This window comes from Ovis canadensis, chromosome 2 (assembly GCF_042477335.2).
Source record: "Ovis canadensis isolate MfBH-ARS-UI-01 breed Bighorn chromosome 2, ARS-UI_OviCan_v2, whole genome shotgun sequence".
Lineage (NCBI taxonomy): Eukaryota > Metazoa > Chordata > Mammalia > Artiodactyla > Bovidae > Ovis > Ovis canadensis.
Genome location: NC_091246.1, coordinates 101567146 through 101639234, shown reverse-complemented (window position 1 = coordinate 101639234; position 72089 = coordinate 101567146). Strand labels below are relative to the sequence as shown.

At 38.6% G+C, this 72089-nt stretch overlaps 1 long non-coding RNA gene across 1 annotated transcript; it reads left to right on the top strand.

Moving 5' to 3' along the window:
• Positions 1 to 34502: 34502 nt before the first annotated feature.
• On the top strand, positions 34503 to 64170 carry LOC138432700 (uncharacterized). Its single transcript, XR_011253950.1, has 5 exons — positions 34503 to 34542; positions 46812 to 46921; positions 51120 to 51215; positions 52430 to 52507; positions 62291 to 64170. It is a non-coding gene; the product is annotated as an uncharacterized lncRNA (long non-coding RNA).
• The last annotated feature ends 7919 nt before the right edge of the window (positions 64171 to 72089 follow it).

The following is a 72089-nucleotide window of genomic DNA, read 5'->3' as shown; positions in this document are numbered from 1 at the left end:
CAGTCGTTCAGTTGTGTCCGACTCTGCGATCATGTGAATTGCAGCACACCAGGCCTCCCTATCCATCACCAACTCCCGGGGTTCACCCAAACCCATGTCCATCGAGTCAGTGATGACATCCAGCCATCTCATCCTCTGTCATCCCCTTCTCCTCCTGCCCCCAATCCCTCCCAGCATCAGAGTCTTTTTCAATGAGTCAGCTCTTGGCATGAGGTGGCCACAGTATTGGAGTTTCAGCTTTAGCATCATTCCTTCCAAAGAACACCCAGGACTGATCTCCTTTAGAATGGACTGGTTGGATCTCCTTGCAGTCCAAGGAACTCTCAAGAGTCTTCTCCAACACCACAGTTCAAAAGCATCAGTTCTTCGGCGCTCAGCTTTCTTCACAGTCCAACTCTCACATCCATACATGACCGCTGGAAAAACCATAGTCTTGACTAGACAGACCTTTGTTGGCAAAATAATGTCTCTGCTTTTCAATATGCTATCTAGGTTGGTCATAAGTTTCCTTCCAAGGAGTAAGCGTCCTTTAATTTCATGGCTGCAATCACCATCTGCAGTGATTTTGGAGCCCCAAAAATAAAGTCTGACACTGTTTCCACTGGTTCCCCAACTATTTCCAATGAAGTGATGGGACCAGATGCCATGATCTTCGTTTTCTGAATGTTGAACTTTAAGCCAACTTTTTCACTCTCCTCTTTCACTTTCATCAAGAGGCTTTTTAGTTCCTCTTCACTTTCTGCTGTAAAGGTGGTGTCATCTGCGTATCTGAGGTTATTGATATTTCTCCCGGTAATCTTGATTCCAGCTTGTGCTTCTTCCAGTCCAGCATTTCTCATGATGTACTCTGCATATAAGTTAAATAAGCAGGGTGACAATATAGGGCCTGGACGTACTCCTTTTCCTATTTGGAACCAGTCTGTTGTTCCATGTCCAGTTCTAACTGTTGCTTCCTGACCTGCATACAGATTTCTCAAGAGGCAGGTCAGGTGGTCTGGTATTCCCATCTCTTTCAGAATTTTCCACAGTTTACTGTGATTCACACAGTCAAAGGATTTGACATAGTCAATAAAGCAGAAGTAGATGTTTTTCTGGAACTCTCTTGCTTTTTCCATGATCCACCGGATGTTGGCAATTTGATCCTTGGTTCCTCTCCTTTTTCTAAAGCCAGCTTGAACATCTGGAAGTTCACAGTTTACATACTGCTGAAGCCTGGCTTGGAGAATTTTGAGCATTACTTTACTAGCATGTGAGATGAGTGCAATTGTGCAGTAGTTTGAGCATTCTTTTGTATTGCCTTTCTTTAGGGTTAGAATGAAAACTGACCTTTTCCAGTCCAGTGGCCACTGCTGAGTTTTTTCCAAATTTGCTGGCATATTGAGTGCAGCACTTTCACAGCATCATCTTTCAGGATTTGGAATAGCTCAACTGGAATTCTATCACCTCCACTAGCTTTGTTCATAGCGATGCTTTCTAAGGGCCCCTTGACTTCACATTCCAGAATGTCTGGCTCTAGGTGGGTGATCACACCATCGTGATTATCTGGGTCATGAAGATCTTTTTTGTACAGTTCTTCTGTGTATTCTTGCCACCTCTTCTTAATATCTTCTGCTTCTGTTAGGTCCATACCATTTCTGTCCTTTATTGAGTCCATCTTTGCATTCCCTTGGTATCTCTAATTTTCTTGAAGAGATCTCTAGTCTTTCCCATTCTGTTGTTTTGCTCTGTTTCTTTGCACTGATCTCTGAGTAAGGTTTTCTTATCTCTCCTTGCTATTCTTTGGAACTCTGCATTCAGATGCTTATATCTTTCCTTTTCTCCTTTGCTTTTTGCCTCTCTTCTTTTCACAGCTATTTGTAAGGCCTCTCCAGACAGCCATTTTGCTTTTTTGCGTTTCTTTTCCATGGGGATGGCCTTGATCCCTGTCTCCTGTACAAAGTCACGAACCTCATTTCATAGTTCATCACGCACTCTATCTATCAGATCTAGTCCCTTAAATCTATTTCTCACTTCCACTGTATAATCATAAGGGATTTGCTTTAGGTCATTCCTGAATGGTCTAGCTGTTTCCCCTACTTTCTTCAACTTAAGTCTGAATTTGGTAATAAGGAGTTCATAATCTGAGCCACAGTCAGCTCCCGGTCTTGTTTTTGCTGAGTGTATCGAGCTTCTCCATCTTTCGCTGCATAGAATGTAATCAATCTGATTTCGGTGTTAACCATCTGGTGATGTCCATGTGTAGAGTCTTCTCTTGTGTTGTTGGAAAAGGGTGTTTGCTATGACCAGTGCATTTTCTTGGCAATATGCTATTAGCCTTTGCCCTGCTTCATTCCTCATTCGAAGGCCAAATTTGCCTGTTACTCCAGGTGTTTCTTGACTTCCTACTTTTGCATTCCAATCACCTATAATGAAAAGGACATCTTTTCTTGGTGTTAGTTCTAAAAGATTTTGTAGGTCTTCATAGAACTGTTCAGCTTCTTCAGCATTACTGGTTGGGACATAGACTTGGATTACTGTGATATTGAATGGTTTGCCTTGGAAATGAAGAGGTCATTCTGTCGTTTTTGAGATTGCATCCAAGTACTGCATTTCGGATGCTTTGGGTGACCATGATGGCTACTCCATTTCTTCTAAGGATTCCTGCCCACAGTAGTAGATATAATGGTCATCTGAGTTAAATTCACCCATTCCAGTCCATTTTAGTTCACTGATTCCTAGAATGTTGACGTTCACTCTTGCCATCTCCTGTTTGATCACTTCCAATTTGCCTTGATTTATGGACCTGACATTCCAGGTTCCTATGCAATATTGCTCTTTATAGCATCAGATCTTGCTTCTATCACCAGTCACATCCACAACTGGGTATTGTTTTTGTTTTGACTCCATCCCTTCATTCTTTCTGGAGTTATTTCTCCACTCTTCTCCAGTAGCATATTGGGCACTTAATGACCTGGGGAGTTCCTCTTTTGGTATCCTATCATTTTGTCTTTTCATACTGTTCATGGGGTTCTCAAGGCAAGAATACTGAAGTGGCTTGCCATTCCCTTCTCCAGTGGACCACATTCTGTCAGACCTCTCCATCTTGACCCGACGTCCAAGGAGGGGTGGATGTACCCGGACAGGAGGGCTGAGAGGAGCTGCTCCATGTTCAAGGTCAGGAGGGGAAGCTGTGAAGAAGTACCCCTCATCCATGGTAAGGGGCAGCGGCTGCACTTTGCTGGAGCAGCCATGAAGACGTACCCCACATCCAAGGTAGTACAGTTTAATCACTTATTACTGGAAATTTTGGTGAAGTGGCAAAGCAGCTGAGCCCTAAATGTATATTTATAATGCTCCAAAATGATAAATTATTCTAGGTCTTGAGCAAACACAAATTGGAGATTGTCTGACATCTGAAAAAAAACTGACTTGGGGGGATTGTTTCCCTCGTTTTCATGTTTGATGTAGTTTAAAGCAGAATGCTGGTAGAATTGGTGCTGTTTGTCTTGTTAGAGGAGAAAATGGTGGACTCTTTGAGTGTGTTCATTTATCACACCAAATGGGTATTGATACAGCAAGACAGCCTCCATTCCCCATTTTCTATGGGAACCTTCTTCTCCAGGAAATTCCTAGGTTGTGTGCATGTGGTAGGTGGTGATGGAGTTAATCAGTCACATGCTAGGCAGGGAATACAGGTTCTAAAGGACTTCATACCTCCTGGGTCCTCCAAATAAACTCTGTCTTTAGATGTCCCTGGCTTTCATACAATAAATTCTGTCCCTTCTGGGTCAAAGAAGACAGATATAAATGTCTTCCATGATCATTCACTCTGCTTGCTAATTTTAGATTTTACCTGGCAAAAGGCCCATGGCCCTTGTGTTTTCTAGAGTTCTAAGCTTTAACTCAGAATTGGAAATGACTGAACTATGTACTGTTTGGGGAATTTTCTTCAAAGAAGAATGCATTTGGTTCTTTACAAGGATTATGGCTCTAACATACTTCTGATATTCAGGACCCAAGGAGAATTCCTTTCAATCCAATCCCAAGACTTGAATTTTTCAGACTGAGACTGTCTGGTAGAGCACTGTTTATCCCTCAAAGTTCCAAAAGGTTATCTCTATGAACTGTAAGGAAGAAATACCCACTCAGTGGTTCAGCAGTCTTTTCATTTTAATCCTTGCTTTGAAAGTCAGTCACTACAAATGGAATATAAACGGATCAATCAATGAGTAGATAACACTTCCTTTTGTGTTGACTCAGATATGCACCAAGCCTTTATTGGCACTTGCTATAATCACAGCAGTATCCCCTGTATTCTCTGAAAGCAGGTTGCTAATGCTGCTGCTGCTGCTGCGAAGTCACTTCAGTCGTCTCCTCTCTGTGCGATTCCATAGATGGCAGCCCACCAGGCTCCACCAACCCTGGGATTCTCCAGGCAAGAACACTGGAGTGGGTTGCCATTTCCTTCTCCAATGCATGAAAGTGAAAAGTGAAAGTGAAGTTGCTCAGTCGTGTCTGACTTTTCACGACCCCATGGACTGCAGCCTACCAGGCTCCTCTGTCCATGGGATTTTCCAGGCAAGAGTACTGGAGTGGAGTGCCATTGCCTTCTCCACAGGTTGCTAATACTTGTTATCAAACATCAAGGAACTACAGTCTTATGGAGACACAGAGAGAGAGGCAGACAAGTCAATACATAAGACAGAGTGATAGGTTTTATAAATGAGAAAGAAGAAATGGAAAATGTATGGAGAATGAAGTTCAGCTTGGGAAATGAGGGAAAATATCTGAAAGAGGTAATTGTAAAGTATGCCTCGAGGAGTAATTGGTGGAGAAGAGGTGTGGAGATGTGTAAAGCTGAAAGGAAAAGCTTATGAGCCAAAGCGTGGAGGTGTATAAGTCCTACAGAATGGTTAGGATCCAGAAAATGTTCTGCTAACCTGGGAAGAGAAGAAAGTGGAGCAGACACTGATGTTGGAGATGGAACATGTGTGGTGATTTCCACGTGTGGTCACAAGGATTGGGGACTAGTTCCTAGGCCATAAAAAGCTATTGAGATGTTTTAAAGGAAGGAGTGGCTTGTTCTGATTTGCCCAATCAGGAAGATTCTCTTAAATATTAATATATCAAAGGCTGAAAGATTAGCTGTGAGGCTATCACATAGTGTAAACAATAGGAGCTGGGATTCAAAGGCAGCATAAATAAGTCAGCCTCTTTCCCTGAGATGTAAAGAGTTGAGGAGAAGATCTGTCTAGATAGGGAAATATGGGGAGAGTGCATTAGGTGCCCTCAGCATTTTTAATGAAGCAGCCAACAAGCAAATTGGTTAAGACATAGTTCGGTTCAGTTCAGTCGATCAGTCGTGTCCGACTCTTTCTGATCCCATGAATTGCAGCACGCCAGGCCTCCCTGTCTATCACCAACTCCCGGAGTTCACTCAGACTCATGTCCATTGAGTCCGTGATGCCATCCAGCCATCTCATCCTGGGTCATCCCCTTCTCCTCCTGCCCCCAATCCCTCCCAGCATCAGAGTTTTTCCAGTGAGTAAACTCTTCGCATCAGGTGGCCAAAGTACTGTAGTTTCAGCTTTAGCATCATTCCTTCCAAAGAAATCCCAGGGCTGATCTCCTTCAGAATGGACTGGTTGGATCTCCTTGCAGTCCAAGGGACTCTCAAGAGTCTTCTCCAACACCACAATTCAAAATAATCAATTATTCAGTGCTCAGCCTTCTTCACAGTCCAACTCTCACATCCATACATGACTACTGGAAAAACCATAGCCTTGACTAGACGGACCTTAGTCACCAAAGTAATGTCTCTGCTTTTGAATATTCTATCTAGGTTGATCATAACTTTCCTTCCAAGGAGTAAGCGTCTTTTGTTTTCATGGCTGCAGTCACCATCTGGAGTGATTTTGGAGCCCCCCAAAATAAAGTCTGACACTGTTTCCACTGTTTCCCCATCTATTTCCCATGAAGTGATGGGACCAGGTGCCATGATCTTCATTTTCGGAATGGTGAGCTTTAATCCAAATTTTTCACTCTCCTCTTTCAGTTTCATCAAGAGGCTTTAGTTCCTCTTCACTTTCTGCCATAAGGGTGGTGTCATCTGCATATCTGAGGTTATTGATATTCCTCCCGGCAATCTTGATTCCAGCTTGTGTTTCTTCCAGTCCAGCGTTTCTCATAATGTATTCTGCATATAAGTTAAATAAGCAGGGTGACAATATACAGCCTTGACGCACTCCATTTCCTGTTTGGAACAGTCTGTTGTTCCATGTCCAGTTCTAACTGTTGCTTCCTGATCTGCATACAGATTTCTCAAGAGGCAGATCAGGTGGTCTGGTATTCCCATCTCTCAGAATTTTCAACAGTTTATTGTGATCCACACAGTCAAAGGCTTTGGCATAGTCAATAAAGCAGAAATAGATGTTTTTCTGGAACTCTCTTGCATTTTCCATGATCCAGCGGATCCAGAATGACCTCTGTTCGTTTCCAAAGCAAACTATTCAATATCACGGTAATCCAGTCTATGTCCCATCCAGTGACGCTGAAGAAGCTGAATTTGAATGGTTTCATGAAGACCTACAAGACCTTTTAGAACTAACACCCCAAAACGATGTCCTTTTCATTATAGGGGCCTGGAATGCAAAAGTAGGAAGTCAAGAAACACTTGGAGTAACAGGCAAATCTGGCCTTGGAATGTGGCATGAAGCAGGACAGAGACTAATAGAGTTTTGCCAAGAAAATGTGCTGGTCATAGCAAACACCCTCTTCCAACAACACAAGAGAAGACTCTACACATGGACATCACCAGATGGTCAACAGCAAAATCAGATTGAATATATTCTTTGCAGCCAAAGATGGAGAAGCCTCATACAGTCAACAAAAACAAGACCAGGAGCTGACTGTGGCTCAGATCATGAACTCCTTATTGCCAAATTCAGATTTAAATTGAAGAAAGTAGGGAAAACCGCTAGACCACTCAGGAATGACCTAAAGCAAATCTCTTATGATTATACAGTGGAAGTGAGAAATAGATTTAAGGGACTAGATCTGATAGATAGAGTGCCTGATGAACTATGGAATGACGTTCGTAACATTGTACAGGAGACAGGGATCAAGACCATCCCCATGGAAAAGAAATGCAAAAAAGCAAAATGGCTGTCTGGGGAGACCTTACAAATAGCTGTGAAACGAAGAGAAGTGAAAAGCAAAGGAGAAAAGGAAAGATATAAGCATCTGAATGTAGAGTTCCAAAAAATAGGAAGAAGAGATAAGAAAGCCTTCTTCAGCGATCAATGCAAAGAAAAAGAGGAAAACAACAGAATGGGAAAGACTAGAGATCTCTTCAAGAAAAGTATGAAAGGGGAAATCAACAATAACACAATAATAGTGGGAGACTTTAATACCCCACTCACACCTATGGACAGATCAACTAAACAGAAAATTAACAAAGAAACGCAAACTTTAAATGATACATTAGATCAGTTAGACCTAATTGATATCTATAGGACATTTCACCCCAAAACAACGAATTTCACCTTTTTTTCAAGTGCTCATGGAACCTTCTCCAGGATAGATCACATCCTGGGCCATAAATCTAAACTTGATAAATTCAAGAAAATCGAAATCATTCCAAGCATCTTTTCTGACCATAATGCATTAAGATTAGATCTCAATTACAGGAGAAAAACTATTAAAAATTCCAACATATGGAGGTTGAACAACACACTTCTGAATAACCAACAAATCACAGAAGAAATCAAAAAAGAAATCAAAATATGCATAGAAACTAATGAAAATGAAAACACAACAACCCAAAACCTGTGGGACACTATAAAAGCAGTGCTAAGAGGAAAGTTCATAGCAATACAGGCATACCTCAAGAAACAAGAAAAAAGTCAAATAAATAACCTAACTCTACAACTAAAGCAACTAGAAAAGGAAGAGTTGGAGAACCCCAGAGTTAGTAGAAGGAAAGAAATCTTAAAAATTAGGGCAGAAATAAATGCAAAAGAAACAAAAGAGACCATAGCAAAAATCAACAAAGCCAAAAGCTGGTTCTTTGAAAGGATAAATAAAATTGACAAACCATTAGCCAGACTCATCAAGAAGCAAAGAGAGAAAAATCAAATCAATAAAATTAGAAATGAAAATGGAGAGATCACAACAGACAACACAGAAATACAAAGGATCATAAGAGACTACTATCAGCAGTTGTATGCCAATAAAATGGACAACGTGGAAGAAATGGACAAATTCTTAGAAAAGTACAATTTTCCAAAACTGAACCAGGAAGAAATAGAAAATCTTAACAGACCCATCACAAGCACGGAAATTGATACTGTAATCAGAAATCTTCCAGCAAACAAAAGCCCAGGTCCAGATGGCTTCACAGCTGAATTCTACCAAAAATTTCGAGAAGAGCTAACACCTATCCTCCTCAAACTCTTCCAGAAAATTGCAGAGGAAGGTAAACTTCCAAACTCATTCTATGAGGCCACCATCACCCTAATACCAAAACCTGACAAAGATGTCACAAAAAAGGAAAACTACAGGCCAATATCTCTGATGAACATAGATGCAAAAATCCTCAACAAAATTCTAGCAATCAGAATCCAACAACACATTAAAAAGATCATACACCATGACCAAGTGGGCTTTATCCCAGGGATGCAAGGATTCTTCAATATCCGCAAATCAATCAATGTAATTCACCACATTAACAAATTGAAAAATAAAAACCATATGATTATCTCAATAGGTGCAGAGAAGGCCTTTGACAAAATTCAACATCCATTTATGATAAAAACTCTCCAGAAAGCAGGAATAGAAGGAACATACCTCAACATAATAAAAGCTATCTATGACAAACCCACAGCAAACATTATCCTCAATGGTGAAAAATTGAAAGCATTTCCCCTAAAGTCAGGAACAAGACAAGGGTGTCCACTTTCACCGCTACTATTCAACATAGTTCTGGAAGTTTTGGCCACAGCAATCAGAGCAGAAAAAGAAATAAAAGGAATCCAAATTGGAAAAGAAGAAGTAAAACTCTCACTGTTTGCAGATGACATGATCCTCTACATGGAAAACCCTAAAGACTCCACCAGAAAATTACTAGAGCTAATCAATGAATATAGTAAAGTTGCAGGATATAAAATCAACACACAGAAATCCCTTGCATTCCTATACACGAATAATGAGAAAGTAGAAAAAGAAATTAAGGAAACAATTCCATTCACCATTGCAACGAAAAGAATAAAATACTTAGAAATATATCTACCTAAAGAAACTAAAGACCTGTATATAGAAAACTATAAAACACTGATGAAAGAAATCAAAGAGGACACTAACAGATGGAGAAATATACCATGTTCATGGATTGGAAGAATCAATATAGTGAAAATGAGTATACTACCCAAAGCAATTTACAAATTCAATGCAATCCCTATCAAGCTACCAGCCACATTTTTCACAGAACTAGAACAAATAATTTCAAGATTTGTATGGAAATACAAAAAACCTCGAATAGCCAAAGCAATCTTGAGAAAGAAGAATGGAACTGGAGGAATCAACTTGCCTGACTTCAGGCTCTACTACAAAGCCACAATCATCAAGACAGTATGGTACTGGCACAAAGACAGACATATAGATCAATGGAACAAAATAGAAAGCCCAGAGATAAATCCACACACATATGGACACCTTATCTTTGACAAAGGAGGCAAGAATATACAATGGAGTAAAGACAATCTCTTTAACAAGTGGTGCTGGGAAAACTGGTCAACCACTTGTAAAAGAATGAAACTAGATCACTTTCTAACACCGCACACAAAAATAAACTCAAAATGGATTAAAGATCTAAATGTAAGACCAGAAACTATAAAACTCCTAGAGGAGAACATAGGCAAAACACTCTCAGACATAAATCACAGCAGGATCCTCTATGATCCACCTCCCAGAATACTGGAAATAAAAGCAAAAATAAACAAATGGGATCTAATTAAAATTAAAAGCTTCTGCACAACAAAGGAAACTATAAGCAAGGTGAAAAGACAGCCTTCTGAATGGGAGAAAATAATAGCAAGTGAAGCAACTGACAAACAACTAATCTCAAAAATATACAAGCAACTTATGCAGCTCAATTCCAGAAAAATAAACGACCCAATCAAAAAATGGGCCAAAGAACTAAATAGACATTTCTCCAAAGAAGACATACAGATGGCTAACAAACACATGAAAAGATGCTCAACATCACTCATTATTAGAGAAATGCAAATCAAAACCACAATGAGGTACCACTTCACACCAGTCAGAATGGTTGCGATCCAAAAATCTGCAAGCAATAAATGCTGGAGAGGGTGTGGAGAAAAGGGAACCCTCCTACACTGTTGGTGGGAATGCAAACTAGTACAGCCACTATGGAGAACAGTGTGGAGATTCCTTAAAAAATTGCAAATAGAACTACCTTATGACCCAGCAATCCCACTGCTGGGCATACACACCGAGGAAACCAGAATTGAAAGAGGCACATGTACCCCAATGTTCATTGCAGCACTGTTTATAATAGCCAAGACATGGAAACAACCTAGATGTCCATCAGCAGATGAATGGATAAGAAAGCTGTGGTACATATACACAATGGAGTATTACTCAGCCGTTAAAAAGAATTCATTTGAATCAGTTCTGATGAGATGGATGAAACTGGAGCCGATTATACAGAGTGAAGTAAGCCAGAAAGAAAAACACCAATACAGTATACTGACACATATATATGGAATTTAGGAAGATGGCAATGACGACCCTGTATGCAAGACAGGGAAAGAGACACAGATGTGTATAACGGACTTTTGGACTCAGAGGGAGAGGGAGAGGGTGGGATGATTTGGGAGAATGACATTCTAACATGTATACTATCATGTGAATTGAATCACCAGTCTATGTCTGACGCAGGATGCAGCATGCTTGGGGCTGGTGCATGGGGATGACCCAGAAAGCTGTTATGGGGAGGGAGGTGGGAGGGGGGTTCATGTTTGGGAATGCATGTAAGAATTAAAGATTTTAAAATTTAAAAAATAAAAAACTAAAATTAAAAAAAAAAAAAAAGAAAATTAGAGATACCAAGGGAACATTTCATGCAAAGATGGGCTCGATAAAGGACAGAAATGGTATGGACCTAACAGAAGCAGAAGATATTAAGAAGAGGTGGCAAGAATACACAGAAGAACTGTACAAAAAAGATCTTCACGACCCGGAGAATCACGATGGTGTGATCACTCATCTAGAGCCAGACATCCTGGAATGTGAAGTCAAGTGGGCCTTAGAAAGCGTCACTATGAACAAAGCTAGCAGAGGTGATGGAATTCCAGTTGAGCTACTCCAAATCCTGAAAGATGATGCTTTTAAAGTGCTGCACTCAATATGCCAGCAAATTTGGAAAACTCAGCAGTGACCACAGGACTGGAAAAGGTCAGTTTTCATTCCAATTCCAAAGAAAAGCAATGCCAAAAATGCTCAATGGTTAAGACATAAGTTTAAAGGTTTTTAGGAATGGTTTTGGGGAAAACAGCTGTAATGGTTAATCAAAATTTGCTTTGGAGTGTGCTAAAATACACTGCTATTTCAATGTGATGTAGAAACACATCAAACAATCTTTTGAAATTCAGAATTGTGAGGGGTGGATGGGAAGAACCAAGGGAACCCTGTGGGTGTACTATGAGGAAAGGACCTGTAGGAAACATATAGCATAGTTCTACATTTCATGAATAAATAATTCTAAGTAATTAATTATTTTGGGCTGTGCTTCGTCTTTGTTGCTGCTTGCAGGCTTTCTATACTTGCGGCGAGTGGGGTGTTGCTTTCTCTAGTACAAGTTGCTTTCTCTAGTGCAACTCTCTCGTTGTGATGTTCAGGATTTTCATTGCAGTGGTTTCTTTTGGTGTGGAGCACAGGCTCTAGAGCAGGCAGGCTTCAGCAGTTGCAGCACGCAGGCGCAGGAGTTATGGCCCAGGGACCCTCGAGGGCTCGGGCTTCAGCAGTTGTGGCACACAGGCTTAACTGCTCCTTGGCATGTCATATCTTCCCACACCAGGGACTGAACCCATGTCCCCTGCATTGTCAGGTGGATTCTTATCCACTGGACCACCAGGGAAGTCCCTGGAAGAAAGTTTTTGAAGAAGAAACTCCCTTTGCCCTGGAGAGGTACAGCAGCATTCACTCACTGGTGGGATAGCATCAGGAAGACTTCTGTTGAGAAGCAACTTGATATTGCTGACCCTTCATCCCTCTCTGTGCTCTTTCCTTCTAGTTCTCCCCCCTGTCATCCTGAGCTGCCTGGGTCCGTGTATTCTGTCCCTTAATTGTTATTTTCAATCGAGAGGTAGACAATATGTAGATAAAAGGAATGACCCACTGCTGATAGAAGACACTCGTGTTCATATTCATGTTAAGGTCTTAGGATGAGGGGATGAAAACAGACTTTGAGGAGGGGTACAGTCAGAGAGAAGATGCTGCCATAGGATGGTATGTCTGTTCCTGGTCAAATGAGAGGGGATTGACATGCAAAATGGACCTGCTGTGACCAGTCATTGTGTCCATCTGTCATGCCTTTTAATTCTCAAAACATTTCACATAGCAGGTATAATATTCCCCTTTTACAAACTATGTAGTTAGAAACTAGACATGTCAAAATGCTTGCCCAAGCTGATTTAGCTGGATAGCAGCAATAGTGAGTATTTTTCAAAGCCCCTTTGTTTCAAAAGACCACGTTCTTTCTTCTAGAATACACTGACATTCATGTGAAATGTGAGTGTATTTTTAAAAATCTACTATTCAAGCTGATCCTAACATTTGGAGCAACTGTTAGTTAAAATGATATATTTATATGCTCTGATATACTCCATTAATTTTTAGGGGCTATTAGTGTAAAACTTTTTAAATGTTTCCAAGAAGATATAAAATGATGATTATTGTTACTACCAAGCATCGTGCATTGAGAGTTCACTGAAATTTTATCATAGCTCTGTTAACCCTGTCTTCCCTTGTTCTTGTTGTTCAGTCATTAAGTAGTGTCTGAGACTTTGTGACCCCATGGACTGTAGCACGCCAGGCTCCTCTGTCCTCCACTATCTCCTGGCGTTTGCTCAGATTCAGGTCCGTAGAATCAGTGATACTACCTAATCATCTCATTCTCTGCTGCCCCCTTCTCCTTGTGCCTTCATCTTTCCCAGCATCAGAATCTTTTCCAATGAGTCAGCTCTTTGCATCAGGTGGCCAGAGTATTGGAGCTTCAGCTTCAGCATCAGTCCTTCTAATGAATATTCAGGATTAATTTCCTATAGGATTGACTGGTTTGATCCCCTTGCAGTCCAAGGGACTCTCAAGAGTCTTCTCCAACACCATAATTCAAAAGTGTCAATTCTTCAGTGCTCATCCTTCTTTATAGTCTAACTTTCACATCTGTACATGACCACTGAAAAAACTAGCTTTGACTATATAGACCTTTGTTGGAAAAGTGATGTTTCTGCTTTTTAATACATTGTCTAGGTTTGTGATAGCTTTCCTTCCAAGGACCAAACATTTTTTATTTTCATGGCCACAGTTGCTGTTTGCAGTGATTTTGGAGCCCAAGAAAATAAAATCTGTCACTCTTTCCACTTTTCCCCCTTCTCTTCACTCTCTTCTTCCACCCTCATGAAGAGACTCTTTAATTCCTCTTCACTTTCTGCCATTAGCGTGGTATCATGTGCATATCTGAGGATGCTGATATTTCTTCCAGCCATCTTGACTCCAGCTTGTGCTTCATCCAGCCCAGCATTTCACATGATGCATAGGTTAAAGAGGCAGGGTGACAATATACAGCCTTGTATAGTTCTTACCCAACTTTGAACCAGTCCATTGTTCCATGTCTGGTTCTGTTTATTCTTGACCTTCATACAGGTTTCTCAAGAGACAGGTAAGGTGGTCTGATATTCCTATCTCTTTAAGAATTTTTCAGTTTGCTGTGATCCACATAGTCAAAGGCTTTAGCATAGTCAATGAAGCAGAAGTAGATGTTTTTCTGGAATTCCCTTGCTTTCTCTATGATCCAGTGAATGCTGGCAATTTGATCTCTGGTTCCTCTGCCTTTTCTAAATCCAGCTTGAACATCTGGAAGTTCTCAGTTCATGTACTGCTGAAGTATAGCTTGAAGGATTTTGAGGCTCACCTTGCTTAGCATGTGAAATGAATGCAATTGTACAGTAATTTGAACATTCTCTGGCACTGCCCTTCTTTGGAATTAGAATAAAAACTGATCTTTTCCAGTCCTGTGGCCACTGCTGAGGTTTCCAAATTTGGTGGCATATTGAGTGCAGCACTTTAACAGCATCATATTTTAGGATTTGAAATTCCTTAGCCTGAATCCTATCATCTCCACTAGCTTTGTTCGTAGTAATACTTTCCAAGGCCCACTTGACTTCCAGGATATCTGGCTCTAGGTGAGTGACAACACCATCATGGTTATTCAAGTCATTAAGACCTTTTTGGTACAGTTCTTCTGTGTATTCTTGCCACCTCTTCTTAATCTCTTCTGTTTCTGTAGGTCCTTGCTGTGTCTTCCCTAAAGAGAAAAAAAATCCAGTAAAATCATGCTTACATTTACCCAGAAGTTGCTTTGGACTACAGTAAATCAAGTGTGATTTAGAAAATAATCCAGTTCACTTGCTGGCTGCACAGTGTAAGTGCGTTGATATTCTCTCCACCCAAAGAGCTATAGCAAAACTTCAACTTCCCATACAAATTTATTTGTAGCCTCTGCTACAGAAGGCAATGGCCCCCACTCCAGTACTCTTGCCTGGAAAATCCCATGGATGGTGGAGCCTGGAAGGCTGCAGTCCACGGACTTGCTGAGGGTCGGACACAACTGAGCGACTTCACTTTCAATTTTCACTTTCATGCATTGGAGAAGGAAATGGCAACCCACTCCAGTGTTCTTGCCTGGAGAATCCCAGGGACAGGGGAGCCTGGTGGGCTGCCATCTCTGGAGTCGCACAGAGTTGGATACGACTGAAGAGACTTAGCAGCAGCAGCTACAGTATATCATCCTCATTTATTTTCAATAAAATATGTGCAGACAACAATAATTTTTAAATTTAATCATGATGCCACAGTGCCTTTTCCATATGAGATCCTGGGTCATTTGGTGTATATTAACTGATTAGCTGTCAGAAGCTTGGTCTAGTCACCCCTCCAAATACTGTCCTTATGCTTTACTATTTTCATGGCAAGAAAGTCATGCTTCCTAGCAGAAAGCACCAAGCTGTCTGGAAATGCTACAGAGTTTCCACATGAAAGAGAAAACTACATCATTTGTTAACGGTACTGTGTACCCTTGGCTATCTTGATATTCTAAGAAACAAGATGTGCCTCAAGCAAGGAGGCTGGATTCACAGAGGGGCAACACCTATCAAGCTTGACGAGTCTGAAAGAGTGTTTTATGATATTTTGTGGTTAACCTTCTGCTCTTTAGCCTTCTGATAGATGAAGCTGCCTTATGACTGGCTCAGGAATGCTGCTGAGACTGTGTGCATGAAATCACTCAACTCATGTCTCTCAGTTCTGATTTCAAATGATTCATACTCTGGTTTCTAGTTTCTTCTAGAACAGCCTACTTTTTAGCCAAGACAGATGGCATCAGAACCTTTAATCCTTGGTTTTCGTGTGATTCACAGTATCTTCCAGGTTTATAGTTCATTGGTCATTTAGTCATCTCCTTTTAGGGTCAGTGAATGGAGGTAGGCACTGCGCAGACAGAAATAAACAAAACAATGTAACTATAGCCTTGTAAGACCTATGCCAGATTTCTAAACTCCAAAGTTATAAGACAACAATTTTGGATTGTTGGCTTACAGTGACAATGTGCTGCAGTAGCAATGGAAAAAAAAATGCACCATCCTTTTCCTTGCCTTTCTGAATATTTCAGTGCATTCAGCATTAAGCCAATCAGTCAGCTTTGCTGGAAATCATCACTTTTAACCAGTCTTGTCTTAAATTTGATTTGGACATGTGGCAGTTTAATTACCCTCTTAAATACGTGAATCATGTCATTGTCCTTTCTACCAAGATCTGAAGAAAGAGCCATCCAGCAATATTAATTACGTGAGAGGATGGCGTATTTTTTCATATTTGAATTATGTCTTATTTATTGGGTTATCTTGCTTGTATGTATGGTTATTAAGTATGAGAATGCATTGCTTAGTGTGAGTTATGCTAACAAAAGTATAATGCTGGATGCTTCATATTTTATTGAATAACATTTATTGTAAGTTAAAGAAAAATATTAATTTAAATATGGATTGTAACATGAAAAATCTGAGGCATTTCTATTTGTAGAACTACACTATGTCAGTGTTCGTGGTAGACAAAAATAATGTCGGCAGCAACCAAGGGTGATGATTTTTCTGACTGACTTTGAGATAAAAGAAAATATAAAGTGTATTAAGAATATCTATATCAGAATCCATTTGTTTCCCATTTCAATTGAACTTTAGTAGGCTTAATATTGGATGACAATCATTAAAGCATTTAATCTAAGGTTATTTATTTATCCATTTATTATGAATCTTTATCTTGTTCTTAATGCTGAGAACTAAGTTAATCTGTTAGTGTTCTTTTTAAAAGTATTTGATAAATTATGGAAGTGTTGAGGCTCAATAGTTGAAGACAGGAATTACTAGAGAAGATTAAGTAATCTAATAACATATCTAATATAAAAAATATAATTTTTCTAAGTTTTTAATGTATAATAATTACAAATAATTATTATGCATGTGTTCTAAGTCACTTTAGTCACATCCAACTCTGTGTAACCCTATGGGCTGTAGCCAATCAGGCTTCTCTGTCCATGGGATTCTCCAGGCAAGAATACTGGAGTGGGTTGCCATTTCCTCCTTCTTAACCTAGGGATGGAGCCAGTGTCTCTTATGTCTCCTGCATTGGCAGGCAGATGGGTTCTTTACGACTAGCACCACCTGGGAAGCTCCAAATAATTGTTATGCAATTTAGTAATATTGGTGTCATCAATAGGCTCATAAATGCTTTTTAAGACAAGAAGATAATTGTAATCCTCCTTATATGATGATTCATAGTCTCATGAATGATTTCATTTACATGGAGAATTAAAATAGAAAAATTTGTATATAGGATACATCATCTAAGATGCATTAATTCAAAATATCTATTACTATGCAACCATATTCATTTATCTTTGTTATTATTCCTTGTTATAAAGCTTTTCAAGATCTTAAAGTTCTACAAAACTAATACTAAATTCTTAAAATTCTAAGTATAAAACTTAAAATTCTAAAAATAATTAAATAAAATAATCAGTCCTTTATAGTGAAATGCATTGTTTAGGACACTACATGTGAATAGTTTTCCCAAACTCAGTGAAAGGAAGTCTGAAAAACAAACTTTGCTGAAGGCAACCTTATTTTGATTAGTAAGAACTCTGGTAATCATATATAATGATTGTAATGATGATAACAAATATATAAAGCCAGAAATTCAAGAGATGAAACCCCAAAGGGGAAAAATTACAAAAAGAAAAACATATAAAACATTTGCCTTCCTCAACTTTGTTTTTTGGAAAAAAGTGAAAAAGACTTTCCTGATTCTTTAAAATTTTTTTCTTAATTTATTTTTTAAAACTTAATGTTTATTTTATATTGGACTATAGTTGATTAGCCAAGTTGTATCTATTTTAGGTGTACAGCTAAATGATTCAGTTATGCATATACATATATCTCTTGATTCTTTATAATCTCAAGGCAGTTGTCATATGAGTGGGAACAAAACTCTTACAATTATCTTAGCCCAAAGAAAACCTGAAGAAGGAAGTTTGAAAATGTTTAAATTCAGATTTCACTGGTAGTGCTTTGAAGACATCTGATAAAAACAGATGTATACATCACCTGGAGGAAAGCTTTAAATTTAGGCAGCAAAGAATTCCACAAAATTTTCCAGAAGGAAATGAACTTACAATCAGAATCTTAAAATATATGAGAAAGTAAGTCATCATGAATGAGAGTCATTGGAAACAACAAATACCTGATTTATCCACGGAGACTGGTGGTACTAAGTATCACGTATAGGATTTTAAATTAGTATATTTGGTGTATTTAAAGAAAAAAAAATGGAACCAAGAATATATGTAAGAAAAAGAGACCATTCAAAAGTAACCAAGAATATTTTAGTGAACACAACCAATCTTTTAGAAAAAAAAAAATTTGGATTTAGAAACTCAGAGCAGGTGCTAAGCATCAGAGTAGACACAATGAAAGAGGGAATTAGTGAACTACAATTTAAGTCTGAAGAAACATACTCAGATTGTAGCACAAAGGACTATAAGGGAACATCATTATTAAGTATTAAACAGTCAAGACTTTTCTCAGATGCTGAAAATAGTCAAGGGTACCCAGTAATGCCACTTTTCTTCATTTACCTGGATATCCTAACCAGGGTTACGTGGTCAAAGAAAGAAATAAAAAATGAATGGATGAATAAATACTTAGATTGAAAGACTGGAGAGAAGAATTAAAGTCACTCTTGTGTATGTAGACAATTCAAAATATCATAAGCATTATTTGAATTAATAAGGGACTTTGACAAAATTAGAGATATAAACTAAGTGTAAAATAATTGTATTTCCACATACCAGCAATAAAGGAAGTATCTTAAAAATACGAAATTACCCATAGGATAAATAACATGTAAATCTAATAATATAAATATTTAAAAAAATGAGAAAAAGAGAGCCAATCCAATAGAAAAGTCTGAAAACATCAAGTTTGAGTGAGAATATGAAACTTTTTAGAAAACAAAAGAGTTTGACACTATCTATATTGAGAAGCAGAGACATTACTTTGCCAATAAAGGTCCATTTAGTCAAGGCTATGGTTTTTCCAGTGGTCATGCATGGATGTGAGAGTTGGGCTGTGAAAAAAGCTGAACACCGAAGAATTGATGCTTTTGAACTCGGGTGTTAAAGAAGACTCTTGAGAGTCGCTTGGACTGCAAGGAGATCCAACCAGTCTATTCTAAAGGAGATCAGCCCTGAATGTTCTTTGGAAGGAATGATGCTAAAGCTGAAACTCCAGTACTTTGGCCACCTCATGCGAAGAGTTGATTCATTGGAAAAGACTCTGATGCTGGGAGGGATTGGGGGCAGGAGGAGAAGGGGACGACAGAGGATGAGATGGCTGGATGGCATCACTGACTCGATGGATGTGAGTCTGAGTGAACTCCAGGAGTTGGTGATGGACAGGGAGGCCTGGCGTGCTGCGATTCATGAGGTCGCAAAGAGTCAGACACGACTGAGTGACTGAACTGACTGACTGAGTAAGGTGGAAGATATTCTTCCAGCTGATGTGTGTGTATAGTCAGTTGCTCAGTCATATCTGATTCTTTGTGACCCCATGGACTATAGCCCAGGAGGCTCCTCTGTCTCTGGGATTCTCCAGGCAAGAATACTGGGATGGATTGTCGTTTCCTCCTCCTGGAGATCTGGACACAGGGTTGGAACTGTGTTTCCTGCATCTCCTGCATTTTCAGGCAGATTCTTTGCTATTGAGCCACCTAGGAAGCCCTATCCACTTGGTGACCCCTGATACAAAATGCAAACATAAAAAATACCTGAACAACTTAAAAGAAAATTATGCCAAATCATAATATTAATAAAATTAATAACAATGGATTATCAATGGCCAAGAAATAAATATAAAACAAATGTTCCACATCATTAGTGAATAAAGATATCATTTTGCTTCTAAAATTTGTAAAGATTAAAAATAGAAATAGTATCAAGCTTTACCTTTTTGCTGTAAAGTGTTGTCATAGACTTCATATGAGAGTATTAATGGGTACAACCTTTCTAGAATATGGTTTGGCAATTAACATAAAAACATCCATCACTTTTGGCCTTGTAATTGGACCTTTTAATCTAGGAAATAATAATAAACAGGCATGGGACTGACATGCAAGGATGACCACTGAAGATCGTTTTTGAATAGCAAAACAAATTTTCAAAATCTACATTAAACGGGAGACTTAATTTTGCATATCCAAACTGTGAACTGTGCTTTATAGTTAGCGTTATGAAGAAATTCTCAGCACAGAATGTCACACGATACAAACTTGTTAGAGAACAAAAGTGTTTATAGCATAACCCAATGCTATGTAAATGTTATGTACATGCATAAAAATGGTGACATGTTTATGTGGTGAGGTAACAGGCCATCAGACAGTACATTCTCTTTACTGTTTTCCATATTTCAGCAATGTTATATATGATTTTTTGTATATGAAGATTATTTTTAAAATGTAGTAAAATCAATATCATAATTATTCACCATAACAGCATCTCTAATAGTGTATATCTGCTTTCTCAAAATTTAACATTTGCAAGTATGTTTTCTTTGAGTCTTGGTTCTACATTATATGTACAATTTATTCTTGATTTCTTTGCATCATGAGAACACTCTTCAATTCTTTCCAAAATACATTTTCAGTGAATTTCATCTCATTTATAATAATGTATTGAAGAGGATCAACATTATGATTAAATATTCTGTAATAAAAAATGCCCACAACTGCCTAAAATATAAGGAGTTCCTTGTGCATCAGGAATAGCATCCAAATAAGATGGTCCATTTCTGTATTAATTCAGTTTATTCAGCAGTTTTGAAATTAACCAGAGCAACAAATGATGTGGACATTAAATTCCAGGCATAAGCCTCTTATCTAATATTTGTTGTAGTATGAGTTATTAAAGCAAATCTGCCTTTATTTCTGCCATCAAAACAAATACAGCTCAATTCTTTAATGTATGCATTAGGAGATAAAATTCTAAAGAAACAGCTACTTATAGTTCACTGGCATTGGGGTAAAGCTGGATTTTTATTATACATTTAAAATATAAATGTATCATTTATATTTAGAAAGTGTATCATTCTGAATAAATTTATTTAATTATTTGGTAGTGGGCTGAATGGTGGCCCTAATTCCTGGAACTGATAAATATTACCTAATTTGGAAAAAGGTTTTATTTTTGCAGATGTGACTAAACTAAGGATCTTGAGATGGGAAAGTTATCCTTGATTATACAGTTCAGTTCAGTTCAGTCACTCAGTTGTGTCCGATTCTTTGCGACCCCATGGACTACAGCAAGCCAGGCTTCTAGGTCTATCACCAACTCTCGGAGTTTATGCAAACTCATGTCTATTGAGTCGGTAATGCCACCCAACCATCTCATCCTCGGTCATCCCCTTCTCCTCCCATTTCAATCTTTCCCAGCAACAGGGTATTTTCAAATGTGTCAGTTCTTCCCATCAGGTGGCCAAAATATTGCAGTTTCAGCTTCAGCATCAGTCCTCCCAATGAATATTCAGGACTGATTTCCTTTAGGATGGACTGGTTGGATCTCCTTGCAGTCTAAGGGATTCTCAAGAGTCTTCTCCAACACCACAGTTCAAAAGCATCAGTTCTTTGGCACTCAGCTTTCTTTATAGTCCAACTCTCACATCCATACATGACTACTGGAAAAACCATAGCTTTGACTAAATGGACCTTTGTTGGCAAAGTAATGTCTGCTTTTTAATATGCTGTATGGGTTGTTCATAACTTTTCTTCCAAGGAGCAAGCATCTTTTAATTTCATGGCTGCAGTCACCATCCTCAGTGATTTTGGAGCCCAAGATAATAAAGTCTGTCACTGTTTCCACTGTTTCCCCATTTATTTTCCATGAAGTGGTGGGACCAGATGCCATGATCTTAGTTTTTTGAATGTTGAGCCTCAAGCCAACTTTTTCACTCTCCTCTTTCACTTTCATCAAGAGGCTCTTTAGTTTTTCACTTTTTGCTATAACGGTGGTGTCATCTGCATATCTGATATATCTCCCGGAATTCTTGATTCCAGCCTGTGCTTCCTCCAGCCCAGCATTTCTCATAATGTACTCTGCATATAAGTTAAATAAGCAAGGTGACAATATACAGACTTGACACATGCCTTTCCCAATTTGGAACCAGTCTGTAGTTCCATGTCCTGTTCTAACTGTTGCTTCCTGACCTGCATACAGATTTCTCAAGAGGCAGGTCAGGTGGTCTAGTATTCCCGTCTCTTTAAGAATTTTCCACACATTTGTTGTGATCCACACAGTCAAAGACTTTGGCATAGTCAATAAAGCAGAAGTAGATGTATTTCTGGAACTCTCTTGCTTTTTCAGTGATCCAATGGATGTTGGGAATTTGATCTCTGGTTCCTCTGTCTTTTCTAAATCTAGCTTGATTATCCAGGTAGGCCTTAAATGCCATCAGATATACACTGGATCAATACTTCCCATGTCCTTGTAAGAGAAAGGCAAGGAGACATTGACATTCACCCAGAATAGTGTAACCATGGAAAGACAGAGATTAGGGTGATGCAGACACAAGCCAAGCACCAGAAGAGAAGGCAGTATAACCATGGAGACAGAGATTAGAGTGATCCAGACACAAGCCAGGCAGTGATGGCAACCACCAGAAGCTGGAACAGGCAAGTGTGAGCAGAGGACCCCCTACAGCCTCCAGAGGGAGCACCACCCTCCTGACACCTTGGTTTCTGACAAGCCTACAGAGAACTGTGGGAGAAGAATTTTTGTTTGTTTTAAGCTATCCAGTTTTTGGTAATTTGTTACTGTTCCACAGGAAAGTAATACATGGGTCATATGTTATCAGTGATCCTAAGTCATTGTTATAAACCATTGGCTACATATTTGCAGGAAAAAGACAAGTGTAACTGACAAAAACACTAAAATTTTTTTTCCTAAGAACAATAATTTCTTAAATGTCATTTTTCATAGTCATTTGTATGGAATATTCTTTCTCTCTTTAATATGACTTTCTCTCCTACATTAGCAGTTGGGTTTTTCTTGGCAGTCTCTAATGATCCATGCTTCCCAATTCCAATTCCCATTTATCTTTTTGTTTTATTAAGTATAAATGAGTCCATGACCAAGAGAAGAAAACACAAAATCATCATACAGGAAAACATGGGAGCCTGAAGTTATTAATGCTAGAATTCACTATTAAGTTCATAGTATTATTTTATTTTCTCATTATGTAATAAGTGGCCCTAATCTTCTTGAGAAAAATTGATAAGCTTCTTGTGCTTCCTAGAAAGCACAGTGTGGAAGCTGAGTGATAAGTGCTCAGAAGTTTGCTAGTTCTTTTTTTCTCTCTCATTTTAAAAATATTTTTAAATTGGAGTATAATTGCTTTACAATGTTGTATTAGTTTCTGCTGTACAATAATGTAAATCAGCTGTATGTATACATATATCTCCTCCTTCTTAGGCCTCCCTCTCGTCCTCCCATACTACCCCTCTAGGTCATCACAGAACACCAACTAAGCTCCTGTGCTACTGTAGGTATATCGATACTACTCTCTCAATTTGCCCCACACTTTCCTTCCCACCTCTCACATTGTGTCCACAAGTCTTCATCTCTATTCCTGCCCTGCAAATAGGCTCATCAATACCTTTATTTTTATTTTTTTTTTTAGATTCCATGTGCTGTGTGCTGTGTGCTGTGCTTATTTGCCCAGTTGTGTCTGACTCTTCGTGACCCCGTGTACTGCAGCCCGCCAGGCTTCTCTGTCCATGGGATTCTCAAGGCAAGAATACTGGAGTGGGTTGCCATGCCCTCCTCCAGGGGATCTTCTCAGCTCGGGGGTCGAATCCAGGTCTCCTGCATTGCAGGCGGATTCTTTAGGGACTAAACCACCAGGGAAGATTCCATATATAAATATATACATATACATATACATATACATATGTGTTAATATATGATATTTGGTTTTCTCTTTCAGACTTCATTTGTATGACAGACTCTGGTTCATCCACATCACTGCCAATGACCCAATTTCATTCCTTTTTATGGCTGAGTAATATTCCATTGTGTGTGTGTATATATCTCACAACTTCTTTATGCATTCATCTGTTGATAGATGTTTAGGCTGTTTCCATGTCCTAGCTAGTGTAAATAGTGCTGCAGTTAACATTGGGATACATGTGTCATTTTGAATTATGGTTTCCTCAAGGTATACGCCCAGTAGGTGGATTGTTGGGTCATGTGGTAGCTCTGTTTCAGTTTTTGAGAAACCTCCATATTGTTTTCCATAGTGGTTGTATCAGTTTACATCCCCCCTTCATTCTTATTTTTAGCTTTGGCTTGCTTTGTTATTTTTATCAAAGTAAAACAAATACATGATTAAAAAAAAAACTTTTTAAAAGGCTTGTAACACATACATCCTCTCCACTTCTAATCTCCACAGAAATACCCTTTAATGGTTTCAGTTTTAAAATTTCCAGTTGCCTCCATTTATTAAATAATGCACTTCTACTGTTACTTCTTGATTTATTATCTTTTCCATGTTTTCTATTGTGTCATAAAAGGTAGGGATTTAACTTGAAATGCACATCCTACCATTGTTCAGGATTTTTGGGTGTTGGGCTGTGCACAGGTGATGGGGCTATTTTCTTCCTTACCTCCATTTTATTTGCATTCACATTACATATATTAACCCTACTTATTTTACCTTTTCCCTCTATAAACTACTTATTCAATTAACTAATGGCTGTCTTGAGTCTTTGTTGCTCTGCTGGGCTTTCTCTAGTTGTGATAAGTGGGGGCTGTTCTCTGGCTGGGTGCTCTGGCTCCCCGCTGTGGTGACTCTAGGCCTGGGTCACCGCAGGTGCAGTATATGGGCTTAGTTGCCCTGTGGCGTATGGGATCTTCCCAGACTAGGGATTGAACCTGTGTTACCTACATTGGCAGATAGAGTCTTAATCACTGGCCCACCAGGGAAGTCCCTCTATTTTAATTTGTGTGTTTTAGTCTCATCTTTTTTTATATATAAATTTATTTATTTTAATTGGAGGTTAATTACTTTACAATATTGTATTGGTTTTGCCATACATCAACATGTATCCGCCTCCCATCCTGAACCCCCCTCCCTCCTCCCTCCCCGTACCATCCCTCTGGGTCGTCTCAGTGCACCAGCCCCAAGCATCCAGTATCATGAATCGAACCTGGACTGGCTTATTCGTTTCATATATGATATTATACATGTTTCAGTGCCATTCTCCCAAATCATCCCACCCTCTCCTCTCCCACAGAGTCCAAAAGACTGTTCTATACATCTGTGTCTCTTTTGCTGTCTCATATACAGGGTTATTGTTACCATCTTTCTAAATTCCATATATATGCATTAGTATACTGTATTGTTGTTTTTCTTTCTGGCTTGCTTCACTCTATATAATAGACTCCAGTTTCATCCACCCCATTAGAACTGATTCAAATGTATTCTTTTTAATGGCTGAGTAATACTCCGTTGTGTATATGAACCACAGCTTCCTTATCCATTCATCTGCTGATGGACATTTAGGTTGCTTCCATGTCCTGGCTATTATAAACAGTGCTGCAATGAACATTGGGGTACGTGTGTCTCTTTCAGTTCTGGTTTCCTCAGTGTGTATGCCCAGAAGTGGGATTGCTGGGTCATAAGGCAGTTCTATTTGCAGTTTTTTAAGGAATCTCCACACTGTTCTCCATAGTGGCTGTACTAGTTTGCATTCCCACCAACAGTGTAAGAGAGTTCCCTTTTCTCCACACCCTCTCCAGCATTTATTGCTTGTAGACTTTTGGATCACAGCCATTCTGACTGGTGTGAAATGGTACCTCATTGTGGTTTTGATTTGCATTTCTCTGATAATGAGTGATGTTGAGCATCTTTTCATGTGTTTGTTAGCCGTCTGTATGTCTTCTTTGGAAAATGTCTAGTTCTTTGGCCCATTTTTTGATTGGGTCATTTATTTTTCTGGAATTGAGCTGCAGGAGTTGCTTGTATGTTTTTGAGATTAGTTGTTTGTTAGTTGCTTCATTTGTTATTATTTTCTCCCATTCTGAAGGCTGTCTTTTCACCTTGCTTATAGTTTCCTTTGTTGTGCAGAAGCTTTTAAGTTTAATTAGGTCCCATTTGTTTATTTTTGCTTTTATTTCCAATATTCTGGGAGGTGGGTCATAGAGGATCCTGCTGTGATGTATGTTGGAGTGTGTTTTGCCTATGTTCTCCTCTAGGAGTTTTATAGTTTCTGGTCTTATGTTTAGCTCTTTAATCCATTTTGAGTTTATTTTTGTGTATGGTGTTAGAAAGTGTTCTAGTTTCATTCTTTTACAAGTGGTTGACCAGTTTTCCCAGCACCATTCATCTTTAACCTTGGTTGGACCCTTGGGGCTAGCTAGCACACTTTCTAGTTTTCTGTGATTGAAATCTCCTTGATTCTCCATCCTAAACTTCCAACCTCTCTCCCTCTTCTCTCTCCTCAGAGAAGACCTTGCCTCCATCAGATAAATGTATCTGAAGTAATCACAAGACACCTCATGATTTTGTACTGTAACTATAAAGTAACCACCTCCGCTGTGATTTTTTACTACTTTTTCCTACTAAAATGGAGGAAGTGCATTTTTTTCCCCCATTTAAGCTTATTCACTTTAATCTACTTTTGACTCTTTTAAGTTGTCCAACGCATTTAACCCCCTGCCAAGTCCTCTGGATTCTGCTTCTAAATTCTGTCCAACTCTCTTCATATCTCCTGTCACCCTTATCCCAGCTGCATCACACAACAGTGGACCTGTTTGCTTTGCCATTCCACTCTTGCTCCCTCCCAGTCCATAGAGCACCCAGGGTGAGTTTTCACAACTGATTTCTGATTGTAGCTCCCTCTTGCTTAATGTATTTCAATGGCTTCCCACTACCCTTGGGGTAATGTCTAAACAACTTAGTGTATGCATGCATGCTCAGTTGTGTCCGACTCTTTGTGACCCCAAGGACTATAGCTTGCTGGGCTCCTCTGTCCATGGAATTTTCCAGGCAAGAATAGTGGAGAGCATGGTAAATCTTGCCTTTGCTTATCTTTTTATTTTCTCTCTTGCCGACTATCCATTGTATCTATGCTTCAAGTTAAATTATTTGATGAGAGAAATTATTTTTGAATTATCAAAATTATCAAAATACTCAAAGTTATGTGAGAGGTGAGTAAATGAATAGATGGGTGGATTATAAGGATTGTGGAATTTTGTTTATGCATACATAGTTTACAAAATAATTTACCTGCAGAGGTAGTCTTGTTTATATTTTATAATTGTGTTAACTCTAAAAGATTAACTGAGTCAGAGAAAAAGTGTGCTTCAGCAACATGTTAAAATGTCTTTGTTTACCACATTCAGTGAGCCAAATGCCATCAACTTCAGGACTTTCACTGATAAGCTGAATATTTGAATGACTCATTTCACAAGTGAGTTTGAAGTGATTTGCAAATATTCCACAGTTTTCCTTTTTCTCATTTTAGCTGGTTAAAAGCCATAAACGACCACTTTGTATTTGTCACAATTAATATATCTCAGAAATAGGGGTACAGCTCATTTCCAATGCAGTTTACATAAATCTCTGAGTCAGACATGCCACTTTTAATGAAATAGCATTCATTTTTCTGTCTGAGAAGAAATTTTCATCTGGAGAGATGTTATTATGTCAAAAGGGCATTTTCATCCAGAAGGCTTGTAACATTAGATTGATAAAACTTATCTCCTCCTTGCTTAAATTCTTTATCTCATGCTGTGCTCAGATGTTGGTTCGCTAGGCACATGTTCTTATGGTTCCACACTGGAAAAATTATTAAGCTGAATTCTTTAAAGGCATTAACCCTTCAATCCTCTTTTTAATTAGTCAATAGCAAGATAAAATTGCACTGATTTTGACCCCAAACCCCTGAGAGTCAGTACAATTTATTTTGCATTGGCTCTATGTAGACATTATAATTATGATGAAAGTAATTCCTAAGGAACAGATGATACAAGTTAAGACCTTAAGTGGCAATTGAGGTAGTAACAATTAAATGTGAAAGCCCCCAAGTTGTCTTAAGAAAGCTTTCATACAATCATGATCCAAAGCAACATTCAGAAATCCTCTTCAAAAGTAAATAGGTGGTTCATGAATATTGTGTGATTCAGGGGTTTCAAGGTATGTCTCTTTCTAGTTCTGAAAGGAAATCTTTGGTAATTTATGCAGGGGGATCATATTGAAATGTATTTCTGGAGCACTAGGGCTTCACTGACCTCTCTGCCATGGCTTGAGTCAATGGTGATTTCACACCACAGCACACCAAGGCACTTTGTGTGTGTGTATGGAAGTGTGTTATGGACTGGCTGATGTCCCTGCCAACATTCAAATGTTGAAGCCTAACCCCCAATGTGGCTGTATTTGGAGATGAGATTTTTAAGGTGGTAATTAAGTTTAATTAAGCCATAAAGTTATATCTCTAACCTGATAGGACTGGTGCCCTTAGAGAAGAGGAGACACCAGAGACCCACATGCACAGAGAAATAAAGACCATAAGATAATAAGGGCACAATGAGAGGCCTCATCTGTGAGCTGAAAGAGAGCTCTCACTAGATGCCCACACTGAGCCCACACTGCTGACATCTGAGCTTGGACTTATAGCCTCCAGACTGTGAGAAAAGTAATTTCTTTTTTTAAGCTACCCAGTCTGTGGTATGCTGATGAAGCAACCTGAGCTAATACAACGTGTGTGCGTGTGTGCACACACAGAAAAGAGAGAGAGAGAGCAAAAATGAGTGCCTGGGATACTGAGCTTTACAACTATGATTTGATTGACAAAAAGATACCAGTGGTGGTGGTTTAGTCGCTGCTGCTGCTGCTAAGTCACTTCAGTTGTGTCCAACTCTGTGCAACCCCATAGACAGCAGCCCACCAGACTCCTCTGTCCCTGGGATTCTCCAGGCAAGAACACTGGAGTGGGTTGCCATTTCCTTCTCTAATGCATGCATGCATGCTAAGTCGCTTCAGTCGTGTCCGACTCTGTGCGACCCTATAGACAGCAGCCTATCAGGCTCCTCCATCCACAGGACTCTGTAGGCAAGAATGCTGGAATGGGTTGCTATTTCCTTCTCCAGCTTTAGTTGCAAAAAGTCGTTAAAATGTGTAAAGTTTCTGTAAAACATAGGATATAGAAACTGGCAGAAAGAATTTCATAAAGAAAAATGCAATATAGTGTACAATACTTGCAGGATTCTTAGGGCTGCTAGTTGTTCTTTACTCCCTAACAGCTACTGCTCCATGGTCTGCAGGGAGTGAGGGTTCTGCCAGGTGTGAGAGACTTGCTCTTGTCATGAGAAGAGGTGGTGTTTAAGAGGTGATGTGGGTGTGTGCTCAGTCACTCAGTCATATCTGACTGTTTGCAACCCCGTGAGCTGTAGCCTGCCAGGCTTCTAACAGGTTGCTGATATTCATTACTAGCAGTTCTGGAGATACTGAAGAGATCCCTATCTGTGCAATGGGTATATTTAGTTAGTCTCAAATAGCCCAGTATATTCCTGAAAGTTATTAAGAATGTGGGTGAAGCAAAGATCAATATTTTAAAAAATCACTGAATCCATAGAAGGTAGTAACAAGTTGAAATTATAATGGAGTATTCACAGCTCAGGCACACAAAAGGGAAATCAGGTGGCCATTGAGGATCTGGTCTCAGACACTTCCCTGTACCACTGAGAACTTGAGCTTTGAGCTATACCAGTCTCGAGGAAACCACCTGCTGTATTCAAAACAACACCTGCCAGCTGCAACTTTAGAGTCTCAGGATCTCCCTGGTAACTATGTAACCACTTCAGACCCCAACCAATCCTTGTTTGACTAACACCATCACATCTTGCCATCTCCAGTTGTAATTTTTGACACACAACTTAGGTAACTAGCTGTGGCCTTGTAGCTTTTGCCTTTATAAGCTCCCTCCACTTTGTAGTCTGGTGGAACACAATTCAAGTGCTTCTTGAAACTGTGCCTCTCTGGCTGCAGTCTTTTTTTTTATTTTATTTTAAGCTGTAGTATAGTTGCTTTACAATGTTGTGTTAGTTTCTGCTGTACAGCAAAGTGAACCAGCTATATGTATACATACATCTCCTGTTTTGTGGATTTCCTTCCCACTTGGGTCCCCGCACAGCGTTGAGTGGGATTCCCTGTGCTATACAGTAGGTTGTCATTAGTTAACTATTCTATACATATTAGTACACATATGTCAGTCCCAGTCTCCCAATTCATCCTACCACTTCCCCTTTCCCATTTGGTAACCAGAAGTTTGCTCTCTACATCCTTGTCTCTATTTCTGCTTTGCAAATAAGTTCAGTTCTAGTGAATCCCAAGTAAATGCCTCTTTATTTCTACCAGGTTTCCATGTCTGAAATTTTGGCTAATAAGAGACAAACACAAATGTATAAAATTAAAAATGTAGTTTCATAAATTTGAAAGCCTAGATAACACAAAAATATAAAGTACCACATTAACTTAAGAACTAGAAAATCTCAGTAGATTTATCATTTTGGAGAAAAATAAAAATATTCTTTGAAGTCTACTCCCTTGACTCTAAAATACTTGAAATATGTAAATTTACTGGTGAATTTTTTAAAATTTTTTGGGAAACATCCCCTTTTCTCTTAGCTTTTCCAGAAAATATGATTCTGAGTATGCCAGAGAGTCCAATATTGGAAATCTAATAAAGCAGACTACCTCAATAGATTGAATAAGAGAATTTATAATATCATCTTAACAAATATTTATTGAGTAATAATATTGACTACAGAATTTTGCTAAAAGAGAGAGTAAAAAGTATAATCAACACTCAGGGCTCCCAGATGGGAAGACACAGTTGTAGTATTATTACAAAATAATATTATAGTTCAAAACAGTAAATAATTAAACACCAACATGATTCATTGATGCTTGTGAAGGATTGATGCTTTTGAAGTGTGGAGAAGACTCTTGAGAGTCCCCTGGACAGCAAGGAGATCAAACTAGTCAATCCACAAGGAAATCAACCCTGAATATTCATTGGAAGGACTGATACTGAAACTAAAGCTCCAATACTTTGGCTCTCTGATGCGAAGAGCCAACTCATTGGAAAAGACATGATGCTGGGAAAGACTGAAGGCAGGAGGAGAAGGGGGTGACAGAGGATGAGATGGTTGGATGGCTTTGACTCAACGGACATGAGTTTGGACCAACTCAATGGACATGTGAAGGAGATAGTGAAGGGACAGTGAAGCCTGGTGTGCTGTGGTCCATGGGGTTGCAAAGAGTTGGACATGACTGAGCAACTGAACACCACCACCAAATATATATAATAAGAACTCAGAAACAGAGGAAGCTGATATAGCCCTAAAGGTAATTTAGGCTGGACTATTAGACATTGCTCCCTAAAAGTCAAAAAGAGTCATATTGCCTGCTTTAATAATCCACATTTGGAAAAAAATGCAGCACTTTATGCCTAAACTGCTTTGTTGTGAATATATATCTGAAGCTTTGTTTCATAGTATAAACTATGAAAACATAAAAAGAGCAGGAGATTTTAAGAATGTGTTCCAGTGACCCCTGACAATGTTATGAATTAAGCAATGAGGGTATTTTTGCTAGCCGTTTTATCTGTTATTTTACCAATACTGGCCATGTAATATCCAGGGAAAGCCTCTCAAATATCCAATTCTCCACTGTTTGTTGACACATTAGTTTAAACTTAGTCATTATGTAAATGTGCCTTGAGGTTTAGTTACCCTTAGGAAATGCAAGATTTTGTCCCTTACCAAAGCCGCATTAATGTCAGAAATTTTACATCAGAAATTAGGTAGGACATATGTTTTGGGAAATATTTAGAAGTACTATAAGGGTAAACATTTCTGTCTTTATGCCCTTGGCCCTTGTCCCCCTGCTCTCCTGCCTGGGAGCAAGGACACAGAGATGAGTAGTAGTAACAGCTTAGACAGGAAGCCAGATGATCTAGGTTGAAATTCCAACTCTGTTGTTAATTATTGTGTGTGACCTGGGGCTTTCTTAAAATCTTTGCGGCTTAGTTTCCTCATCAGAAAAGTGTAGTGTATATATATACAACATATATAAATAACTATATCTGTGATATAGTTTACGTTATCATCTGTGCAGATGCAGTGATGTTATCCATGTAAAATGCTTAGCACTTCTGGCAAGCAATATGCCCTTACCAAGGATTAAATGCTTCCCTGATAGCTCAGCTGGTAAAGAATCCACCTGCAATGTGGGAGACCTGGGTTTGATCCCTGGGTTGGGAAGATCCCCTGGAAAAGGGAAAGGATACACATTCCAGTATTCTGGCCTGGAGATTTCCAGAATTCCTGACAGACTTTATTTTGGGGGGCTCCAAAATCACTGGAGATGGTGATTGCAGCCATAAAATTAAAAGATGCTTGCTCCTTAGAAGAAAAGTTATGACCAACCTAGATAGCGTATTTAAAAGCAGAGACATTACTTTGCCAACAAAGGTCCATCTAGCAAAGCTATGGTTTTTCCAGTAGTCATGTATGGATGTGAGAGTTGGACTATAAAGAGAGCTGAATGCCAAAGAATGGATGCTTTTGAACTGTGGTGTTGGAGAAGACTCTTGAGAGTTCCTTGGACTGCAAGGAGATCCAACCAGTACATCCTAAAGGAAATCAGTCCTGAATATTCATTGAGATGACTGATGCTGAAGCTGAAACTGCAATATTTTGGCCACCTGATGTGAAGAACTGACTCATTTGAAAAGACCCTGATGCTGGGAAAGATGGAAGGCAGGAGGAGAAGGGGACGACCAAGGATGAGATGGTTGGATGGCATCACTGACTGAATAGACTTGAGTTTAAGTAAACTCTGGGAGTTGGTGATGGACAGGGAGGACTGGCCTGCTGCAGTCCATGGGGTTGAAATGAGTTGGACATGACTGAGTGACTAAGCTGAACTGAACTGAAGGATTAAATAGTAATCTGGGGACAGCACTAGTCATGCTAATAAACTGCCATTGCACACACACCACACTAACAATAGGAGTGATCCCCTGCGCCTTCACCTTTGATACACACTTCGGAACACGAGTGACATCCTACTAGTAGTTCTGATATGGTGTGGTCAAACTCTGATGGAAATTTAGTACTTTCTACCTGTACAATAGCATTCTAATAGCTCTATTATCAATGATTCTCTTTAAAATGCTCTATGAGAAGCACATCTGTGTGCCTCTAGAGTTGCTTTAGTTGCCTGAAAATTTAGGCATGGGACTGGTTCTCTCCTGAGTAACAGCTTTATTGGTTACATGTCGCCAGGAAGTGCCTAGGTGTCCATCCTGCAGCCCAGGGCACGGGAGAAGCACTACTTTTCCTTATGGAACCATGTTTCTTCACATGCTGTGATCTGGCCTCAGAATAAAGAGCCTCATGTCTACCTCTTCGGATTTGATGTTACCATATAGTGAGGAATATGGATCACAAAGGTAGCATAAAACATCTGATTTGAGGGCAGCCAACCATTTATTGCCACATTATCTGCTTCTGAAAAAGAGACTACAAAAGCTGTCTCCACCTTTCCTCCCTTTCCCAACACATAAAACTTGATGAGATATTAACATCTAAATTACAGCACTCTTTATTTTCATTCTTTTCTGTTCCAGAGGCTTTGAAATGCATTAGACTGTTTCAAACTGTCTGCTGGGGAAGCTTAATAACACCTCATGCTTTTATGTGGGTCTTTCCCAGTGCGGCAACCTGGTGTCACTCCCTGTGTCCACGAAGGGGAATATCAGTGATTGCTGGCAATTTGGGCCCTTGTTTGTCCGTATGTCAACACAAATTCAACCTTACAGGTGCTTCAGCCCAACAACTTGAACCAGATAAAAGATAAAATTTTTGCTCTCCTCCACCTGTGAATACCCTGGGTGTTTAGGCCCTTTCTTGCCTGTTCTCTTCCTATCGGCATGCCTGTAATATGGACACAAGATAGGCTTTTAACTAGCAAGTTGGAAGGACTGAAGCCATGCTGTCACTGGGCCTGCTGAGGCCTGGTTCCATGAACAATACATGAAGAAGAGTGTTATCTAACAAGAAAGCCCTACTGCCCCTGCCTCCCCCAGCCATGATCACACTTTTGGCCATACTGTGTGACTTGTAGGATCTTACTTCCCAACCAGGGCTGAACCTGGGGCCCTTGGCAGTGAAAGAGCATAGTCCTAACCACTGCGCCACCAGGGAATTCCCTAACTCTTCCTTTAAGGCCCAGCTCAGATGGCGCCTTTTTTCTATGGTTTTTTGTAATACCTTGTCCTTTCGCGACCATCCTCTGAGCTAGTGAGCAAATGTGTTTGCCCATCTTTCTTTTTCAGGATTGTTTGTATAACTCTAATATAGATTGATTAGTTTGTGCCTATGCCCTGTTTGCTAGTCTATGAGGACACAGTTACTTAATTTTTTTCAAATTAATTTTCATTAGAGTATAGTTGATTTACAATATTGTGTTAGTTTCAGTTGACAGCAAAGTGAACCAATTATACATATACCCTGTATTCAACTCTTTTTTTTTTTCAATTCTCCTCCCATATAGGTCATTACAGAGTATTGAGCAAAGTTCCTTCTGCTACCCAGTAAGTTCTTATTGGTTATCTGTTTTATATACAGGAGTGTGTATATTTCAGTCCTAATCTCCCACTTTATCCCTCTCCCATTTCCCCCTCTGTAACCATAAGTTTGTTTTCTACACCTGAAACAGTTATTTTATTTCCATTTGTACCATTTGTACAAATGTACAAATTCATCTATGGTGCCATAGGGCTGACATGTAAGAAATGATCATTTAATTGATTGCTGAATTAAAGTGGTCTAAAATAATAGATTATATATGCAGTAATAAGTAGAGCTTAAATATATTTAAAACTTTCTTTTAGTGTCTACTACCTGAATAAAAAGCTTGCTTGAATAAATCACCAAAGCACTGACTTAATTACATTAATATTACAACAGCTATCATTTATTAAGTGTTACTTGTACCAGGAACTATCATAGGTACTTACCACAACTCCATGTAAATGATTAATTATTATGCCTATGGTAAAACTGAGGAAACTGAAGCTCAGAAAGGGTAAACAACATCTGTGAGATCATGAGGTTAGTAAATTGCAGGACTCTCTAGAGAAACAAAACCAATAGGATTTGTCTGTCTGTCTGTCTGTCTATCTCTCTAGCAAGATAAAGACAGATAGAGAGATTTAAGGAATTGGCTCATGCAGTTGCAGGGGCTGGCATGTCTAAAATGAAATCCGTAGGTGAGTTGACAGGCTGGAAATTTAAGCAAGAGCTGATCTTGAAGTCTTGAGTCTGAATTCCACAAGCCAGCAAGTTGGAAATTCAGGTGGGGTTTCTATGTTGCAGTCTTGAGGAAAATTCCCTCTCTTTTGGGAAAAAGCCATTTTTGTTTTGGACATACTTGATTGATTGGATGAGGCCCATCCATGTAGCAGAGAGTAATCAGCTTTACTTAGAGTCTACTGATTTAAATGGTTGATCCCATCTAAAAACACCTGCACAGCAACATCTAGACTGGTGTTTGGCCAAACTAGCGACAGTCTGAAGCCTCCATTCTCTATCCACAGTGCCATGGCCTTCCAAATGTTTGTCTAGCCCTCCACAGACTTTGTTCTGCTCTTTTTCTCTCTGATAAGCCTTATACCGTGAGATCTTGGCTTGTGTTCATTGCAAAAGCTCTCACTTTTAGAGTATCTCTACTAGACATACTCTCTTCTTACTTTGGTCCTCCTCTCAACTATTCTACTTACTCTTCCGAAGCTCACAATACCTCACTCCCAAGATATTTGCAGCTGTCCCCAATTCCATATGTGGGTGACAGTGCAGGTGGAGTGCTCATAATTCTGAGAACTGAAATGCAAGCTGGAGTAAAACTCCCTTATGCCGTTTTCAGTAGTGTGTGCTCATATTCCCAAGGAGCATGATGTTAAGATAAAGATACTGATCATGCTATTTAGTGTTGCAGAGGTTAACTGTTTTGTGGCCATGAATGAATCTTAATTCCTCTTGGAACTCGTAGAACAAACCTTAAAATACATAAAATAAAGCCATCTCTCTGTAAGCCTTTCAAAAAGGATGGATAAAAAGGCTTTTAAGATGTTGGTCAGCGTTAAAATGTTAACTTGTTAATTTATTCATTCAAAAATATTTATTGAGTACCTACAAGGTACTAGCTACTATGTGAGGAGCTAGGGCTGCTGTGGTGAACAAGAAATAGAAATCCTTGCTCTTGGGGTATGCTATATGGTGCTTAGTCGCTCAGTGTTGTCTGACTCTTTGTGACCTCATGGACTGTTGCCCACCAGGCTTCTCTGTCCATGGGGATTCTCCAGGCAAGAATACTGGAGTGGGTTGCCATGCCCTTCTCCAGGGGATCTTCCCAACCCAGGGCTTGAACCCAGGTCTCGTGCATTGCAGGTGAAATTTTTACCATCTGAGCCACCAGGGGTGCCCCAAAATACTGGAGTGGGTAGCCCATCCCTTATCCAAGGCATCTTCCAAAGCCAGGAATCAAACTGGGGTCTCCTGAATGGCAGGCAGATTCTTTACTAGCTGAGCTATCAGGGAAGTCCCCTCTTGGGGTATATTCTATGCTGAAAGGAGACGTAGAAAATAAAACAGATCATTACAATGTCATGTGATAGAAATTCTACTGGAAGAGTTAGAGCATGTTGTGAGAAGAGACAGGGAGGATTATGTATTAGTCTGCCAGGGCTGCCATAACGAAACACCCCAGAACTTAACAACAGAAATTTACTTTCTCATGGTTCTGGAGGTTGGCAGAAATGGATTCTCCTAAGGCTTCTCTCCTTGGCGTGCAGATGGTTACCTTCTCACTGCACCCTCATATGTCCTTTTCTCTGGGTATTCCAAGAAGTTGGTCACTACAACTCCTAATCTGGCTCTTCTTTGAATTCTTCTCTCTCCTACTAGACGTTATCTGTCCTTAAGTAAATAGGAGTTATTTGAGGGCAGGAACTGTCCTCTATTCTACATACTCTCCTATATTTAAGAGGCATGTTGAGGCAAGATCTAGAGTTCAGATCTCAAGGGTCAAGCTGCCTGAACTTGAAGCCCAGCCCAGTCACTTACTAGATGCATGAATTTGGACAAGCCATTTATCTTCTCTTTGCTTTGATGCCCTGATTTTTCTAAATGGGTATGAAATAATTATCTATCTTGTTAAGCTGTTGTGAAGATTAAATGAATTACTCTAAGGAAAACACTTAGAAGAACCCCTGGCATGCTAGAAGTACTCATTATTCTAAATGTTCCATTCATAAGGACTTTTCCTGCCCATGTGAGCATAGTATTCTATATATTATATTGTTTCTATTGAAATGGTTTAAACTATTTTGAACTTTGTACCAAAGCAACTAAACTTTGGTCCTGTCAAAATCAGCCCTTGGTAGCAAGCAAACCACGGTTATGTGGATCTTTAGAGGCTACTCAACATTAGAGATGGTATGTGAAAGTAAGGAATTCTCAGAATGATGGGGAAGGTTAGAGTAAGAAAATGTTGATTCAGTAGAGCAGGAATGGTTTCTTCTGTGTCACCTAATGTCAGAGCAAATTTATTTGAGTTCTCTAGGCTTGCTGCTGCATCTGAGATGATGGGTATTACAATTCAAATGCATATGTAGCAGCTAAACTTGCTTAGATAAAATACTTTTGGGTACATTGCTGAAAGCATTATCCTTCAGGTTACTGAAATGACAAGTGCTCTTTTTGTGGGTTTTTCTTTTGAGAGGGTGGTTTGTATGCATTTTAAGAAGATCTTTATTGAGAAACAATTTATATATCATAAAATGCAGTCTAGATTTGGAGTGTATATTTCAATGGATTTTAGTATTTTAACAAACTTGTGCAACCATCACAACTAATTCCAGAATATTTCCATCACCCCAAGAAGACATTCCACACTAACAGTCCCTCTGTTTTCTTCTCCTTTCCTCCCTCCCTCCTCAATCCTAGGCAATCTCTCACCTCTCTGTCTCTAAGAATCTGTCTACTCTAGATTTGTATATAAATGGAACAATATAATATGTGGTCTTTATAGCTGCTTTCTTTAACTTAGCATAATGTTCTCGAGGTTCTTCCATGTTGTATCATGTATTAGGGTTTCACTCCTTGTTATAGCTGGGTAGCCATTCAATACATGGATATGCCATATTTTGTTGATCTGTTCATCGATTGAAGGAAAGAGTGTTTCCACTGTTGCACTGCTATAAGTAATGATGCTATGATCATTTGCGGACATTTTCTTGGTGTGCATGTGTGTGTGTGTATATTTGTTGCATATATACCTAGAAGTGGAATGTATGTGCATCTTTAGACCATATTAATATGGCTTGAATATTTTTTATAAAGGAATAAACTCAAAGAACTTTATGCTGCATAGAAAGATCAGCACAAGATAAACCTTCCTGAAGATTGCAAGATATCTTCAAATATTTTTCTCAGCTGTTTCCACCACTGTGTTCTGAAGAAGCAAGCAAAGATAATTCCCATTTTACAGATGAGGAAATAGGTTGTGCTGAGAAACTTGAGTTTAAATCACATATCAGTCAAATGGGAGAGAAGGAAGAATAACCATTGTTTGTATGATTATTTTTTTCTGAAATTCTAGCTGCTGCTTTATTAGGTTATTATTGTGTTCCTACAGCTGTAGAAATTTTTATAAGCTGGTAACAAAGATATCTTTATAAGATCAAGCTACTTATATAGCAAATTAAGTTTTCTTCTTTATGGGACCTACTTTCTTCTATATGTGGACCTTGATGTCTATACTCTGACGCTTGCTGCTGAGTGAGTCTGGACAGAATTACCAAACAGTATGCCATATACCACTTTCCAGTTTTTAACCTCAGCTGAGACCTCAAGACCATTCTGCAGTTGTCGTGTTCCTGGTCAATCTCTACTTTAGCAAGTCAGAAGCTGTCAGGGCCTATGGGATGTCACATCTGATGTCTCCAGCTAGATTCCAAGCTTTTGAGTGCAAAGATCGCCTCATGTAGTTTTCACTGTTGGTGTCTACTGGAGTGACTCACATTGAGGGTATTCAGTAGGGATTTTCCGATGACAGTTATTCTGATGACCTTCCTTCCTATTTAGTTAAAAAAAAACAAACCATGATCAAACCCTTTGCAAGAAGACTTTTATTTGCAATTTATCAGGCATTTAATATAGATGATGCCTTCATTATGTATGTCAGTATGTTGAAAGAATTACCAAAATATTTATATATTGTATTAAGGGATAGACATTAACTGAGGCTGAATATTTTATAGGATTTAATATTGGTAATAATTTATAAGGAGAACCTTAGTGCATTAATTGTCTAACCTTATCCCTTTCTTTCCTTTTAGCTGTACTCATTCTCAGTCTAGCAATGGAACTGATCCTGATGTTTTTTCCTACTAAAACTGAAAGGGGATCTGATGGTTCATGGCCCAGTTTAGTTTAATATTTTCCTTATTGGTTTTGGTTTGCTAGGTAAAGAAATGACTACCTTTGACCTTAAACTTAACTTTGAAAATGGAGGGCATTTGAGGATTTGAGACTGTGTCCAACACAAGCTAAATGTGCCAGGGCTTCTTGTAGAGCTGAAAGTGAGAAGGGCGTGTGTAATCATTGCCCTGACTTCTCCCTCTCCGAGTGGCAGCCATTCTTACCCTTTACCTACAGGTTTTTATTTGTTAGAAGATTAGTTGAGTATGAGACGAGACAAACATGAGACTGGGTAGGAATGAAGGAGAGAGAAAGTGAAGCGCCCATTTGAGCTGACCTCTTGCTTTGTTTCCTGTCATCTTGTTTGACTCCTGGCCAAAAACTTTTATCCTGAAGGTAGTGAGTAAATCATAACAGACAGGATTAGACATTTCAAACTAGTCCCAATCTACCTAGATGCAGCTTTAGTCATAAATTCATACATAGCAGCTTATAAGAGATTAATTTTACATGCCAAGATCTCTGTACATGGAAATATTAATGCCAGAGGCTCTAGGATGGTTTCAACAGAAAATGATAAGTGTGCAAAATTTAGTAAACATATTGCTTTGAATAAACTCATATACTTTGAGTTATCATTGGCAATTATCTTGAAAACTCAGGCTACAGACAAAATTTATACTATAGAATGTATACTGTAGAATCACAAGCTTTTCTCAGTCATTCAGTCCAGATATCATGTGCATATAATAATAAGTTCATTTGTCCAGTTTTAGTTTCCTAATAAGCCTTCAGAATTAACTCATAAATACATGTTACTGGTTCCATAGTCCTATAAATTAAGATGAAGCCATTTTCTAATGATATTACATAGTTTAATGGTTGGACACCATACTTCCAAGGTGTCTCCACGTGTGCATGCGTGCTAAGTGGCTTCAGTCATGTCTGACTCCTTGTGACCCTATGTACTGTAGCCTGCCAAGCTCCTCTGTCCATGGGGTTCTCCAGGCAAGAATACTGGAGTGGGTTGCCATGCCCTCCTCCAGGGGATCTTCCTGACCCAGGGATCAAACCCACATCTCTATGTCTCCTGCATTGGCAGGCGGGTTCTTTACCACTAGTGCCACCTGGGAAGCCTGGTGTCTCCATCGGTTCAGTTCAGTTCAGTCGCTCAGTCATGTCCGACTCTTTGCGACCCCATGAATCGCAGCACGCCAGGCCTCCCTGTCCATCACCAACTCCCGGAGTTCACTCAGACTCACGTCCGTCGAGTCGGTGATGCCATCCAGCCATCTCATCCTCAGTCGTCCCCTTCTCCTCCTGCCCCCATCCCTCCCAGCATCATACTCTTTTCCAATGAGTCAGCTCTTCACATGAATGTCTCCATAGTCTATGGCAATAGGAATGGGAAAATTCAAAGCACCCATGCTTCTGCCCTAACAGATAAAAGAAGGATAATTTTTTTTTTTAAGAAAATTAAGGCTAAGAGTAATCAGAAATTTGTGTTTTTAATTTTTAGTTTTTGGCCACATGGGATGTGGCATCTTAGTTCCTTGACCAGGGATTGAACAGACACCCCTTGCATTGAAAGTGTGGGGTCTTCCCTACCGGGCTGCCAGGGAAGTCCCCAGAGAAGGGTATTTTAGTGACTGACTTATAAAAGTGAATTATATTTTTGTCAGAAAGAAGTAGAAAGACAAGTAATAATGTCTGATTATTTTCTAAGGGTATTTTACTTTAGTCAGCTTAATTCACTTCATAAAGAGGACACAATCAGTTTTACTTCCTAATCACCTTCTTAAAATTCATTATTGCTTGGAGGGCACTGCTTTACTATCATCAATTTTTTTATATTGGGAAAATCTCCAACCATGCGAGTTTGTGATCCTATCTTATGAAAGCCCTGGTACACCACAGACTCTTTTGGCTGGCACAAATGAGTTCAGCCTGAAAGGCTACAGCCAGAGTTTGCTCTTTACAAAACCACATTTCTGCTAGTGTGGCTCTGTACGTTTCATCAGCCACTTGGAGTAACATGGTCCTTGGTGTATTTTTTTTCCTCCCAGATACCAACAGGAAAAGAATCTGAGATGTAGCTAAGTGCTCCTGACATGGCAGGCTGTTGATCTAACTGGAGAAGCTTCTGATTCTGATAGAGGTCACAGGGGTGTGCTAGCCAATGACTGGGTAAAGAGATAGAGGTTCCTTCTCACAGAGGGAAGGAGCTATAACATGAAGACCATGGTCTTTGCTTTATTATCTCTGAAAATGTAAAGGGCACCGAGTTCATTAGCCCAGATGGGTTGGAATTTCTTATAATGACTGGACATTTACAAGCAAGAAAAAAAAAAAAAAAACACCAGAAAGGAAACAAGATGAAACAAAGGCATGAGGACCAGACAGCCTGTGTTCTCTGAAATGTAAGAAAAGACAGGTGGGAATTGTCAATGAAAAAAAAAGTTTTAAAATCAAGTTTTTAAAGAAAATTAAGTAAAATTAAAAACAAACAACAAAAAAACTTCCTTCAAAAAGAATGGGAATGAAAGGGTAGGGAAGAAAAGAGAAGCCAAATATAATATGTGATGGTTCCCAATGTCCCCTGGAGAAGGGAATGGCTACTCACTCCAGTGTTCTTGCCTGAAGAATTCCATGGACAGAGGAGCCTGGCAGGCTACAGTCCATGGGGTCATAAAGAGTAAGACATGACTGAGTGACTAACACTTTCACACTTTTCAGATTTGGAGGGGGTTTCAGGAGTCAGATCTGCCTGTGACCTGCAGAGCCCAAAGCAAGAGAGAGGCAAAAGGCTGCAACCAAGGGACCAAAGCCAAAATCAACCCCCAGATTCAGAGTAAGCATTTCTCTAACGGGGCTGAACTCAGAGGAAGGAAAACTGAAGTCACCAAGGCTAAGCAGATAGGACCAGACATTTACGAGACAGAGTCTGGAGGGAGTTCCGAAGGAGATGGAGGGTGGCTTCACTTGTGTCCCATTAGGGCTGGAGGGAGAGTCTAAGGAGAGCACAGGGCACTTACATGTGATAAAGAGAACAAAGATCAGTGGCTTCCAGAGACCCTGTCTGTGGAAAGACATCGTTTGCATGTGCATACAATATCTAGGAAGAGACCCAGAGACTAGTAGGATTGGCTATCTCTGAGGAGGGAGACTGTGTGATGTCTCCTCCAGAGAGAAGAGGAGTTTTCACTGTATTCTGGTTGTTTTTTGTTTTGTTTTGTTTTAATTCTGAGCTACATAAATATACCAAACAGAAGTTGTGTTTTTAAAGAAAATTAAGTTTTTAAAGTCAAGTTTTAAAATTTAAAGTTAAATTAAAAATTAGAGTGTTTAAATGAAAATTAAAGTTTAATTTTAAAATTATCATTTATTCACCTAGTATAAACAACTTACCAAGGCATTTCAAACTCTTGGTAAATTTCTTTTCATAATATATTACATAAGTGAAGCATGGTTTGGTTTATGCCCTTGTTGTTGGATATTTTGACAATTTCTTGACTTACCCTTTTTTTTTCTCTCAGCTCCTATTTACCGTGAAATTACAGAATGTTTCTTAAAGTGTATTGTCAATGAAAAAAATAAAGTTTTAAAATCAAGTTTTAAAAGAAAATTAAGTAAAATTAAAAACAAACAACAACAACAAAAAACTTCCTTCAAAAAGAATGGGAATGAAAGGGTAGGGAAGAAAAGAGAAGTCAAATATAAATGGGAAATAAGAGACCATTTTCTTCATGGTTTAGTTTTAGTTGGTAAATTCATGAATGTTTCTAAGGCCAGCAAGTATGGGTTATCTTTGCTATTTCCATCATGAATTAAAAAGTGAAGGTGTAAAAATGTATCAATGTCCCTATTCTTCTTTAAAAGAGTATTTTAAGTATGACCATGACTGAAAAATCAGGCCCATAATCAAGTGGGAATTATATATAAACAATCTGCTGGTCATTTAATAACATATCCAGTTATTTATAAAAAATCACTGTTATCAAAAAACACTTCTAGTTTCACACTGATACATTTTTTAAAAAAATGCTGAAATCACACCATATCTTAAAAGCCACTGCTCGAAATATGTGGTCCAACCCAGATAGCACATAATGATACTTGAAATAACGTTAACATAGTATAAGACAAAGAGTGAATATATACTGAGGAGTATTAACTAAAGAAGGTTAAATATGGTAAATCTTGGCAGTATTATGGGAAATCCCTCTCTCTCCAGTTACTATGGAAAGTTTTTGGGAGAAGAGAAATTGCTATTGAATGAACAAAGAGAGGGGAGGGTATGCCAGGCATGTGATACCTGGGAACACTCAGAGATGACCGAGAGAGAACTAGGTAAGCCCAAATAAGTAGGTGTTCTAAGGATGAAAAGTAGGAAGAGAGTCAGCCTAGCAAAGACGTGGGGGAAAAGGCTGGAGAAAGAGGCAGGACAGAACACACATTGTGTTCAATGGAATATGACTCAGCTATAAAAAAGAACAAAGTGTTGCATATGCAGCATCATGGATTCAACTAGAGGTTATCATATGAAATAAAGTAAGTCAGAAAGAGAAAGACATATATCTATATATATGATATTGTTTATATGTGGAATCTAAAATATGGCACAAATTAACCTATCCACCAAACAGAAACAGACTCACAGACATAAAGATCAGATTTGCGGTTGCCAAGGGAGAGGCGGGGGGAGAGGGATGGACTGGAAATTTAAGGGTGGGAGATGAAACTATCACATTTAGAATGTATAAACAAGGTCCTACTGTATAGCACAGGGAACCATATCCAGTCTCCTTAGATAAACCATAATGGAAAAGAATATTTTAAAAAGAATGTACATCTGTGTAAAACTGAGTCACTTTGCTGTACAGCAGAGATTGGTACAACATTGTAAATCAATTACACATCAATTTTAAGAAAAGAATACACGCATGTTCAGAATGTTAAGCTGTACAGTCCTCTAGCAAATGACAAGACTATGAAGAAGCATGTTGGCGAGGGATTGTGAATGGGATGAGGAACCAGATGAAGAGAGTGTTTCAATGAAAAATTGATCAGTAGTGTCAGGGCTGCATAAGATATGAGAAAAATAAAGAGTTGGACATAACTGAAGCGACTTAGCAGCAGTGGCAGCAAAATCCTTTCATTCATCAGCCGCAGGTGATTGGGGACCTTAAGAGCAGAGTCAGGGCAGGGTGGAGCAGGAACAGACTTTTATGATTTGCAAGCTGGGTGAGAGTTGAAGTGGAGACATTGAGTGCAGGCAAATCTTAAAAGAAGCATGGCTGTGGAGGAAATAAGGAATTTGAATGGCCCAAAGTGTCAAGAGGGGATTTCTTTCATTTTGTAGATGAGAGGATATTGAACGCTACATGGAAATGAACAGTGATGAGAGACTGACCCCTATCTCGAGTTAGTGGTACAGTAAGGTGGCTAAGCGTGACAGCCGTGAGCACAGGAAAACTGGCCTTGGAAAGAAGACTTTGTTTACAGAGAAGGGAGGAAGAACTAAGTTTTTAATTCACATCCTATGGCCTCTACCTCCGCTTAAGCACCTTCAGTCCTTAAGGAGGTATTGTATTATTTTCATGCATGTTTAGTCCAGAACCCTTACATATAACTGGATATCCTGTGAACACTCATGGGATCATTTGCATGCTGGCTCTTCAGCATCTGGAGACAACCCAACTAAAAGGGATTCAGAGAGTTCTAGGATCAACACTTAAAAGTACAGCAGTGAATGTTCCTAATTGAGGTTGGACAGACCATCCCCCTTGAGTCCCACTACTGTGCTCAAAGTCCCTGTGGCCAACTCTATGGACCCAGGAACACAGAGAATTATTGACAAAAACTCCTAAGACCAGGCCAGTAGAAAACTCCTCTTGACCAGAGGTCCCCAACCTTTTTGGCACCAGGGACTGATTTTGTGGAGGACAATTTTTCCATGGACCGATATTGAAGGGATGGTTTCAGAATGATTCAAGCACATTACATTAATTGTGTTTCTATTATTATTGAAACTTTATTTATTTATTTTTATTTCTATTATTATTGCATCAGCTCCACCTTAGATCATCAGGCATTAGATTTCGGAGGTTGGGGACCCCTGATGTAGACAATGCTATAAAGAGTCTGGGTGGTATGCCTAGTAAGGGAGGAGGTAGGTCCAGTCTCTTTCCTAGGGCCCATTTAGGTCTGGAAACTCCAGAGCCAACCAGCTGAGGACCAAGGTCAGAGCTGTGTCTATTAGAATGAAAACTCTGTGGAGGGCAGGTGCTTTGCTTGTCTTTAGTCCCTGGCATATACTAAAACACGAACTGAATAAATGGAAGCATTCTACCTATAGCACCAGCACAGAAGCTTGGTGATGGTTCTGCTGAGCTCTTACTAGACAGCTCACAGATGAGAGTTGAGGGATCAGGCAAGTCCCTGGCGGCACAACAGTAGTGCTGGGGAATCTGCAAAGGAATTGACAAGTGGCAGAAGGTCAGGAGTGGTCTCCAAGGGACAAGTAGAGGCAGATAAAGGTTGAGATTCAAATTAGGGACATTTGTGTCCTCAACACAGAAGTAGAGTTCATCATCAGTCATACAGAGCCTTGATTTTCTTATCTATAAAATGAAGATAATAACACCACCTCCCTCACGTTTTTGCTATGAAGATTAAACAACACCATGTTTAAGTGTAAAGGTCTTAGCACAGTTGGTGGAAAACTGCTGGACCTTAGACAAGAGCCTCTTTTCTTCCCATCCTCGGCACCCTGGACCGAGTAAGTTCTTATCACCAGGGAGAAGAATGTAGTGTTTGTGTGGAGTGAAGTGTAGTTTCATATGTGAATGCAGTAAGGTGATTATGACAGTTATTGCCCTAAAGACTGTGAGTGACAGTGAATGTAAACTCCACTGCTGACAGCTTGAATCAATACATATCAGGAGTAATGATCCATTGACTTCTAGGTAATGAGAGAAAGTTATGATGCTGTGGATGTATTATGGCTTCTTGGAATTTTTATTGTGTTCCTCCTGCATTAATATAATAACAAGAAGTATGAATCATTTGCTTCTGGACTGCAAGAAGCTGCAGACGGAGATGTTGATCATTTAATGTCAGAAAGTCAACCCTGGAAGAAAAACAACCTGCACAGTGCCATGGGACTAACTGACAAGTGCTTTTAATTTGCAGCTAGCCACATTAGGTGATTTGCCTCTGGAATTATTTGGTTCCTGTTTGGGAAAAAACACCTGTCATGTTAGAAGGGGAGTACATAAGTCAATCAAATATGGGCACTGAAAGTAAATTTTAAAATGGAAAATTGAGCATTATGTCCACAAACATTTTTGGTGTCCACTGTGTGCTTACCTTTTTCTAGGCATCAGAATACAGACTTTCATATCGCACATTCCCTGTCATGAAGACATTTGTGCTGCAGTCACAGACGGAGCCAAATGAATGATGAATTGGAAGGCACGATGGTAAATAGTAAGTTTAATGACAGATGACAGATTGAATAAGATGGGAGCTCAGAGGAGTGAATCTTAACACAAACGTGAAGAACTATGGCAGACAGTGTCCCCTGAATGTTAAAGGTTGATTAAGAATTACCTCTATATGTAGGAGAGATGTGAGGATGCGTGCCAGATCACTTCAGCCGTGTCCAACTCTGTGTGACAGCATGGACGGTAGCCCGCCAGGCTCCTCTGTCCATGGGATTCTTCAGGCAAGAATACCAGAGTGGGTTATCATGCCCTTTTCCAAGGGACCTTCCTGATGGCATGAGCCAATACATAGTTGAGAATAGCATGGTATTTGAACGGAGAGAAGAGGCTGCTGGAAGGAGTTTGCTATTACATATGTTGCAAGGCCAAGGGTTTTGGGAGACAAACATGCAGGAAGAGGAAGAATTTAGGCAACAATATGACTTGCATTTCATGTTGAGATAAGTAGCCTTTATCTTTTAAGTGAATTTTACTGAAGCCATGGCTGGACATTTAAGAGTTTTAGGCAGAGTGAACACCTGATTATGTTTAATTATATCAATATTTCATGATGTAGTAAGCTAAAAGGAGAAAGATATTTATATGCCATGGAAGTGAAGTTGACTGGGCACTCAACTCTGAGGCAGGCTCCTCTGTGATCACCTCTAATCATTTGTGACCAGTGTTCCACCTCTCCTGTTTTCTCTCTGGGTGTACCAAATAACATCCTGCATTCTCTTTCATGCTAGGCATACCTAAAAATCTCCTGTGACTGGGGCATAAGTGATGTTTTTATAATTTACATATCCATAGTCACTTGTTGAAGTTTTGTGTAGTATTAAAGAAGAACACACAAAATTATATACAAAGGCTGTTAAAATATTCCTCCCTTTGCCAATCACATATATTTTTGAAGCTGGATTTTAAAAAATCATTTACTTAACAAAAACAATGCGTCATGACAGACTGAAGGCAGAGCATATATGACAATTCAGCTGTTTTCTCTCAAGTCAGATATGAAAAAGATTTGCAAAAGATGTAAAATGAAGACATGCTTCTCCTTTAAATGTTTTGTTTCAGAAGATATATTTTCAATAACTTATTATTTATATTAGCATGTAGACAGTCTATCTGTTTCAGTCTTGAATACAGAAAGCATCAATAGATATAGCCTATATAAAAACTCCCTTTGGGGGGTCCTCAATAATTTTTATGAGTGTAAAGAAGTATCAGTAACCTCAGATATGCAGATGACACCACCCTTATGGCAGAAAGTGAAGAGGAGCTAAAAAGCCTCTTGATGAAAGTGAAAGAGGAGAGTGAAAAAGTTGACTTAAAGCTCAACATTCAGAAAATGAAGATCATGACATCTGGTCCCATCACTTCATGGGAAATAGATGGGGAAACAGTGGAAACAGTGTCAGAGTTTATTTTGGGGGGCTCCAAAATCACTGCAGTTGGTGACTGCAGCCATGAAATTAAAAGATGCTTACTCCTTGGAAGAAAAGTTATGACCAACCTAGATAGTATGTTCAAAAGCAGAGACATTACTTTGCCAACTAAGGTCCTTCTAGTCAAGGCTAAGGCTATGGTTTTTCCTGTGGTCATGTATGGATGTGAGAATTGGACTGTGAAGAAGGCTGAGCGCCGAAGAATTGATGCTTTTGAACTGTGGTGTTGGAGAAGACTCTTGAGAGTCCCTTGGACTGCAAGGAGATCCAACCAGTCCATTCTGAAGGAGATCAGCCCTGGGATTTCTTTGGAAGGAATGATGCTAAAGCTGAAACTCCAGTACTTTGGCCACCTCATGCGAAGAGCTGACTCATTGGGAAAGACTCTGATGCTGGGAAGGATTGGGGGCAGGAGGAGAAGGGGGCGACAGAGGATGAGATGGCTGGATGGCATCACTGACTGGATGGATGTGAGTCTGAGTGAACTCTGGGAGCTGGTGATGGACAGGGAGGCCTGGTGTGCTGCGATTCATGGGGTCGCAAAGAGTTGACACGACTGAGTGACTGAACTGAACTGAACTGAAAGAAGTTCTTAGGACAAGAACAAAAACAAAAAACTGAGAACTATTATGCTAGAACAATCAGGTGATTGAAATCTTACATTTTATTCAAACATTTTATTTATGTTCACCAGTTTCCCTTAGCTAGCAGCAACCACTTCTCTTCTCTTAAATCCTGTTAGTACCTTATTTGTACAGTATCGTTTATTAGAACTTATTATGGCTTCTTTTTGTGGTCATTAGTCACTAAATTGTGTCTGACTCTAGCCTTTCCCTTTTCCAAAGGATCTTCCTGGCCCAGGGATCAAGCCTAGGTCTCTAGCACTGGCAGGAGGATTCTTTACCACTGAGCCACCAGGGAAGCCCATGGCCTCTTTTACCATGTATTAAATCTCTTATTGGAATGTAAGCTTCCTGATGGTAGGATCTATATGTAATTTATCTTTCTGCCTCCCACTGTATCTATCACAGTTGTAGCACTAAATAAATACTAGTTTGGTGAACACAACACAGAAAATGAGCACACAAAAACTTCCATGCCAAGACCACTCATATTTGGTATTTGAATCGTGACTCTTGTCTACATTTTATCACCAGACCCAAATTCAGATTGCAGGTATATCTCACTCTTTATTCTGTCCCATGTTTCTCTTCTGAAAAAAAAAAAAAGAAAAAAAAAACCCAGATTCTATATAGTGCTAGTATCAGATATTTTTTTCTCAAATTAATCAGAAGAAAAAGCATCAGTGCCCAAAAGTCTCTGGGAAATAAGCCAATAAATATCGCAGTATTCTATCATGTTAGTCATTATTGACCATATAAGAGAGTTATAAGAGAAAAGGGAGAAAGGCAATCTTGTCTATTGAAAATTATATAATTTTTGCTTCCTGCATTCACATTCTTTGCCATCTGAGCCACCAGGGAAGCCTATATTCATATTCTTAATGATGATTAATTAAGTTCTCATTAATCAGGGGTTATTATTGACCTCTTATTAAGGGATCTAGATATGATTAAATGAAAAACTATGGGCATCAACAAACAGTAAAGAGACAATTTAAAGGTGTTAATCTAAGTGCATTCTTACAAAAGAATTTAATCCCTCTTTCCTTTATTTAAAGCAATTATTAAAATTCTTTGCATGACCTGCATTTGAGTTTTAGTTAAAAACAAACAAACAAAAAACGAAACTAACCTCCTCCTGAAAGAAATTTCAGTAGAAAATTCATGTGGTATGGTTTCAATTCAGTGAAAACATAAAATTTCTCATTAATTTCCTCAATTATATGCAGAGTTGAGTAGATCTTAGGATCACAGTGACTAGATAAAGGTAATCCGTCACTACAGGAAATTATTTCTTGGACTCCAACACTTTGCTGCATTATTTTTTCAATAGAATAAAAAGTTATTTTCTTGATATAAATCTGATCTATTAATATCTGATTTATGTGCTTGCTATGGTGTTTCATCATGGAGAGAGAACAGGCAAAGCTGCATAGCATGTTTTCAATAGGTCTTTGTTCTGTCAGAGAAAAAAATACAGCTTTCCCCTTGAAATACTTCTTCACATGCATGTGGTGCTTATGGAAACACCAAAACTTATGTGTATTAGCTACAGCGGAATAGCTCTTTGAGATAATTTCTTGCTATAAAAAACCATGCATCACAAATTTTAAAAATATGTAAAAATATGAAGAAAATTGAAATATAAATACCAAGAAAAGCCTCTGACAGAAAAGCTGATCATGACTGCCTGAGGCCTGGGGTGACTATTGAATTGAAAGTTTCTATTTGCCTTTTCTCTACTTTTTTTTTTTTTAACTCAGTAAAAGCCATTATCACCTTATAGGCCAATAAATATCATGCCATTTCATTAATCATTTTCCATTGCCCCGAGGACACACAAAATGTTAACATGGTCCCAACCCTCCCTGATCCAACCTGATTCATGGCTCCAGTTCCAGTTCTTATTCTAACTCAACAGTCTTTTCTCTATCTTCTACTTGTGGGATGATTCCTATTTGTTCTTCAAGTCTTAGCTTAAATGGAACTTCTTGAGAGAAGGATTCCCTGATCCCTCAATCTAAATTAGGTCCCCCAAGTTTTGCCATATCTTTAGGTTCCTTTATACTGTTTCTCAAACTTTGTAATTATATATTCACTTATGCATTTAATTGTGTTTCCCCTCCAGATCCAAAGCTCCCTGAAGAAAAGGAAGATGTTTACCAGGTTCTCCACTGAGTGAGAGCAGTATGCAGGCCAGTGACTGATGTCTATTAAATACTGGGCATGTCCCTTTTTTTAAACTTTTTATTTTGTATTGGGGTATAGTTAATTAACAATGTTGTGACAGCTTCAGGTGAATAGCGAGGGGATTCAGCCATAAATATACATGATCCATCCTCCCTCAAACTCCCTTCCCATTCAGGCTGCCACATAACATTGAGCAGACTTTCATGTGCTATACAGGAGGTCCATGTTGGTTATCTACTTTAAATACAGCGGTGTGTACACATCCAGCCCAAACTCCCTAACTATCTCATAGCCAGCAACCATAAATTCGTTCTCTAAATCTGGGAGTCTCCTTTTGTTTTATAAGTAATTTCATTTGTATCATTTCTTTGTGGATTTCACATATAAGGGATATCACGAAATATTTCTCCTTCTCTGTCTGACTTACTTCATCCAGTATGACAATCTCTAGATCAGTCTATGTTGCTGCAGATGGTATTATTTGATTCTTTGTAACGACTGAGTAATAGTCCATTGTGTATATGTACCACGTCTTCTTTATTCATTCCTCTGTCGATGGACATTAAGGTTGCTTCCATGTCCTGGCTATTATTGTAAACAGGGCTGCAGTGAACACTGGGGTGCATGTATTCTTCTGGATCATGAACATGTCCTTTTTGATGGAATAAACCTTTAATTAATAGACGTTCAGATGGTCATGCCACATATTACCAGTGTGTACCTCCCCTTTCTCATGAAGACCCTTACCAAGGTAAAGTCTGGCAAACTTCATCAATGAGAAGACAAGATTCTGAATTCTAGTGACCAAGATGAACTGAAAAACTTTGTCTTTAATTTTCCTGGACTTCCCTGAACCTTTGAGGAAGGCAGAAAAAGTCTTTGCCTCATACATTGTTTTCTTCAGGTGACACCATCTGGGAATACAGGTAGCCATCAGGGATCACCAGACCACTTCTTTTGGTACCTGCAAGAGTAACTTCTCTTCTCAGCCACAAATAGGTTCTTTCTTTTCAAACCCTTGCAGAGACCATATTTCCAATTTCCCAACATGCCCGAGGTCAGAGATTGTTGATCAGTGGCCAGTTGTACCTTGGGTCTTAGTCTGAGTTATGAAGAAGGATGAAGTCAGGAAGAGCTCCCTGAACACACTATGGAATGCAGCCTTTGGTAGACAACTCCTGTATAGGAGGAAATGTTTTTCTTCAAGACCATTTCTGACTCTGGTTTCCTAATTCCATTTCTGAGCAGCTTCTCTGCACTGTGTTGGCTGTCTTTGGGAAAACAGAAGGCCTTCCTGAAGATGATGAAACTGTCCCTTGTCTCTCAGTAAGTTCCCTTGATCTTGCCTCTTTGTCTTGATTTGGACTTTATGTTGAATCATCTATTTCCCCATACTCTTCCTAATTAATTTGCTAGGCTAAATTAGTGCCAAATAAATAATGAGTTTCCAAATTAACTGACACCATAATGGAACAGAGGTTTAATTAATTTACTATCAGGGACCTTCTACAGACAATTGTAAGTTTATAGCATAAAGCGATGGTATTTATTAATGTGGAAAGTTGTCTTATTTTAACAGGCAATTTTAATAACCAGACATTAATATGGAGACCTTTTCACTCTCATCTCTGTAAACAACAGGATTCAGGTCAGGCAAAGATGTACTAACATTCAGTACCCTTAATTTCATATAAGGTTATTTGATTTTGCTTATGTAGCATTGAGAATAGTTGATAACTCTCTCAGCCTTACTAGTTTAAGTATTCAAGATGATTTTTAATGCTTACTCATATGTTACAGGCATAAACATATGCAGAAATCTCTGGTATTTGCCTTTCACTGAATCATGAATTGGAAACTTTCTACTAAGACTGCCTTTAGTATATGCACTATTTCCATCTCTTCTATTTCCCTAAATAGATTCTTACATGTCAGCTATTTCTATAGAACCCTAGGTGGACCATAATTGGTGGAGACTGTATAATAGCTGGTAACTTCTACTTGGTAAACATATGATTTGGCAAAATCATATCCTCTGAGAACTCTGATTTATTCTTGCATTAAATGTAAATATTGTAGATATTCAATCGCCCTCCCTATTAAATCCACTGGGTTGTTTGGATTATCTGTATCAGTAATACAAATTGGTAGTAATAACAATGATTCCCATTATTTTATTATCATTTGGAAGTTCTACCTTCTAAGCCTCTGATAGGTTCCTCTTTTGGCCAGCTCTTACTGAACCAGCTGGTGATGGGATTCTGAAATGCAGGTCTCAATATACTTCAACTAACCTGAAAGATAGAGTGAAGTTTGTAGAAAAATGTCTGGCTAGAAAAGTATATGCCTCTTAAGATCAATGATTTGAGAAGGTAGTTAATGAAGAGGGGGAGATAGAATTTGCTCAGTCTTTAAAGAGTGTGGAGCAGAAATAGGTGGGGCTATAAGTAATATTGAAAATATAGATGATTCATATGACAGAGAGAGGAGGGGAGAAAAGACGAGAACATTAAATAAAGTTAGTGCTCTGTCTTGTAAGTATTCAATAAAATTTCTAGTTAATGTTTCAGTTTATTTTTTAAAAGGTGTGGTTTTTCTATTTGCATTCAAGAAAAAGTGTTATAATTTATGCTAAGAGAAGATGTGAAAATCTGTGTAAATGTTATTTGGGATTTCTCTATGAAGCAGCAATAAGCAGTTTAAACAAGTATGTAAAATCCATCACAGAATATGCTCAAGAGAGGAAAGATAGATTCCCATGACCACTAAAATGGGAGCAGTTACTTGATGTTCTAAAGCTGAAAAAAATTTTATATTCATAACGTTTATTTCTCTCATGAATAAGTTACTTAAAAAAAAACTAAAAATTTGAGGGGACAAAGGTGAAGAAAGGAATGAAACAACTCTAAATGTTCTTATACTTCAAAAAATTTCTGACATCTGAGCCAGAAGACTTTCTGCATCTCTCAGTGACTTCTTCATGTGTCATAGAATGAGTTCAGCCTGCTAAAACTGAAATTTATGAAGAGTTAATATGCATTAGTCAGGAGAAACTTTGTGTCTCTGCATAGATAAACTCCACAAGAAAATTCTTAAAGGGAAAGATTAGCTGCTGGCATAGGATATATGTCTTAATAATATTACCTGTACTCTCTTGAGACTCGTATCTTTTTTCTCTCTAGACAGGCAGAGTCCATGGTAGAACATCCTGTGTATATTTTTATATTTAAAACCTCTTACTGATTTATCTGTCATTCAAAATAAAATCTGTTGTACTCAGCATTACTATTTTCATTTTAGAAATGAGGCAACAGATTTAGAGAGGTTCAAGAACAAGAACAGAGTCATTCAGCTAATAAGTTGCAGAGCTGAAATTCAAAGAGGGGCAATGTTTTCATGTTCCTTGTGCTTTAGCTTTAGTGTAAACCTGGACTTATGAAAATATGTGCCTTTTGGCAAATATGTCTCATCGTCATGCCTGGTTTTAATGTTTGTGGGTCTTAGGACACAGATATCAATGTAGGTCCATAAATCTATGTGTTTAAAAGTTTTAAATCAAGCTAACAAACTGTTAAACTATATTTTTATCCTTGAATCCTGAGAAATCTACCTTTATCAAGCCGTTTTTTAAAAAATTTTAATTGGAGGATAATTACTTTACAATGTTGTGTGAGTTTCTGTTGTACAACAGCATGAATCATCCTTCAGTATACATATATCCCCTCCCTCTTGAGTTTTCCTACAACCCCACCCCCAGTCCCACCTCTCTAGGTCAACACAGAGCACCAGACTGAGGTTCTGGTGTCATACGGCAACTTCCCACTAGCTATATGTTTTACACAGGGTAATGTGGGCGTTTCAGTGTGACTCTCTGAATCCATCCCACCGTCTCCTTCCCCCACTGTGTCCTCAAGTCTCTTCTCTACATTTGCATCTCTATTCCCATTGACAGATGAATGGATAAAGAAGTTGGGGTATGGATATACAATGGAATATTACATGGCCACGAAAAGGAATGAATTTGAGTCAGTGGAACTGAGGTGAACAAACCTAGGGCCTGTTATACAGAGTGAAATAAGTTAGAAAGAGAGAAAAAAAAAAACCCATCATATACTAATGCCTATTTATGGAATCTGGAAAAATGGTAGTGATGAACAAGGCCAGCTTTGAATTGAGAACTCTTAGTCTCCTTGTATTTCCAAGATGTGACTCATATCCCAGCTCCTTTCTCTTAGCATCCTAGGCCATGTCTTGTGCCCTGAAGGGCCTTACGCATAACTGTGTAGATACTCCAGGCCCTGTAGTCACACCCTATCCAACACCTCCCCCACAACAGCTGGCTTCCCTTTGGCCTGGAGATACACACATGTGCCCTGAAGTCCACCTCAAAAGAGCAGACCCACACAGGCTCTGCAAGTGTGTGCAGGACAGTCTGGGTGGAAATTTCAGTTTCCCTCGTATCCAAAGTCTGGGGGTCTGGGGGTGTGCACTCCGTATTAACTACATGCATTTGCCCATGTGGATTTCTTAATCCACAAGGAGGGGCACAATCAGAGGAGGGGTGAGGAGGGGTAGAGGCCCCTGATGTTGGGTATAAGGATAGTTCTGCTCACAGTTGTTATTTGTAATAACAGGGACAGAAATGGTTCTCATAACTTGAAATAACCAATCATTCATTACCTGTTCGTAGGTCAGCACTCTTTTCATTCATCTCAGAAAGCAGTGATTGAAGATCTTTCTAACCTTCTCTCTAATCTTCACCTACTACTCCTCTGTACTCAGGAACTGAGGTAAAGAAAGAGAAAGCAAGTGCAAAAAGTATCAGTTCAATCCATCTGACATACTCTCAAATTTTCAAAAGAATTCTGGTCTAAGTTAGCTACAAGGACAGTCTGAAATCCTCTCAGCAAATGCTTGAGAAATGGACCAAGAAAGAGCAAAAACCCACTTCACTATAATCTAGCCCACCAATGTTCTCCCTGGAATCTGGGCCAATAACTCATGATGCTACTTACCAAACTTTCTATGCCCTTCCCTTTACATCTATCATAAGAAATGTGCTAGGCCCCAAGAAGCTTCAGAATTAAAGAATTAAGACTCTAGAACTGAGCCGACTGAAAAGTCATTACCTTATGCCTTTTATCAATGTATATCAACATAAATTATTTCAGAGAAAAAATTACTTCCTGGTGTTTTTCATGTTGAAACATATACAGTGCAGGCTCTGCCAGGAAGAATGTGTAGATTCCTATAGTCGGTACTCACTGTTGAGTATGAAGCACAGAATATGGGAAATTGGTCAAAGACTTATCTCTCATTTCTATGGAAATTAGCATACTTACCTAAAGAGTGATACTGTTGCAGGAAGGGGGACCCCTTCCAGGGCCCAAGAATGCACTCTTGGCTAACACTCAGAAATGAGTTGTCCGAGGAGACACACATGCTGACAAAGCAAGAGGTTTTATTGGAAAGCATGCCCAGGTGGAACCAGGAGGGTAAGGGAACCCAGGAGAACTGCTCTGCCATGTGGCTCATAGTCTTGGGTTTTATGGAATGGGATTAGTTCCGGAGTTGTCTTTGGCTAGTCATTCTGACTCAGAGTCCTTCCTGATAGTGCATGCATTCCTCAGCCAAGATGGATGCTAGCAAGGATTCTGGGAGGTGGTTGGACACGTGGTGTCTCCTTTTGACCTTTCCTAAACTCTTCTGGTGAGTGGTGGCTTATTAGTTCTGTGTTCCTTACCATGACCTCCTGTCATAAAATAACTCACACAAATGGTTACTATGGTATCTGGCCAAGGTGGCGGTTTCAGTCTGTGTGCTTTCCCTAACAATACAGGATGAAATTTCAGGATAAATTTCATCTGACTCAATCCCTTTGCTTTTAGAAATGTAATATAGATGTTGAAGCTAGAGAGAAAATAAAGCTGAAGTTAGAAAAAAGCTATCATAAAATCAACATTAGTAATAAGTATTTTAATAAACAAGTCTACTTTAAGGGAAGCTATATATTTAAGTTTCAGAGACTGGTTGGTGAAAATACTAATGTAAGAACTCTTCCTCTTTTCCCTAAACATAGTGGAAAATTAAATCAATTATTTTATGAACAGGCTATTACTAAGAAACATGAAATGAGAACAGAATGAAGATGGAATGAAACCATTACATTTTTTACTTAAAACATAAGTGAAAGCAAGTCCTTGCTTAATGAGTTTACCAAATTTTCTAACGTGTGCATTAGCCACTGTTGGCATTTAGCTGTTGCATAAAGTTGTCATGTTGGTTGCTGAATGAGGCCTTTGTGGTACTCTGCACTGGTGGTTCCTATTACTTGGCCTATTGTGAAATCGTCTATAGCAATGCTTTCAAACTTCAATGTTCCTGTTACCTGTGGATCTTGATAAAAATAAGTATTCTTATTCAGCAGGTCTGGGGTGAGGCCTGATATTCTGCATTTGTAACACATTCTCAGGTAATACTCACGTTGTTGGTCTGTGCACCATACTTTGGATAGCAAAAGCCTAGAGACCTGCATAAAGATATTCTGTGGTCTAACTTCTAGAGATTCATACTTAGTACGATAGACCTTGTGAAGATTATTATTTTATAGATCTGCAAACTGAGGCTCAAAGAAATAGAGTGACATGTAACAAAATAGCAGTCAAACCAACAGTAGATCAAAGGCCTCCTCATCCCTCAGCCCGTTGCTGTTTTACTTACCCAACATCTCCTGTATTATGGAAACTTTCCGCATTTGCATTTAGGATGTGCCACTTGTGCGCCTGCATTAAGGCTCCATGTTCAGAAGGGTCCCATGACTGGGGGCTAATGTTCTATGGCTGACATCTTGAAATTTGCAATTATTTTATCTCTGAATTTATGATTTAGAATTAAAGCCCAATGGGACAATGGAGCGCATGTAGAGGGAGAGCTTGGAGCCTTGGCTCCACACGTGGACTTGCCTCCTGCAGCCTCCTTACCTCCCTAGGATAGACGATTGCTCCCTGCTATCAACCCTTGATGCCCCAGGCTTTGCTTGGTCTCCCTTACCCCAGCTCTGCCCTAGACCTCTGCCATCTTCCACCTAGAGTGGTGATCAGGTTGAACTGGGGAGAGAAGGCTCATGTCCCTCCAGCATCCTCCTTCCCTGTGGAGACTGGGATATGCATGTGGGGAGGATTAGGGTTGAGAGTGTCCTGTGATATCTCAGGGTGCATCAGTATAGCAGTGTGATGGGTTGGCAGGAACTTCTCATCTACCCCATTCAAGTACCAAGCATGTCTCTGAGCAGAGGTTTAGATCCCTTGGGTTTACCCACATGTCATGGGTTAGAAAGACATTCTAATTATATAATCTAATGTATACATTAGATATTATACAATATATTGATATTAATAATTATTAATATCAGTTCTATATTCTTATTGATTGTCTATATATTAGTATTAATTCTAATTTTAATATTAGATATTACTATTCTTATTATATAGATAATACCATGTCAGTTGCTCAGTCATGTCTAACTCTTTGCAACCCCATGGACTGTAGCCCACCAGGCTCCTTTGTCCATAGAATTCTCAAGGCAAGAATACTGGAATGGGTTGCCATTCCCTTCTCCAGGGGATCTTCCCAACCCAGGGATTGAACCTGGGTCTCCTGAATTGCAGGCAGACTCTTTATCATCTGAGCTACCAGGGAAGCCAAGATACTAGATTATATATAATTAGAATATCTTTCTAATTTCAGGGAATGCTTTATTTACACATGCAAAAAATCTAAAATTTAAAGTTATCTCCAATGATTCCAAAGTTGTTAAGCCTTCCTTTCAAGCTCCGTACTAAACAACTTGGTTCCCTGGTTAGGAAAAGTTTTGTTCATCTTAAATACTTCATGTGCACAGTATCTTCAATAAGCACAATAAATTGGTTTATTTGCTTCAGCTTTGTCTGTTTGAAATATCTGCCCTTTCCAGAGTTTTGGTCATTTTTCTGTTCCACTTTGGAGAGCTTTGATAGATTGTAGCTTTTGAGGAATTGGCCCATTTCATCAAAGTTGTCAACATTGTGTGCATAGAGTTGTGTGTACTAATACCTTACTCTCTTTTGAATGCTTGTGTGGTATTTAGTGGTAGCTCCCATTTTGCTTCTCAAACTGGTCATTTGAACATCATTTTTTTCCTGTCAATTTTACTGGAGATTGGTCAATATAATTTTTTTTTTTTAAGTGAGCTCTTATGTTCATAGATTTTTTTTTTTCCTATTTTTTCTGTGCTTAGTGTCATTGATCTGCTCTTACTATTTCCTCATTTCTGCTTGCTTTGGGATTATTTTGCTCTTCTTTTTCTCTGATTTCTGTGGGTAGAAGGTTGGGTGATTGGTTTGAGACCTTTCTTATTTACTAATATAAGCATTTAATGCTATATATTTTACTTTAGAGTAAAATTCCAGAAATTTTGATATGTTTGCTGTGCTTTCAATTTTGATCAATTTCAAATACTTTCATTTGTTCTAGAGCAGGTGTACCAATGATGAATTCTCTGTTTTTATTTATCTGAGAACATCTCTATTTCACCTTCATTCCTAAAGGATATTTTCACTGGATATAGAATTCAAGGTTGATAGCTATTTTTAGTAGACTCTCTAAAAGTGTTGTCCTACTGCTTAATGGCCTGCTTGATTTCTGATGATTGTCATTCCAATTATATATTCCCTATATATAATATGCTTTTTTCCTCTGACTGCTTTCATGCATGTGGAAGGGGTGGTAGAATTTGGTTTTCATTAATTTGATTCTGGCATGTCTGGGCATGAACTTCTTTGAGTTTATCATGTTTGGGTTTTACTAAGTTTTATGAACCTGCAAGTTTATATATTTTTCAAAGTTTCCATGTATTACTTCTTTAGTTTTTTTTCTTCTAAACTACCCTCCTTGTTTTCCCCTTCTGAGATTTTGGTGACATGAAAGTTAAACCTTTTAGCATTTTTACACAGTTCCATGGGAGAGGGTATGATCATTTTATTTCAATTTTTTTTTTTTTCCTTTGTGGTGCAAAGTGAATCATTTCTGTTTACCTAGGTTTAAGTTCACTGACTCTTTAGCCATCTCTATTCTGCTGTTGGGTACATCGGCTATATTTTAAATTTTGTTTTTTTGTGTTTTCAGTTCTAATATTTCCATTTTATTCAATATATACCTTGTATTTCCATGCTGAGAAGATCCATCCTTTCAGTGTTGCTGCTGCTTCAGGTCTCAGAGCATGGTTATCATTGCTGCTTTGAAAGTCTTTGTATCATAATTCCAACATTTGTGTCACCTTTGGATTGGTGTCTGTTGCTTGTCTCTTACTTTGTGAGTTGTTGAGATTTTCTTCATTCTTCATTGAGATTTTCTTAATTCTTCATATAGCAAGTAATTTTATATTATATCCTGGAGATTCTGAATGTTATATTAATACATTCTTACATCTTATTTAAATCCTAGAGAAATTGTGTATATTTTCCTTTATTTTAGCAGACAATAAAATTAACTTCAGACCACAAGTTCTAACCCATGTCTTGTGGTCTGTGGATCCAACTCAATTTATTTCTCACTTTGCTCTATTCTTTCGACCTGCTTTGGTTGCCCACTTTGGAAACTACACAGATTTCTGCTCTGTGAGTTGGGGTTACCAAAGCTTTGGTATTTGTTAATGTCAGATTCATACACATTGAGCCCTCTCCTCAATATCTTTGATACTCTCTCATTCCCAAAGGGCCCTTTTCTAGGTCTGATGGTTGAAAGCCTAGAGCTTTAATTTCTCTTTTTGTCTTGCACTGCCGCAGCTGAATATGCCTCCAGAACCAAGCAGTAGGGAGATAAAGAGAAACAAAAGGCATTATGAGTTTTTTCAACAAATGGGGTTTGACAGCTGGATATCCACATGCAAAAGAATAAAGTTGGGCACCTACCTTACATTGTTTTATTAATATTATAGAGTGGCTAGTAGTTGAACTAGCTGGTTCATCTGGCGGACTTTCAAGTATAAATATGTGAAAATCTTTTAAACCTTCCACTCTTCTCTTCAGGCATGGAGGGAAAGTGGTGGTAAAATATTGTGGTCTTATGTGAGCTGGGTGGATGAGAGTAGTTGAGGGCCCCACCATTTAGTGTGAAGACATCCTGGAATTCTACTATGCATCATGCAGTGGCCCTGCAAACTTTTACATAGTTATAGTCTCTCTCTCTCTCTGTTTTTTTTTTTTAAGATAAGGGAGTTTGTTCCTGCCTCTTTGATGTTGGTTGTCCAAAACCTCTGTAGGTCAATTTCTCCAGAAAGTAAAAATTTGACTCCCCTGCCTAAGAATGAGGTACAGTTGGTTTTCAGAAGTAAGAGGGAAAATCATGGATTCTAATTGCTTCCTATATATATAAATATAAATATAAATATAAATATAAATATATATTTATATTTATATTTAACCAGTTTGATCCTTGCCCACTGAAGAAATTTGTGTCTCCAAGTCCTAGGCATAATGGCCAGGGGTGCATATTCTTATTTATCATTAGCATTTCTCCCTACAGGTACCTTGATTGGGTTCCTTCTGCCTTAATAAATCAGTTATTTCTCTCTGTATCATCCCCATAAAAGTATTCTATGGCTACTATCTTTTTTTTTCCTCCTATATTTGCCTGTATTAACTTAAAACTTTATTTTCATTCCTGTAATATCATTTAATGTGTTCTTGGGAGAGAAAGGTGATAAGCAAGGTTTTTTAACTAGAGGCTTAATGTATTGTTTTATTTAAATAAATCAGAGATAACTTAGAACTGATAAAAGCCAAAGAATGCCTTGATCCTCAGTATTAAACTGTATCTGTCCAAATTAGATAATGCAATTAGGAGAATAATGAGGAAACCACCCTCTCCTAGTTCTCCAAGGAGGTTCAAGGGATGAATTAGTCGATGAGAGATAAGTCCTTACATCTTATGCATTATTTTGGGTGAGATGGTCCTGTGGGGAAGTGGCTCTGTTCTAATGGAAAATGTGAAATGCGAAAATGAATCCATGAAAGGAATGAATTATGGTTATAGATAAGATTGCTAAAATTTGCATATCCTTTCTGTTTGAAGGGTATCTTGGTACTCAACCTGACCCACTGGAGTTTCCTTGGATAAGAGCCTTGGCAGGGACCCAGCCTAAGTAATTTATGGCCTGAGAGTGGTAATTTATATCACATCCATCATCTTCTACTTCATTCCAAGGGAAGAATGTCCTGACTGTGAAAGAATTCTGGCCCAGGACCAGGGAGCAGGGCTGATGTGTAATATTCTTGTATCCACATTATATAAGTTAATTAGGTAAGGTTAAGATAGGGTATCTTGTGGTTATTTTAAGAGTCATCTGTAAAATACCACCTAAAGTTATACAGTCTCTGTGAGGGATCTTGATGGTAACTTCTGGTTGCTGTAAGCATCTCTGTTCTGCTCTTCTATTAACATGTAAATAGAGTTGCTCTGTGACTTGTTTGTGGTGGTGTGAACAAAGCATTTCACTTTCAGTCACCAAAATGGAACTGCCTGAAAGCTGTTCTCCAAGACTGATGACAGTGAAGGTCATGGGCTTCAGCAAGGGAATTAGGAAGTACAGCACTGACTGTCTCTGGTTGGCAGAACATTTACCTCTGAGATAAAACCTTGGCTTTTATTTTCAAGGATATCTTAGAGTAGGCAAAGGTAATGTAATTATTCTCAGTGGAAGTACACAGTGATAGAACAATGGGAACACTTAAAAGGTGCCCTTAACCATTTTCATATAAAGGGAAGGCTGAAAAGTCTCTGTTCATTCATTTATGTTGTCATTATAAAATGTCTTGGAAACCAAGGTTCATGAGTGTAAATTGCTGGGGAAGCAATTGACATAATTAATGGAGGAGAAAATGTTCTTTTAAAAATGTCCCTATAATCAGAGTTTGGATATAGTGTTCATTGAAATATGTGAATGTTGGTGTACATATTTGGCTTGGAGATACATTTTTTTTCCTCTGATGCATCCATTGGGCATAAATGAGTATTAGATCCTACACCCACTTCGTTAATTTAGAACAGTACTCTGTCTGTGATATCAGTTGTGCCCGAGCATGTATAAATTTTGATCATCACATTCATATACACATCATATCTCACACATTACTTAAACTGTTAAATTTCCAGGCAAAAGTGAGACAATTTAAAATGTGATGGCAAACTTATAAAATTGTCAATTTATTTTCTTTTACAAGTATCCATGACAAAACAAACATAGGAAAATATCTCAATGTCTACTTCACTTGATATCTTTTTGTAGCAGTGATTATAAAAAATAATCAGTTAAATCAATAATGTAGTTTATCACAAATAATTTTGACAAATACTATCCTCAAAATGTAATATTTACAGCTGAGATTCAAAGTACAGTTGAAACTAAATTGGCTTTGCCTATTAATTTTATATTTAAAGTGTTATTGAAAAATAGAGTTAATAATAGTACCTACCTTATAGGATTGTTATAAAATTCCCATGATTAGTTCATGCAAAATGCTTAAAACTGCATGAAGAATAATAAACACTGAATAAACTGCATTTATTATACTGTTAACAATATAACTTACAGTTAGGCTGATAGTTACAGTTAGAATTGAATATAGTTTTATATTCTACTCTTAAATCCTTTTGGCACTAGTTTGACATTCCTGTACTTAGATTCCCTGGAGAAGGAAATGGCAACCCACTCCAGTCCTCTTGCCTGGAAAATCCCATGGACAGAGAAACCTGGTAGGCAACAGTCCATGGGGTCGCAAAGAGTCAGACACGACTGAGCAACTTCACTTCATCTTTATTTAAAAGTCTGGGATTAGTCTTTCATCCCAGTAAATATTTCCTCCACATTTACAAATGTGGTAAATGCTGTATCAATCCCAAATATTCTCTATAACTACAATTTGGTAGCTGTGTCCCATAAATAAAAATAAAAACTTACAGAAAGTCACCAATTAAATACACTACAACTATATCACATGAGTAAACAAATTTTTTATTTTCAAGGAAATGTGTATGGTGAACCGTGTTTTAGAATACAGTTTTGCCTTAACATTTTCGTTTTACATTCTCCATTAAGTAAATGTTAAATCAAAGGCGAGTTTTGTTAACCTGAAATTCTTCCACAGAAAGTTTATGATTAATGTCAATTGGCACAAAAACTAATCAAAGATTTATTAGATGCTCTATTCCCACAAAACCGACATACAAAAGTGCTGATAGAATGATTTATACTCGTCAGACTTAGTTAAGCCCCTAAGACCAAAGTCAAATTGAATTTGGGATACAGTAAAATGAGAGCATCATTATTTCCACTCCCCCAGATTCTCTTAAATGTTAGTCCATTTATCATTGACCATCCCATTTCAGTGGGAAACATAAGAGGCTATGTTGAGGATTTTATCTGGGAGTATTATGTTGAACCTAAAACATAATATTCTTTCAACAGTTTTAAGTTACCTGTACTTGATGCTTCCTTTATAAAATGTTAGCAAGTCTGTTTCTGTACAAGCGGCTGCAAACCATGTGACCTAAGTAAAAAAAATTTGCTTTGAGAGAGAGTATTGCTGGTATAATAACAGGGCTCAACAGGTATTTGCAAATTTTTAAACTCTTCTCTCAAGAGGTATAGTGGTCTCTTTGAAACACGGGGTCCATTGAGTATAAACCAAGACAAAGATAAAACTGAAGGACATGAGATATTTCTATATAAAGAAAGTTCTGGCAAAAGAGACAGCAAAAGAGACACAGATGTAAAGAACAGACTTTTGGACTCTGTGGGAGAGGGAGAGGGTGGGATGATTTGGGAGAATGGCATTGAAACATGTATACTATCATGTAAGAAATGAATCACTAGGTTCTATACAGGATACAGTATGCTTGGGGCTGGTGCACTGGGATGAACCAGAGAGATGATATGGGGAGGGTGGTGGGAGGGGGGTTCTGTGTTGGGAACTCATGTACACCTGTGGCGGATTCATGTCAATGTATGGCAAAACCAATACAGTATTGTAAAGTAAAAAAAAATAATAATAATAATAAATAAATAAATAAGAAAGAAGGTTCTTGCAGACTCAATGAGTTGTCAATTCCTTGCCCAAGTAAGATTTGAGATTATCCTAGTGGATGATCTGCTGTGAATCGGGTGGAGGGAGAGCCTTATTTATACACAGATTAGGCATGTGTGGAAGAGATTATGCATACATATGATAAGCTTCCAAAAGACTTATGCCAGATACACAGGATATGAACTTAAGTCAAGGTGCCTAATTCTAGGTCCTGCCAATACAACTGCCATCATTTGTGTGTACTATGTCCCTTCCATTTGTCCAGCTCTTTTGTGGTCCTTTGTAGCCCACCAGGCTCCTCCGTCCATGGGATTCTCCAGGCAAGAATAATGGAGTGGGTTGCCATTTCCTCCTCCAGGGGATCTCCCTGACCCAGAGGTCGAACCTGAGTCTCCTGCATTGCAGGTGGATTCTTTACTAATGAGTCACTGAGAAATCCCATTATTTATACCACTATCCAAGAAGAGGTTAAGGTCTTAATATATAACCACATTCAAACTCACCCCATCCCTGAGCTAATCCAGAACACACCTGCAGGTGAAGGTCTAATCTCTCCACTGACTAGAGGAAGGGGTTGACAGGTACTGGGCTCTCAGCAGCAGGACTGACAAGCCTGAAAAGTGGGGAATATTTGTTTGCCTTACCAGAAAATTCCAAGTTTGGTTTCATGGTCTTAAATCCAGATTAAATCTATCAAAAGTTTTTGACTCCTCCACCTCTTTCAGAATAAGAAATTTCACTGAATTAGCTTCCTTAAGATGACTTCACATTATCCTCTTGAACACTGAACTTTGGAGAACTTGATATGTTTTCCCAAATGGACCATGCTCCTTATACCAGCCTCATTGGTAGGAGGTTGGTGGCTAGTGCATTCCTCTGGGGCTTGCAGTTGTTCACTCTGTCTCCTTCAGAACTTCGATGATCAATTTATAGCTAATTAACTACTAATGTTAAAATACGTATCTGCTTGAAAGTGAAAGTGAAAATGAAGTTGCTTAGTCATGTCTGACTCTTTGTGATCCCATGGAAGGTAGCCTACCTGGCTCCGCTGTCCATGGGATTTTCCAGGTAAGAATACTGGAGTGGGCTGCCATTTCTTTCTCCAGGAGACCTTCCCAACCCAGGGATCAAACCTGGGTCTCCTGCATTGCAGATAGACGCTTTACCGTCTGAGCCACCAGGGAAGCCCATGTATCTGATTACCTTACCTAAATGGGGAAAGAATTTGAAAAATAATAAACACATATAAATGTATAACTGAATCACTTTGCTGTACACTTGAAACTAACACAACATTGTCAATCTACTATCTACTATCAGTTCAGTTCAGTGGCTCAGTTGTGCCTGACTCATTGTGACCCCATGGACTGCAGCATGCCAGGCTTCCCCTGTCCACCACCAATTCCCAGAGCTTACTCAAACTCAGGTCCATTAAGTCAGTGATGCCATACAAACATCTCATCCTCTGTTGTCCCCTTCTCCTCCTGCATTCAATCTTTCCCAGCATCATCAGGGTCTTTTCTAATAAGTCAGTTCTTCACATCAGATGGCCAAAGTATTGGAGTTTCAGCTTCAGCGTCAGTCCTTCCCATGAATATTCAGGACTGAATTTCTTTAGGATTGACTGGTTTGATCTCCTGCAGTCTAAGGGACTCCCAAGCATCTTCTCCAGCACCACAGTTCAAAAGCATCAATTCTTCAGTGCTCAGCTTTTTTTATGGTCCAATTATTTACTATGTCTTTAGAACTGTGATGTTGGAGAATACTCTTGAGAGTCTCTTGGACTGCAAGGAGATCCAACCAGTCCATTCTGAAGGAGATCAGCCCTGGGTGTTCTTTGGAAGGAATGATGCTAAAGCTGAAACTCCGGTACTTTGGCCACCTCATGCGAAGTGTTGACTCATTGGAAAAGAGTCTGATGCTGGGAGGGATTGGGGGCAGGAGGAGAAGGGGACGACAGAGGATGAGATGGCTGGATGGCATCACTGACTCGATGGACATGAGTCTGAGTGAACTCCGGGAGTTGGTGATGGACAGGGAGGCCTGGTGTGCTGTGATTCATGGGGTCGCAAAGAGTCGGACACGACTGAGTGACTGAACTGGACTGAATATAAAATACAAATTAAAAAAATATATATAGTTTACTTGTACAAGTTGCTCTATTGTACATCCACCAAATTGTCTTTTAAATCAGCTCCTCCCACTTTAGTCCAATCTTTTTTTGGGGGAAAGTGAGTGGTGCTGCCAAATGCTCAGCATTTACAAAATCTTGCTCCCCAATGTATTTTCCCCAGGAATTCAGCTTCTTCCACTGTGTTTCTCTGATCAATAGGGTGTGCCTTAACATTAAAAATTCAGAAATTGTGCACTGACACCTGAGTCCTCAAATCACCTGAATATTTGGATGGGTAAATTAAGCTTACATCCTGTTAGCAGCCCTTTGTTTTAGGATTGTCTCATATATCTCTGGGCCTGGCTGCCTGGGTTAGTCTGTATTGAATGGATACATCCTTTATTCCTTATAGAAGTCAATACTTTGGCTAGAGGCCAATTTACCAGTAGACTAGTTGAGCTTAAGTTTGTGTCTCTCCCTTACATAGTCCCAGCCAGGGCCGAGAGTTTTAAGTGTCCTACCTGAGGAAGGAACACTTGAATATAACCAGGCAGCATCTACAGAAGAATTTCTGGCTACTTTTCCAAAAAGACCTAAGAGGAAAGACCTGGATCTCTTAGAACCCAGTCATTTCTAATTATTCCTTTTCTTATCTCAATAAATATTCATTTGTACCTAATTTTGTGTTCTTTTGCTTAAAGAATCCCCCTTCTCCAAATAGTTGAAGCTTCAGGCAGGCCTCACACGACCTGGATCAACCCCTGCTCTTGGCATCACCTGTTATTTTTGCAGTCTGCAATGTTCCTGCCTTGTTAACTGGCCAAGTGCATGGTAGGAGGCTGCCTCTCTTCATGTTCCTCACTTCACACTCGGGGATACATTAGCTGTCCAAGAACTTGTACTAGTTGTCTGCACTTGACCTCCAATAGGTTTAGTCTGGGACAGCCTGCTGCATCCCTTTCTCCTTAATTGGCTCAGTGGTGACTTATATTATCTGATTCCTCACTTTCTTTTTTCTTCTGCTTCTTGTCTCAGCTTCTTAGACTGTTCAGCTTTTAATTTCTTCCCCATAGAACAGTCTTTGATGAGAAGTGTTACCAGGGAATCATGGTGACTCTAAGACAGTCTGCAAAGCAATTGGAATTCATGGAGCATTCCCTATAGAAGCACCTTTTTATATAAGAAGGTGATTCTCCAGCCTCACTTTGGAACACAGTCTACTTAAATATGCAAAGGAAGTCTCCCTCCTGTGCCCTGGTTCATCTTGAAAACTGACTTCTCTGACTAAATTCTTCCATAAAAAGACAAGGGCTGTCATATTAGTTTAAAAAACAAAATCAGGTGATGTGTTGTTCACAGGAAACTTGGTTCAGGCTGTAGGGAAGGAAAATTTTCTTCACTCTAGTTCTTTGACTGGCTTAATAATTTAATTGACACAAAACAGATTAATAGAAGAAAGAAAAAGTCTAATAGCATGTATATGTTGCAGGAAGGGGGACCCTTTCCAGGACCTAGGAGGGGGCTCTTGTCTAACACTTGGAAATAAGTTTTCTGAGGAGACACATGCGCTGACAAAGCAAGAGACTATTGGGAAGGGGTGCCAGGGCAGAGAGCAGTAGGGTAAGGGAACCCAGGAGAACTTCTGCAGTCTTGGGTTTTATGGTAAAGAGGTTAGTTCTTGGGTATCTCTGGCCAGTCGTTCTGACTCAGGGTCCTTCCTGGAGGCAAGTGCATTGCTTAGCTGAGGTGTATTCTAGAGAGGAGGATTCTGGAGTTTGATAGGATATATGAACTAGTTTCTCCTCTTTCATTTTGCCCTTTCCTGAATTCTTCCAGTGGGTGGTAGCTTGTTAGTTCCAAGTTCCTTATCAGACCTCCTGTTGTAAGATAACTCATGCAAGCAGTTACTATCATGTCTGGCCAGGGCAGGTGATTTTGGTCAGTGGTTCATCTAATAGATGCATGGGAGAAACCAGGGAAAACTGAGTAACTCTCAAATAAAATGGAAGCCCTCACCTTAAATACTATCTTCAACTAAGACAAAAAATGATGTTGGGAATGGGTTGTCAGTTATAAGAAGTTGCAGAGAAAAGCACAGCAAACCAAGGATAAGATCTTGAAGCAAATTTAAGTCATTGCCTTCTCCGTTGACAATAGTCTCTAGAGATAAGGTCATCTCCCTCTTCACAGTGTAGCAGGGAGACACCCTACAAATGTAGATTTCCCTTATACAAGTAAATTTCCCTTACAGGTAACTTCTACTCCGTGCTCAAAGTTTCTCCTATGTATGCAGTTTCTTAAAAATACTCAGTCTAAGATAATCAGTATGCCAAAGAGACAAGATGTGGCATAGCAAATTCTGCTCCCCTGTAAGACCAAGTGATAAGGAATTCAAAAAATAATGAGATTAATCAAGAGATACAAGGCAAATGTAAATATTAGAAAAGGCAAGAATGTCAGTATTCCATCAGAAAAGCTTAGCTATAAGTTTAAAAGCACTACGATGCTTTAAAATTATAATAGGCACAGTTCCTATTGATGTAACAGCCATAACCCAGTGTGCATCTAGTGGCAAAGGAAGTATGTATGAGGAAGATACATTAAAAATGTAAAGAGATGGTGATAAAAATCAAGTTGTAGTATAAACTAAGTAAAATTACTTGAGGGTTAAATGTCAAAACAGATAAGGAAATTGAAAAACTAAGCAACACTGATGAACTATATAGCATGTGTGTGTTTGTGCATGCATAAACACATACTCATTGTCAACTGAAAAAAAAAATAGAGAACCTGAAAGTTGAGAATTATGTTTTATTCACTGGACATATTGAAGACTTAAGTCCAAAAGATAATCTCACAAATAACTGGGGGACAGTTCTGAAGAGGTAAGAGAAGAGCCAGAAAATACAGAAGTTTTTGCAAAAAAAGCACAAAAACCAAAAACAAGATAGTTGGAACATCCCAAAATTACTGTTAATTAAAGGAAATTAGATACCTTAAGTTAAGAAATTTAGTGCTCTTCTATGTATGGGAAGATGCAAGAGTCTGGGCTCACTGAAATGATTCCTTTGATGGGTACCTTTATCTAGGGCCAGTATCCTGTTTTCTTCATCCTGAACCCTCAAGGTGCATCACTGTGGCAGCTGAAATGGCTGGTGGCTTAATGGCTGCGACATACTTTACTTACTGATACGGCAGGCAACATTCTTTGGCCATTGTATATATACTACCCACTTTTCTTATGTCCATTTAAAAAGAATATAATGTATTTCCTTGAAAAGAACACTTTATATTTAAAAAGTAGAGATTGTATAGGTCTTATTCTTTGATAATAATCAAATTAAAACATATAAATTTCTAAATTCCTAAAATGGTTAACATTCTTCAACATTCATGAAACAAAGAGGAAATTTAAAAATACATAGAAACATATAGCAAAAGTTATATTCAGAAGGAAAATATAGCTTAAAACATAAAAGAAAAATACAAGAAAAGTACCAGTCATTTTAAAGTTAATAAAAAGAGCAAAAAGATAAATCAAAAGAAATCTAGAAGAGAGAAGGGATAATGGTAAAACCTTAAATTAATGGAAAGGAAATAAAAATAGTAGAAATGACATACTGAAAACTCTTTTGAAAAGATATAAAATAGAAAAAACTGCTGTGAGCATGATTAAGAAAAATGGAAGGTCAAACCCTTGAAGTGAAGTGAAGTGAAGTGAAGTCGCTCAGTCGTGTCCGACTCTCTGCAACCCCATGGACAGTAGCCTACCAGGCTCTGCCATCCATGGGATTTTCCAGGCAAGAATACTGGAGTGCGCTGCCATTTCCTTAGAATAAAAATGAGAAAGGAAACCATAGATGTAAAAAAAGTAAGATGACAATAAGAAAACATCACATGTAACATTAGATAGCAAATTTAATAATGTAGGAGAAAATTATTTACTAAAATTAACCTATGTAAAAATGAAAAACTTCAGTCAATATACCAAAAATTAAGAAAAATGTGATCTCTAGACTTTCCCCTTAAAAAGCACCAATATTCAATGAATTCACAAATATATAATGATAACTTTATTATGTTTAAATTATGCCTGACTAGAAATAATAGAAGAGCTTTACTTATTTATGAGGCCAGCATAATTCTATTTCCAGAACCTGTTTTTCTAAGTGAATAGCTACTTCAAAAAAAAAAAAAACCACAAAAAACCAAATATCCCAATAAAATTTATTTTCATATTAAAAAGTAAATCTAGTAATATATCAAAAGGAAAATATGTAAGATTATTAGGAAATATAAGGATGGTTCAGTATCATACAATAAATCAAGTAGGTGGATTAAATAAGAAAAAGCTTATGATTATATTCATATATGCTGAATATCATCTTATAAAATTTATTTGGCATCCCCCTATCTCCCAAAAAAGCTTTGACTAAAATAGTTCCACAAGAAAGTTATCTAAATACAGTGTAGATTATTTTCACCCAAACCTAGATTACTAACCTAGAGCTTGTCAAGGAAACATTTAGAATTTCATTGTATTTTTTCCCTTGGTAGTTTCAGTTTACTATACAGTTTAGTAAAACACTAGGGATAGGAGACTATAAATATGTCTTTATCTCATCTTTTAAAGATTACATTTTCTTGCTGTTACTGAACTCAGGTTTGGCTACTT